We start from the raw sequence: 72089 nt of genomic DNA on the forward strand, positions 1-72089 counted from the left end.
CAAACCTGAAAATAGCTGTGCAGTAACGCTCCCCATCCAACCTGACAGAGCTTAAGAGGATCTGCAGAGAAGAATCAGATAAACTCCCCAAATACAGGTGTGCCAAGATTGTAACGTCATACCCAAGAAGACTTGAGGCTGTAATCGCTGCCAAAGGTGCTTCAACAAAGTACTGAGTAAAGGGTCTGAATACTTTTTTGAATTTTTTTAAATATTTTTTCTTAGCAAAAATGACGAAAATGTTTTTGCTTTGTCATTATTGTAGTGGGTGCGTGCTGGATACAGGGAAGTCAGTCGCAGGAGAACGAACTTGGTGTAAACGGAGTCATTTAATAAGTGCTCACAAAACTCCGAAAACCAAAATATACAACATTTTAAAAATACAAATAATAAAAGTGGGTACAAAACACCAGAACATAACTTGCACATAACATACAATCAAACAATCACCGACAAGGACATGAGGGGAAACAGAGGGTTAAATACACAACATGTAATTGATGGGATTGGAACCAGGTGTGAAGGAAGAGAGAACAAAATCAATGGAAAATGAAAAGTGGATCAGCGATGGCTAGAAGGTCGGTGACGTCGACCGCCAAATGCTGCCCGAACAAGGAGAGGGACCGACTTCGGCGGAAGTCGTGACAATTATGGGGTATTGTGTGTGTAGATTGATGAGGAAAAAACACAATTTAAAACATTTTACAATAAGGCTGTAACATAACAAAATGTGGAAAAACTTAAGGGGTCTGAATACTTTCCGAATGTACTGTAAGCTATTTGTAGTGTATTTGTGGTTTAAAAATGGCTTTTGATGTTTGCAATATCCACTTTGAAATTTCAGGTTTGATTTTCCCATACAAAAAATGATCAACACCTACAAAAATTCCCATTAATTATAATCCACATAATAAATCACATGTCCTGTTGCTGCAGGATTATTTTCCTGCTGTAGCAAACTGGCTCAAATGAAGATTCTATATCCGTATAACATTCCCATTCTGTAACTCGTACCGCTGAGTTGTTCCCCATGGATCAGCTTGGCAGTGTCCCTGATGGCACTGGTTAGCTGAAGCTTATCTTTATCATTCTGCAAATCTTATTGTAAAAAAAAACGTTCAGCTGGTAATGTCTCATTGCCTGCACAGACTGGTCCATCCTTCTTAATATAGAGCACTGTTATTATTACTAAAGCAACAAGGGTGAAGTGGTTAGTTTAGCAGTATTTAGCCTGTTTGTTTTGTATGAAGTGTTTATTTTAGCAGTATTTAACCTGTTGGTTTTGTTTGAAGTGGTTAGTTTAGCAGTATTTGGCCTGTTGGTTTTGTTTGAAGTGGTTAGTTTAGCAGTATTTGGCCTGTTGGTTTTGTTTGAAGTGGTTAGTTTAGCAGTATTTGGCCTATTGGTTTTGTTTGAAGTGGTTATTTTAGCAGTATTTAGCCTGCTGGTTTTGTATGAGAGTGACATAACTTGAACTTCCTTCTGAAAGACTGCTTCTTAAAGCTTATGTAGGTCAGCTGTGGGAGATGCAGTCAGGTTCCTGGGATCAGACTACTGTCCACCTTGATGTGACATTAGCTGTTATGCCCAGACTCTAACTTTCTCTTGGAAAGCTAATACAGACATTGAGAGCCTTTCTTCCCCTTGCCCCTGCGATTTCGAAGAATGTCCCCGTGTTGAATTTGGCATTCGTTGGGCTCTCTCTGGAAAAGTGTGGTAATCCATGGATGTCTGTTGATTTTTCTAATTGGCGATGTGGTTCTACTCTGACATGGGGAAAGTACACCAGGATGTATGAACTGTAAGGGGATCGGCTCAGTGGTGGTCAACATCTCATGTCAACATAGACAGACCATAAAAAACACTACATTTTCTTTTCTACCTAATAGAAATTCTATGGATGAAACAGAGCAGCCCAGTTAAGGAAGGCAGTTTATTTTTCAAGCTCCACCTGTACGCTCCTTCAATTGGAAAACACTATCCCTCTAGCTACCCAAAGTGAAAAATGGCAAGGACATATTTTTTTTTATAAAAAAGGAACAGAACTTCTGTTTTTATTATTGAAAATAGATACAGGAATGAAAGTATGTTTTAAAAAAACAAGAGTACAGTTCCATATGACAAACATTTTCCATGAAAAATAAGTATAAAAACACTGATCTGCAAGCGCATTGAGCCAAAAGTGTATTTTTGTACAAAACTAAGAAATCATTCAACAGGACTCCTCTCTGTACCATTTATCAAGGCTACTAAGAAGATAAGATATCCCTCTTATTTTCCAACAAGATATATACAACGTGTTGTATCAGAGGTTGTAAAATGTTGCCAGTGGAACACTGAAGTATGAACGTTCGCTTTAAGTGACGTGTCTTTTGAAAAAGTTAGTTGAAAAAATACTTTCTCTCCATATACATATAAATACATTTATGCTGTGCAAATTGCAAGTGTAAAGACCTCCCATGCATAGCCACCTCATATATCAGGGTTAATGAAGGAGAAATATTGGTTTGCTACAAGACGTCCTTTGTGTGTTTTGCGTGTGTGCTTATTTTCCAATGCTTGTTTTTGGTTTTAGGTGACTGCGAGGGGAAGATGCAGGTGCACCATGTGCCATTGCTCGGTCAACATTCATACAATGAACTTTACTGGTGCAGGAGGTTGGTGGCACCTTAATTGGGGAGGACGGGCTCGTGGTAATGACTGGAGCGGAATTAGTGGAATGTTATCAAATACAACAAATACATGGTTTCCAGATGTTTAATGCCATTCCATTTACTCCGTTCCAGCCATTATTATGAGCCGTCCTCCCCTCAGCAGCCTCCACTGGTTAGTGGATATGTGTGAGAGTGGACTTCATGTTAATATATACAGCATTATCTTCTCTGAAGGTGTATATTGAACTAGGGCTGGATTCAATTTGTATCGCTGAAGCGTTCGAGATTGCGTGATGGAAATGTAAAGGTATTTTCCCATTGAGCTGACATATGCAGCGTTTACCATGAATGCAGTCTCCGCTAACTCGGGAATATTGCCTTTAAATAATTTCAATCGCGTCGCAACGCTGAGCTTCAGCGATACGGATTGAATAGAGCCCTAAGACTGACCAATTTATGGAACAATTCTTGCACCATGAATAGGTCACTGAATGAAACCATGAAATTCCGGCAGGTTGTCTGAAACTCTACAACTCGGACTGTACAGCAAAAGCGTTGCATTATAACCCATTTCCTGGAACTATGAACATGGCATCAAACACTTTGATAAATAATATTATACACGTTATCAAAATACGTTTCAGGGAGCCAGCTTCCCATTATAAAAAAAAAAAAGATATCTACTGTATGTTTGTTACCTCACTCTGTTAGTTAGAAGTTTCTCCATCTATCTCATACTATGTTCTTTTTATCCGTTTTCCTTTTTGCCATGTTTGATAAATAAGATAAGGCTATTACATATGGACATTATATTAACCTGACACGGAGATCCTGTACACGTTTTTACATGGCTGGTGTTCGGAGGCGGATGGATGGGGGATATGTAGCATCCAGAGACTGATTGGATGCGTAGAAGGACCCCTCTTGCCACCTTCCCAGCCGGTTTGATATGTACTGTATATCCTTCGGGCTTCTCCACAGACAGCTTTGGGGGGGGTCCTACCATTTGCCAGGAATGGCTGTTCCACACTCATACCATGACACGTAGGTGACGTGAGAGTTCCCTCCTATCTGACCAAAGTTGACAGGCTCTTGTCTCATAGCCCTGTAATACCCTGTATGTGACAGACAAAATGAAGTGAGAGGCTGAACTTTGAGTCGTTTTAGACATTGTGAAAATGTAGTTGTGTTCAGGCATGGATATTAAGCATATTCTTAACAGGTTCGCATTTCAACAGTTCAAAGATAAATCTGTCAGTGCTGTAGCTTGTACCTTCTCTTGCTGGCAGCTGGTCAGCCCTGACTTGGTTTCCTGTCCTTCCATCAAGGAACGAGTCTACAAACTGACAGTGGTCCTCACCATGGCCAGTCTGGTCCCCAATGTTGTAAAATTTACCTGTAAAGTTATTAGGGGAAAAAGTTGTCAAAAGGGATGTCAATTTAAACTGAGCTACAGTACTGTTCTGTACTGTACTATAGACACTGAGCGCCGGAAGCAGAACTGACCGTTGAGAGAATCACTCAGATATATCTTGTATCGGAGGGAGTTGCAGAGCTGGATGCCCACAAACTTGCGGTACCAGGTCCTCTTCACGTACTGCTTGCCATTGCACTCCGAGTATGAGTCTGTCTTGAAAGGGAACTGGGTCCAGATGGCATCTTTTCCTACAGGAAAGAGTTAACAAAATATTAGAACTTGGAATATCAAAGGCATGAAGCATGAAACAAAGATAATAATTAAGAAAATAGAGGTGTAGAAGCCCAAATGTATATTTGCATTCCCAATCAGAGTTGTCTTTTTAGTGTATCACAGCCTTTTACTACTGATGAAATGAAAGGGAAAATAAAAATGTCTCCATTCATTTAGCTGTGTAAATGTTTGGTCTGGCTGTGAGTTGGGTGTGGAAGAAGTGAGCTCATAGATATTGGATGGAGAGCAGTGTACTGCTGCACTGGGGCACTGTGGCCTGAGTCTCCACAGACTCTCACTGTGCCAGGCCAGACCTTCATTAGATCATCCATTCATTCAGCCTGGTGGAATGTGTCACCTGGGACTGGTGCTCAGGACAGACCACAGACTGAGAAGCTTACCTGAGACATTCTCACTCACACGTGGGTCCGCTGTAGCACGGAGAGATGGAGAGATGGAGAGAAAGAGGCAGAGAGAGAAATGTGAGTTAGTAGGTGCTTTCAAATGTCTTCTTCTCAGAATAGACTGTACAAATGGTTCCGAAACGATTTTGAAATAAGTTGGTGATTCTCCTAAATAAAAGACCACAAAACCACACGTCTTGTAGCAAAGCCATACAACATCTACGGCAAGTCATTAAGTCCACTTTGGCACTGAAAAGCCAGTCTGATATGGTAGTGTGGAACTCCAGGAGACTCCAGGACAAATCATCTGCTTTCAAACTCCTCATCATCTCTCACATAGAGGGTAAGCCTCTGTGGGCCAATGAGGCCCAGCGGTGAGGTCCTCCCAGAAATATAAAAATGACCTGATTCCCTACTTGCCATTCATTTATGATACGCTGTTGTATTAGTGAGTTTGATTGAGTGTGTTGTGAGCTGCAATGCAGGATGAGGGAGAACTGGCAGCCGGACAGCCCTCCTGGGGTTGGAGGCAGTTTACATGGAGAGGCAGCAGCCAATGTTATGGAAATGGAGGGGCCATGCTGAAATCATTAGGTTAATAACAGCTAGTTAATTACAGACCCCTACACCGGTAAGTGGTGGACCGCCAGACATGACTGGAGCTGGCTGACGAGGCTGTGCGTTAGTACGTTTGTACGTGCGTGTTTTAGTGGATGCTTGTTTGTTTGTTTAACGCCAAATGCCTGACCTAGTCAACAGATGGCCTACGCCAAAGGCCAGATGTGTCTCCTGAACTTTTAACTGATCCTGAATAGGTAATGGTGTAAGTCAGCGATTCAACGAAACAACCAATCACCAAGTTCTTGTGTCGTTTAATGAGGCGTATTAGTGCTGGCTTGGAAAACAATGTGGCCCATACTGTACCTGATTCAGTGTTGAAGGACACAGGCTCACTGGGTGGCCCCTCTCCAAGCTCGTTCTTGGGTTTCACTTTGAACTCGTAGCTGTGAGGTAAGAGCAGGAAGTGTCACTATCAGAAGGTCTCACAGCGATTATCCAACCGACTCGCTCCAGATTCCAATTTCCGCTCCATTTCCAATTGCAAGCAATCATTTCCACAGAATCAGATTTTCCTCTAATCCTCACAGCGTTTAAAGTGGACACGGTATTTTGATGGAAACGTAGTGTATTCTTGTTCGGCCTTGTTGTTACAGCAAGGAAAAATGAGGCTCTAGTATTGCCTCCCTATTTATCTCTTCTCCAGACAGTGCAGTCCAGAGAGCCAGGAGAGCCAGAGAGTCCCTCCCGCTAATGTCTCCTCCATATGAGATGTTCAGACACAGCGATTGGTGCACCACGTGCCAGTAGCCTCAGCAGGCTCAGCTCACAGGAAGCCCTGGTTTATATTCTATCACTTCTTTAATGTCAAATAGTCCGATATTCAGACTTCATTAAAAACCTAGGGAGCGTGGAGGCCCTCCTCTGCTCTCCACACGTGAAGAACCTTTCTTCTCCAACTACGCCAGAGAGAAGTGCAGGTCTTGATCTTAACCAGACATAGCTAGCTAGCTAATCCTTCTGACAAAAGTAGTAATAATACAATGACTAATTAAAATGCTGTATTATTTCCATGAACGAAAGCCTTTCAGAAAGTTTGAGTTTCACGAACATTTACTTTTTAGTTATTTAGCAGACTTACGGTAGCGAGTGCATGCATTTTCATACTTTTTCAAAGCTACCGTCTGAGGACTGAGAGAGAGCATTCCGAGAGAATACAATGCGTTGTATCAATCTGAAACGCAGGCACAAAGATGTTATGTTATATACCTGCTCTCGGGTTTGAGGTTCTCCACTGCAGTGTGAGTCTGGTTGGTGGTCAGGATGGAGACCTGAGTACCATCTGGTCCCTTCGTCGTGGAGATGACCTCATATTCTACACAACAACCAGGAAATCACTGTTGAATTCAAGAATTCACCAAGTATCCCAATATTCAGAGTCACACTTTCCAATGTACACTACTGTTAAAAAGTTTGGGGTCACTTAGAAATGTCCTTGTTTTTCAAAGAAAAGCAAATTTTTTGGTCCATTAAAATAACATCAAATTGATCAGAAATACAGTGTAGATATAGTTAATGTTGTAAATGACTATTGTAGCTGGAAATGGCAGATTTTTTTATGGAATATCTACATAGGCGTACAGAGGCCCATTATCAGCAACCATCACTCCTGTGTTCCAATGGCACGTTGTGTTAGCCTTGTAAAATGATAAACTTAGATTAGCTAATTGAGCATAAAAAACTTTTGCAATTATGCTAGCACAGCTGAAAACTGTTGTCCTGATTAAAGAAGCAATAACACTGGCCTTCTTTAGACTAGTTGAGTATCTGGAGCATCAGCATTTGTGGGTTCGATTACAGGCTCAAAATGGCCAGAAACAAATAACTTTCTTCTGAAACTCGTTAGTCTATTCTTGTTCTGAGAAATGAAGGCTATTCCATGCGAGAAATTGCCAAGAAACAGAAGATCTCATACAACGCTGTGTACTACTCCCTTCACAGAACAGCGCAAACTGGATCTAACCAGAATAGAAAGAGGAGTGGGAGGCCCCGGTGCACAAATGAGCAAGAGGACAAGTACATTAGTGTCTAGTTTGAGAAACAGACGCCTCACAAGTCCTCAATTGGCAGCTTCATTAAATGGTACCTGCAAAACACCAGTCTCAACGTCAACAGTAAAGAGGCAACTCCGGGATGCTGGCCTTCTCAAACTAGACACTCTAATGTACTTGTCCTCTTGCTCTTGCTTTATTTATCAGGACAACAGTTTTCAGCTGTGCTAACATAATTGCAAAAGGGTTTTCTAATGATCAATTAGCCTTTTAAAATGATAAACTTGGATTAGCTAACACAACGAGCCATTGGAACACAGGACTGATGGTTGCTGATAATGGGCCTCTGTACGCCTATGTAGATATTCCATAAAAAAATCGGCCATTTCCAGCTACAATAGTCATTTACAACATGAACTATGTCTGCACTGTATTTCTGATCAATTTGATGTTATTTTAATGGACCAAAAAACAGTGTCCCACTCTCCCCACCTGTGGTGTCGTTGTCGGTCTTTTCCCAGTCTAGAATGATGAAGGAGGGGCATCCCTCCACTGTTACCACGGTGAGGTTGGAGGGCGGAGACTTGGGCGGGGCTGTCACGTTTGTCTCCCCGCCCTCCTCCTCTGGGAAGTAGCTGAGAGAGGTGGTGATGGAACAAGGCTCGTCTGGTTTCTTGTCCGTCTTGTAAACTACATGGGGTGCTTAGAGAAGAGAGATCACATTTAAAGGATCCCTGCGCTACTGGTTCAAAACGACCATTTAGTAACTTAGTATTTTCTGCCAGGGACAATAGAAGTACATGATAGTTACAAGAAGGGTTTTTTACTTACCAACAAAACGTTTCTTTCCCAATGCGTCCACGTCAGAGGCTGGTAGGGAGCTGAATAATGAGGAGTTCTCCCAGGATTCAAACCAGATGTCTGTGAGAGGATGAGAAAGGACAAGGATATGCTTTAGAGCTCCACAAAACACATTTAAGGATTGTCCTTACATGGGACACCAGTAATGTAGGTCTTCTCAGGACATAATTTAGGTCTGAATTGTGATCAGTTATACCGTTGACTGATGGTGCAGTCGTTGTTGTGTGTCTGCGGTCTTGCTTGGCAGGTTTAGCCGTCACTGATGGAAACTTCTTCAAAATGGAGGCCTTGTCCGTTTGCTTCAAGACATTCAGCTTGTCTGTAGAGAACAGAGTTTGGCAAAGCACATTGTTTACAAAAAAAAAAGTTTGTCGTTTTTCTTGGCTTTCAATATTTCTATATTTGCTTAGAGGAAAAGTGCCTTTCGAGGTTGTAAACATAAGCTCAGCCAAATGACAAACTTCATGATGACAAAATACTCTTTCACCCCATTTCAGGCAGTGGAAGATGTATAGAAAACTGCTCAATGTTCAATTATGTGTTGTTATTATTACAACCAACTAAACCTTACTCATATCACCAGGTTTGCCAACCAGGTTGGTCTTTTTGTTGACAGGAATGGACGGACGAGATCCTGAAAAATAGAAATCAAAGGAAACAGTCAATCACATAATCACTAAACATTACAATTTCTGCGAGAACCATTCCTTTGTCTCTCTGATGGTGTTATTTGCCTTGAAGAAGTCATCTTAAATGAAAAACAGTGGAACACTCTTTCACCACTACTTGTAGAATAACCCAAATACCTTGACCATTGTTGACACAATCGGCAATATCTAGAGAAAATCCTACAGCAGGATTTCATCACGTATCTGACATCTGTCATACACTGTTAGAGAAAAGCGTTCCAAAAAGGGTTCTTCTGCTGTCCCCATAGGAGAACCCTTTTTGCTTCCAGGTAGAACTCTTTTGAGTTCCATGTAGAACCCTTTTGAGTTTCATGTAGAACCCTTTGTGTAAAGGGTTCTACATGGAACCCAATAGGGTTACACCTGGAACCAAAAAGGGTTCTCCTATGAGGACAGCAGAAGAACCCTTTTAGGTTCTAGATAGCACATCATACTTATGACCATGAGCTGTGGAAAATTATTTTGGCATCTTTATGCCTGGGAGGAACTCTATATGGACTGTATAAATAAACAGATGGTAAAACTCCATACCCTACGCCCAATGAACCTTAAAACATGAACAATCCTTTGTAATTCCTTGAGGTTTTACACATGTTCTGAAAGTTACCCAGAACGAAATGCTTAACCTGTTGCCAATTAGCGCTCTGTTGCATTGAGGCCAAATTCTTCACAATCAAGGAATTGTTCCTAATCCATAAGAAAATATGCTAAATGCAAAGCCCCAGTACATAAAAGCTGGTGTAGCTCTGAAACATTTTAGCTGGTAATATAAAACAATATGGGTCCATTACTTTCCATCAATTACATGTAAATATCCATGTTTGAAATACTGCCAGTTTGCAGTTAGCACTGCTTTATCCAACTCTACAGTTTCTAGAAAACATGGTTCTACTTAAAAATAAAAGCTTTCCCGAACTTTTTTCATGCTGTCATTCAGGATAGCATATGTTGTACATTTATAAAACTGGGAGTCTACTGAAATCGGAGTAAGAATACATATTTCTCTGCAATGACAGTGTGCTACGTAATCTTAAAACATTGCATTTTTCTAGCCACATGGAACCAGCATAGATCAAGATTACAATTGTTTCACAGGGTACAGAACATGCAGTGAAGCTTGATCATAGGTGACTGCATGATCAAGTGACAAGCCACCAAACACAATCAATATTGACTGCTGACTTTCTGCCTTTGCACTGTGACCTGTCTACTCATGCAAAAATATTAGTCCACTAAGTCTAGTTCATACAAACACAAATCTGTAACCAAAAGAAAATATTGAATTCCTGTAGCTGATGAAAAGCTGATGCCATGCTCTCCTGATTGCATGATGGGTACTCTAAACACTGGCACCTCCACAGTGATGCACTAGCCTGTGAAGATTATTGTTCTTCTTAAGTCAATACTTGCAATCAAGCCAGAAGCATGTGGAACCTACCCAGGAAAATAGATTAAAATAACATTTGAGCCGCCATCCAAACAAAACGTCAAGTTCATTACATGGCGGCAGGGCTATTATAGAACACTTTATTTCTTAACATGTGGTAAGAGAAAGTGCAAAGCTTGGTGAGAAACACGCCAACAATAAGGTTCTTAAAAATAAGCTAATGACCCTCAGACGTCATACTTTCCAAAAAAGGGAAGTATTTTCCAAAGACTCGGCTGAACTGAAGCCTTTGGTCGAATTCTTAGTGATGGTCGACCAGTGTTTTGATCAAAACAAGACGTATTTTACATCCAACATGGCCGACTCATGCAGTCTGGGCGGAAATGATGGCGATGGAAGCTAGCGTGTGTCAGCGTGGGCAGGGCTAGCTTTGCGCTGGGTGCAGATAAGACTGGATTCATGCCATTTTACCATAGAACTGGTCCTCAATGGAAGAGAAGCCTGAACGGCCCAAAACATCAGGGTTTATGTCCTCCAACAGCGAGTTGTTTGTGTTTGCTGCAGGAAAAGTACTAAGATTAAAACCTATTCCCAAACCTATTGTGTCTTTGAGGGAAATGTGGTGTGTCCAGACACTTGAAGACATCGATGATAGCTGAACATATCAATTAAGATCTTTCAAAGAATCCTCCTTGAGTATTCCACTGTTTTGCATTATCAGTAAAGACGCAACCAATTGACCATAACATGAAACAGAGCACAAACATACAGTGAATGATGATGATAGACAACCCAACCACATCTCATGCTCAATGAGGACAGTACAGGAGTGACATGCATACAATCATGCACAGGGTGAACCCCAACCATAAGCAGTGGAAAAAACCTTGGAACTCCTAAAGAGAGACATTTCTGCAGCTCAACATTGATTTGACTTCCAGTTTGCCAGTTTGTGACAGAGAAACAGCATTGGTTATGTAGCTCGGCATACAAAGAGCCTGATCTTTGAAGGCCTCTGAAACTGCATCAGTTTCTGCTTGGAAAACATGAACTGAGTTTCCCCACCACCACAAATGGGTACTAACACAGGCTTACCTCCCTAAAAAGAGCAGTGATTACTTAATACCCCTTTGATTACTCGTTGTCATAAGCTTTTGAAGCCTGCGACAGCTTTGAATCTGCAGAAGCTTGCATTAAAACCAAGAACACAAAGACCCTTGGACAGATGGCAACGCATGGATAGACAGACTGACGGGCTGATGAACAGACGGATGGATGGAGAGACAGACACATTATTGACAAACAAAATGAATGGGTGAAGGACACCGACATTGGTTGATGACGCCGCCACAACGCCAACAAACTGTATGGGTTAATGGATGAGAGACACAGAGGAGAAATATCAGCTCTTTTTACCCATTCTCAGTCTGTTCCAAATGACTGGTTTGGGAAGGCCGGTTCCTTTGTGATGCTTACCATTGGCTGTGGAGAAGAAGAGTGACTGTTATGGAAAAAGCAGCTAGTATTGTTAGCTCAGACTTAATTCTTCAGGAAAAAAACAGATTAAAGATGAATCTCCCAACAGGCCTTGTAAGGAGGTGATGGACCAGCGGAGAGTCCTGTCAGTGCATCAGTCTTAAGTGAACAACATGTTTCCCCAAAGACAGTGGAAAGCTCTGTCTTAACATGGCTGACCTGTGCTGCAACTAGAATCTACGACATGCTGACCGTATCTGACAGATCTTTCTAAAAGTAGCTGTGATTTCTTCAGATGGTGCGAGAGTCAAGAGATGGATAGATTGGACAGCCATGACAAATCTTGACCGCGATCACGCTCTCCCATGTTGTGCAGAGTGAAATTAGGCACTTGATGCCAAACCAACTCTGCAATCTTTGCCTGATCTCAATCTCTGCCCAGATATGACAACATTTGTGGTTGGTTTGGAGGAAGTCCTGCACACTGGTTACACAGGGTTTGTGGGGGTAGAGGGGATTTCCAGAAAACCACAAGGATATGACATAGTAGGAGGAAGAGAAAGAGAAAAGGGGGAGAGAGAGATTCCATTACCCCCTTGTGTCCTGGAGGTCTGCGATGAGTTATTAGCCCTACGAAGAAGGGATGAGGAAGAGGAGGAGGATGGGGTATCTTGTCTTGAGCCATCAGTGAAGGGAAAGAGAGGGTTTCTGGCAGCAGGAGACTTCATGGTCCTGCCTATCAGTGTGATGGCCGGGCCATGGGGTTTCAAATTTCTCTGGCTGCCTTGACCTAGAAAACCACAAAAACAAGTGTAGAACCTGTTACAATGTGTAGTCTCAATGTTAAAGACAATGCTGTTGTGCCATTCAGGTGTGCTGGGAGACACGGCCCTAAGGAGTGGAATAGTGGGGTTAGTGAGGATGATTCAATCAATGACCTCTCAAATGATCTGCAGCATTCAATAGTATAGTTTGATTGAAGGCATCTGCTGTAGTTCCCTAACATGAGCTCTTAACTCATGTTAGCCCTGTTGTTATAAGTGTTGCATGTTTTTTTGTGTGTACTTTTAATTCATTTCGTGACGTAAACAATATTTACTATAGGATTCTTCAAGCATTTTTCATCCTAAAGCTTCCACAATCTTGAGGAATAGAGTCATAGATGTTGCTGGGGCTCAGCAGTGCAGCGTAACCATGACTGTCAGATTGTGTATTCCATGCAGATATGGATAATGCAGGTAATGTGGTTGATAATGTGGTGGATGGTGCAATAACGGGCATTTAGTCCGACTCCTGATCATGACCTGTGGACCAATGAGTGTGCATTAAAGCTGGACAACAACACTGAAGCTGTAGACCAATGAGTGTGCATTATAACTGGACAACAACACTGAAGCTGTGGACCAATGAGTGTGCATTAAAGCTGGACAACAAAACTGAAGCTGTGGACCAATGAGTGTGCATTAAAGCTGGACAACATTGAAGCTGTGGACCAATGAGTCTGCATTAAAGCTGCACAACAACACTGGATCGGCTAGTATTGTTAGCTCAGACTTAATTCTTCAGGAAAAAAACTGATTTGAGATGAATCTCCCAACTGGCCTTGTGAGGAGGAAAATAAATATCGACTTCCCCTGAAGTCGGTCCCTCTCCTTGTTCGGGTGACGTTCGGCATTCGACCTCACCGACCTTCTCGACATCGCCGATCCACTTTTCATTTTCCATTGGTTTTGTCTTGTCTTCCATCACACCTGGTTCCAATTCCATCAATTACATGTTGTGTATTTAACCCTCTGTTCCCCCCATGTCCTTGTCCGTAATTGTTTGTTGTCAGTGCTTGTGCACGTTATGTTCTGTACACATTTATTTCATTGTTCTGTATCCGGTGGGTTTTGATGATTAAACTGAGCCGTTGGAAACACAGTTTTGCTCTCCTGCGTCTGACTTCTCTGCCGCCAGTACGCACCCCTGACAGAATTACAGACCACTACGATGGAGTCAGCAGGAGCAGGTACCCCAGTATTAGGGGTGGAGGAGCGCGACCGGGAGCACGCAGCAATGCTCCAACATCTTGGCACCGCCATGGACCGCGTTGTCCAGACAATGGACCGCTGGGAGAGACAGGGAGTTCTTCCAGCGCCTCCACCAGCACAACCGGGGTCTCCACTGAGCGCCCCTCTTCATTCTGATTCCAGTGGGATTCGTCTCTCCCTACCCCAAAAATATGATGGGAAGGCTGCCAGGGGTTCCTTCTCCAACTGGACCTATATCTGGCCACCATCCACTCGGCTCCATCGGGTCGTGAGAGGGTGTTCGCCCATCGTCTCATGCCTCACCGGGAAAGCCCTGGAGTTGGCCAATGCCGTATGGAGAGAGGGAGATGCGGCGTTGGAGCGCCTCTTCCATCTGAGGCAGGAGACGAGGAGCACCCAGGAGTTCACCCTGGAGTTTAGAACCCTGGCTGCCGGCGCGGGATGGAACTACAGGGCCCTGATTGACCATTACCGCTGCAGTCTGCGCGAGGACATCCGTCGGGAGTTGGCCTGCAGAGACACCACCTTTACATTTGACCAGCTGGTGGACCTGTCCATCCGGCTGGACAACCTGCTGGCTACCCGCGGACATTCAGATCGGGGTCTGGTGGTTCCATCCCCCCGCACCCCCTCTCCGATACCTATGGAGCTGGGAGGGGCGGTGCGCAGAGAGACCGGAGGGGGTTCCAGCTCGTGCACCATCTGTGGCCGCAGAGGTCACAGTGCCGGTCGGTGCCGGGTTGGTTCCTCTGGGGATCGAGGTAACAGGCAGGGCGCTCTGGCGTCACCCCAGGTAAGCCGGCACCATTCTCACCCAGAGTCCTCTGTTGCTCATATATTTGTCTATGTTACCTTTTCTGAGTTTTCCCCGCATTCCCAGCATAAGGCGCTCGTCGATTCAGGCGCAGCTGGGAACTTTATAGATAGAGCGTTCGCCAATAGTTTAGGGATCCCCATTGTTCCTGTGGCTGAGCCCTTCCCCGTTCACGCCTTAGATAGTCGACCATCAGGGTCAGGTTTGATCAGGGAGGCCACCACTCCTCTGGGCATGGTGACGCAGGGGGGGGGGGCACAAGGAGAGAATTAGTCTCTACCTTATTGACTCTCCTGTGTTTCCCGTGGTGCTAGGCCTACCCTGGTTAGTTTGTCATGGCCCCACTGTTTCTTGGCCACAGAGGGCTCTCGTGGTCGCGGGAGTGCTCGGGGTGGTGTTTAGGGGTGTCTGTTGGTGCTACTATGGTGGAGAGTCCAGACCAGGTCTCCACCGTGCGCATTCCCCCTGAATATGCCGATTTGGCTCTCACCTTCTTTGAAAAGGCGACTCAATTACCACCCCATCGACGCGGCAATTGTGCAATAAATCTCCTGGTAGACACTGCAGTTCCCAAGAGTCACGTGTATCCCTTCTCACAGGTGGAGACGGAGGCGATGGAAACATATGTCTCCGAATCCCTGTGTCAGGGGTACATTCGGCCCTCCACTTCACCCGCCTCCTCGAGTTTCTTTTTTGTGAAGAAGAAGGAGGGAGGTCCACGCCCGTGTATTGACTATCGGGGTCTGAATCAGATCACTGTGAGGTATAGCTACCCGCAACCACTCATAGCCACAGCGATTGAGTCAATTCACGGGGCGCGCTTCTTCACCAAACTAGATCTCAGGAGCGTTTACAACCTGGTGCGTATACGAGAGGGAGACGAGTGGAAGACAGCTTTCAGTACCACCCCAGGGCACTATGAGTATCTCGTCATGCCGTACGGGTTCCCATCGGGGTCTGGGACCTGCATGGGCAGGGTGTAGTGGTGTATATTGATGACATCTAATATACTCCGCTACACGCGCCGAGCATGTGTCCCTGGTGCGCAGGGTGCTTGGTCGCCTGTTGGAGCATGACCTGTACGTCAAGGCTGAGAAATGCTTGTTTTTCCAGCAATCCGTGTCCTTCCTAGGATATCGCATTTCCACCGCAGGGGTGTAGATGGATAGTGACCGCATTTCTGCTGTGCGTAATTGGCCGACTCCCACCACGGTAAAGGAGGTGCAGCGGTTCTTAGGGTTTGCCAACTACTACCGGAGGTTTATCCAAGGTTTTGGTCAGGTAGCGGCTCCCATTGCCTCACTGCTGAAGGGGGGCCCGGTGCGTTTGCAGTGGTCGGTTGAGGCGGACAGGGCTTTTAGTCACCTGAGGGCTCTGTTTACCTCGGCTCCCGTGCTGGCCCATTCGGATCCCTCTTTGGCGCTCATAGTGGAGGTGGACGCGTCCGAGGCTGGGATAGGAGCGGTGCTCTCTCAGCGCTCGGGTACGCCACCGAAACTCCGCCCCTGTGCCTTCTTCTCGAAGAAGCTCAGCCCGGCGGAGCGAAACTATGACGTGGGGGACCGGGAGCTGTTGGCTGTCGTCAAGGCCTTGAAGACGTGGAGACACTGGCTTGAGGGGGCTAGACACCCTTTTCTCATCTGGACTGACCACCGCAATCTGGAGTACATCCGGGCAGCGAGGGGAATGAACCCTCACCAAGCAAGGTGGGCCATGTTTTCACCCATTTTGTGTTTACCCTGTCCTACAGACCAGGCTCCAAGAACGTGAAGGCAGATGCATTGTCCCGGCTGTATCACACAGAGGAGCGGCCCATGGATCCCACTCCCATACTCCCCGCCTCTTGCCTGGTGGCGCCGGTAGTGTGGGAGCTGGGCACGGACATTGAGCAGGCGTTACGTTCAGAGCCCGCTCCCATCCAGTGTCCCGCTGGCCGTCTGTACGTCCCGTCTGCTGTTTGTGACAGGTTGATCTATTGGGCCCACGTGTCACCCTCCTCTGGTCATCCTGGGATTGGTCGGACAGTGCGCTGTTTGAGCGGGAGGTACTGGTGGCCTACCTTGACTAAGGACGTGAGGGTTTATGTTTCCTCCTGCTCGGTGTGCGCCCAGTGTAAGGCTCCTAGGCACCTGCCCAGAGGTAAGTTACACCCCTTACCCGTTCCACAGCGGCCTTGGTCGCACCTGTCGGTGGATTTTCTAACTGATCTTCCACTCTCACAGGGTAACACCGCGATTCTGGTCGTTGTGGATCGTTTCGCTAAGTCCTGTTGTCTCCTTCCTCTGCCCGGTCTCCCTACGGCCCTACAGACTGCGGAAGCCCTGTTTACACATGTCTTCCGGCATTACGGGGTGCCTGAGGATATAGTGTCTGATCTGGGTCCCCAGTTTACGTCTAGGGTCTGGAAGGCATTCATGGAGCGCCTGGGGGTCTCGATCAGCCTTACTTCAGGTTTTCACCCCGAGAGTAATGGGCAGGTGGAGAGAGTGAACCCGGATGTGGGTAGGTTTCTGCGGTCCTATTGCCAGAACCGGCCGGGGCGAGTGGGCGGCGTACGTGCCCTGGGCCGAGATGGCACAGAACTCACTCCGCCATTCCGCCACTCCTCCACTAACCTCTCTCCCTTCCAGTGCGTACTGGGGTACCAGCCGGTTCTGGCACCTTGGCATCAGGGTCAGACCGAGGTTCCTGCGGTGGACGACTGGTTCAGGCGCACGGAGAAGACATGGGAAGCCATCCGTGTCTCCCTTCAGCAGGCCGTGACGCGCCAAAAGAAGAACGCATATCGCCACCGCAGTGAGACTGGCTCTCAACCCGAAACCTGCCCCTCCGCCTGCCCTGCCGGAAGCTGGGCCCACGGTTTGTGGGGCCATTTAAAGTCCTGAGGAGAGTGAATGAGGCTTGTTATAGGTTACAACTTCCACCCGATTACAGTATTAACCCCTCATTCCATGTGTCTCTCCTCAGGCCGGTGGTGACTGGCCCGCTCCAGGAGTCTGAGGTGCGGGAGTTTCCTCCACCCCCTCTGGACATCGGGGGGGCTCCAGCGTACTCCGTTCGCTCCATACTGGATTCGAGGCGTCGGGCGAGGGGCTTTCAGTATCTCATGGAGTGGGAGGGATACGGTCTGGAGGAGAGGTGCTGGGTTCCGGTCGAGGATGTGTTGGACCCTTCTATGCTGCAGGAGTTCCACCGTCTTCGTCCGGATCGCCCTGCGCCTCACCCTCCGGGTCACCCCCAAGGCCGGTGTCGGGTACTATCACGACTTCCGCTGAAGTCGGTCCCTCTCCTTGTTCGGGCGGCGTTCGGCATCACCGACCTTCTAGCCATCGCCGATCCACTTTTCATTGGTTTTGTCTTGTCTTCCATCACACCTGGTTCCAATTACATCAATTACATGTTGTGTATTTAACCCTCTGTTCCCCCCCATGTCCTTGTCCGTAATTGTTTGTTGTCAGTGCTTGTGCACGTTATGTTCTGGTGTGCGTCGGGTTATGTACCCATTTATTTCATTGTTCTGTATCCGGTGGGTTTGATGATTAAACTGAGCCGTTGGAAACAGTTTTGTTCTCCTGCGTCTGACTTCTCTGCCGCCAGTACGCACCCCTGACAAGAAGAAAAAACAGATGTGATTTTGTATGGAAAGGTAGCGGGTTATACAGTATGTGATGGACCAGCAGAGAGTCCTGTTAGCACTTCAGCCTCAAGTGAACAACGTGTTTCCCCAAAGACAGTGGAATGCACTGTCTTAACAACGCTGACCCGTGCTGCAACCAGAATCTACGACATGCTGACCGTATCTGACAGATCTTTCTAAAAGTAGCAGTGATTTCTTCAGATGGTGCGAGAGTCGAGAGATGGATAGATTGGACAGCCATGACAAATCTTGACCGCGAAGATGACAAGCTACGTCGAAGCATGACCGATCACGCTCTCCACATGATGTGCAGGCTGAAATTAGGCACTTGATGCCAAACCAACTCTGCAATCTTTGCCTAATCTCAATCTCTACCCAGATATGACAATATTTGTGGTTGGTTTGGAGGAAGTCCTGCACGCACACTGGTTACACAGGGTTTGTGGGGGTAGAGGAGATTTCAAGAAAACCAAAAGGAGATTACATAGTAGGAGGAAGAGTAGGAGGAGCAGGAAGAGTAGGAGGAGGAAGAAGAGGAGGAGGAGGAGAGGAAGGAATGAAGGAAAAGGGAGGGAGAGAGATTCCATTACCCCCTGGTGTCCCGGAGGTCTGTGATGAGTTATTAGCCCTGTGAGGAAGGGATGAGGAGGAGGATGAGGATGGGGATGAGGAAGAAGAGGGGGTATCTTGTCTTGAGCCATCAGTGAAGGGAAAGAGAGGGTTTGTGGCAGCAGGAGACTTCATGGTCCTGGCTATCAGTGTGATGGCCGGGCCAAGGGGTTTCAAATTTCTCTGGCTGCCTTGACCTAGAAAACCACAAAAACAATTGTAGGACCTGTTACAATGTGTAGTCTCAATGTTAAAGACAATGCTGTTGTGCCATTCAGGTGTGCTGGGAGACACGGCCCTAAGGAGTGGAATAGTGGGGTTAGTGAGGATGATTCAATCAATGATCTGCAGCATTCAATAGTATAGTTTGATTGAAGGCATCTACTGTAGTTCCCTAACATGAGCTCTTAACTCATGTTAGCCCTGTTGTTGTAAGTGTTGCATGTTTTTTGTGTGTACTTTTAATTCATTTCGTGACGTAAACAATATTTACTATAGGATTCTTCAAGCATTTTTCATCCTAAAGCTTCCACAATCTTGAGGAATAGAGTCATAGATGGTGCTGGGGCCGTGCAGTGCAGCGTAACCATGACTGTCAGATTGTGTATTCCATGCAGATATGGATAATGCAGGTAATGTGGTTGATAATGTGGTGGATGGTGCAATAACGGGCATTTAGTCCAACTCCTGATCATGACCTGTGGACCAATGAGTGTGCATTAAAGCTGGACAACAACACTGAAGCTGTAGACCAATGAGTGTGCATTAAAGCTGGACAACAACACAGAAGCTGTGGTCTGAGATGATGGTGACACAGTGGACAGCAGACAGACAGCGGAGTGTACATAGACCAGCTGAGGCAAAACACAGTGAGGGCATTCATACAATGAGGCCATCGTTACCCAAGTTGTTATTATTGGCTTTCTCACTGCCCAGGGCGGGTGTTAGCAGTGATGCTCCTTTCTGTGATTCGCTGAGAGCTGTGTGGGGAAAAAATGGTTTTATCTGTTTCTGGAGGGTTGGGTTACAGTGGTTTGTAGAGAAATTCAAGATAGGCAAGGAAGCTCTATCTGTTACTCGGGCAGCACTCTCAAAGACTACCCATTGAGGTAAAGGAAAGCAAAGGATTCCTGCCTCACTTCATAAAAAGTGAAAATGTCCCTAACAGCTTTAGATACCAATACGTCTTTTGGTTTCAGTAAACATCTAGGCGTTTGCTTCAAAGAGAGTTAGGCTTTAGATAACTTATATTTGAGGGATACCAGAGTATACTCTGATGCCCTTAACATGACATTACAGACTGCAAAAGAAGGGGAAGGTAAAAGAGAGTTGAAAGGTGGAAATTACCATAGGAAGGGTTATGTGGCTTCTCTGTGGCGCTAGTAGGTCCCCTGGGTTGGGTCTTTCCCTGTTGCTTTTCACCGTGTGGAGAGGGGTTGTTAAGGACAGGGGTGGCAGAGGAGGTACTGGGGGTTTTGGTGGGCAGGAGTTGGGGGGGGACAGGAGGGAGGTCCACGAGATGAGAGGAAGCATTTCTAATATTGTTTCCTCTGTCTGGGTGAGAGATAAGAGGGAGGTATACTTTGATTATGGGCACTGGAAACTATGGAGTCACATAAGGATGTACCTTATGGAACATTTTGATGCCCAATTGTTGAGGTCAATGTCAACAGTTCATAGACAGGCATTCAAATCCATCTCTTTGGCTCTGAGATGAATGTCTCTGAATGCCTTTCATTGACTGTATACGATTGTAGTTATTTATCTTTTTAAAATAGTGGATTCAGGTTGATTTAACTTTGTCACATAATGTAGTTGTACCTCATTGACATACACACAGAAAGTCTTGAAAATATAATTGGAAGGAGTATTTAGAGGGACAGAAGGGTTACAGAGCAACTTTGTGCTGCCTTTCCCTAATGGAAAATTCAAGCACGTTTTTTGCATGCAGTGTTGTCATGCAGACTGTTTAAACCCAGTATTGCCACTGGCTTTAAGTGCAACAGCTCTGTAAACCAATGAGATGACAGGGATGAAACATGGAGAGAGATGATTGAGATGACTGATGTCAAGAAAGACGTCATGGTTTGTGGACACAAACATATGAAATAATGGATTTTGATGGACACTGCTGTAGAGAGAGAGAGTCACAGAGGTTGTGGGGATAGACATGGGAAGAACAAACAGCAGAAAAATAGAAAATGGATTGATGAATAGATCAATGGATGAGCTATGGGTGAAAGAAAAAAAGAGTGGAAGAGAGAGAGAGGTAAAGGTAAAGTGCAGAGTTGGACTGATACAGTATGGAGGGAAACTGAGAAAAACAAGCAGCCAATCCTCTCACAGCGCCTGAGGTCTAAGCAAAACAAAATCACCGTCATGCGTGCCATTCGCATTTGCTCTGGCAGAAACTTACGCGCATACTTCTAACTCTGTGGCGGCACCATCCTGTGTCACTACCATCTCCATGATTCAGGGACTTTCTACCTCTCAGTGGACTCAAGGCATGCCAGCATGCAGCCAATCACAACAAACAGCTGCGGTTCTCACCCCCCACCCCAGCCCACCCCTCCCCTCGCAGCAGCGTAGTGGACATAGCTAAGCGATGACTGACTGCGAATAAAGCTTGATATGATTCAAAATGTCAGTCTCTGTTTACCCAGTGGGAACTGTGGCCATTGAGGCTCATTGGAGCGGGGGTCAGGTCTAGCTTCCAGGTGGCTCTCTGGTGGTGCTGTAGAAAATAATATCACGTTTCATAAAGTGTGAATAAGAACGAAGTGCAAATGTAGCAAAGGTGTTGGGCAGGAAATGTGTTTGACAACAGAAGGTCTTTAAAGACAGTGAAAATTGTAGTGTTTTTGGCAACAATAAAAAAAAAAACTATGTGAAAAGTTAAGTGCTTTAGAATGAGAGAGAGAGTAATCACCAAAAGAGGTCTTGGGAGCTCCTGGGAAACCTTCGTTTTTGTTCAGAGAGAGTCTAGGCTGAGTCTTATTGTGAATAGCTGGGGGAAAAAGGGAATCAAGAGGAGATAGGCAGGATTTCAAGTAGCTGCAACATACTCCCTATGTCTAAAGTAGTGATGCTGTAAACCAACACTTTACATAGGCGTTATACCATATTAAAACAGTGTAATATGCAGCTATATCCTCAGAAAACAGGTGTAACAAGGGTAAGTAGCATTTAGCTGTCTGGACTTACACACCTGGAACAATATCATGACATACTCTACATTCCTGTACATTGGAATAAAGCTTATGTAACGGTGTTGCCTGGACATGCATATGGCCATGTAGCATTCCTCGTTGTTTCATTTGGATGCAATATAAAAGTTCTGGTTCCAAGTGATTACACTGAAATGGCTTACCTGGACGAGCTGGGAAAGGTGCATGGGACATGGGTGGTTTCTGAGAAACAAAAACAATCTACAGTTGGTGGACGTTTTTATTGCCACCAGATCCACAGCCACAGTTCATATGTCAACGCTAATACGCTGCCCGTGCTAAAGCCATGTTTTCGTTTTATGGTGAGGATACCGTTGTGCTTTGGGCTGTCTCCCCTTGAGTGCTACATCCCTGAGAGTCTCCCTTGAGACTTCTAGCGTACCTAACGTGCCCTTCAACCTCCCTTAATGGCAAATACATCAATCCTGACTTCTGCCTGGAAAAGCCATTTCACCAGAAAACATTTATGGTCTGCTGTCTACACTTCACTTACTGGTACCTGACTTAGCCTAACACACACACACACGGTCAAGGGCCATATGACAGTCACACGTGCATATAAGCTACAAAATCAAAATAGCTGCCATGAAAGAGATTGGAAAGAGGATTAGGCTGGGTTTCTGTATAGCACTTTGTGACACCTGCAGAGGTAAAAAGGGCTTTAGAAATAAATACATTTGATTGATTGATTGATTGATTGTGAGTAGGCAGAAAGACTATGTCAGCGTGAGTATGTCATGTGTTGATTTGCGATGTTCTGCCTGTCACAGCTGGGCTGTGAGGGTGACCCTCTTAAACCCACGTTAAAGAGTCTCTCAGGCCGGGTGCTGCGGTCAGACAGGGGAAGCAGTCAGCAGTTTATCTACTCTGGTCTTATACAGCTCAGCTATGCTCTGCTTCTCACCCTCTCTCACCATTTGTATATTCTCCCTTCACAGTGACAGCAGGAAATAGAAAAGGATTTTCTTGAAGAAAAAATTAGAGGTAGGGTAAAGTTGTAGTGTGAGAATACGTATGCCTGTGGAAGCAATTTAATGCAGAGACTGAGAGTCCTGTAGGTCATAGGTTCTTATGCTGTATGGCCAACAAACACAACACATACCATTGGCTTCACAATAGGGGTCCGGTGCTTGTAGGGTTTCTGGACGCTTTTGTCTGCAAAACATGGAGAAGAAGGTGTAAACAACTGCTATTCTAAGAAGAGTGTCGGTAGGTCATCTTTTGAAAGTCTAGCAAGTAGGAACAATAAAGCACATGGCTCACATGATATGGATGTTTTATTCTTTATGCTTGAGCCACAAAGATTTCTTACAGACTTCTTCAAAAACAAATGAGGAGGTACTAGCTGAACTCTCTGAATTTCATTTTCCTAAGTATGATGTACATACCGCCCATGCAGGGTTGGGAAGTAACTGATTACATGTAATCTGATTACCAAAAAAACTGTCAATGTAATCAGTTACATTACCAGCTTAAATATTGTAATCAGATTACAGATACGTTTTAAAAACTAGATGACCACTTCTTGGATTACTTTTAAATTCGGAAAGGATGTTTGCTCAAAAAATAAATACATTATGACACCTTTCTGTTTTCTCAATGACATTCAATTCAGCATTGAAAAGAAGCTGGTAAGTTTACATTTGTTCCACTTGAGCAAGTCTGACCACAAGTCAGAGACCACTTTGATGACACAACAAATGTGATTGAGGGATCCTTTTAGTCTTCTTCTAATGCTTCTTAAGGGGAAAGTAATCCAAAAGTAACTGAAAGTAATCAGATTACGTTACTGAGTTTAGGTAATTCAAAAGTTACATTACTGATTACAATTTTGGACAGGTAACTAATAACTATTACATAAAGAAAGTAACCTACCCAAATCTGTGCCTATGTTGGTTTTGTGAATGACAGGCTTGCTCCAGATTCCGCTACGTTCGTCTTTGTTGGCGCGGACCCCAAACTCATATGGGGTGTTGGACTTCAGGTTGTCAATCACAGTGTCGCTGGTGGGGCAGGTCTGGTAGATCCACTTCCTGTTCCTCTCCCTGTAGCGGACGGTGTAGTGTCTGCATGGCAGGGACAAACAAGGCACAGTAAACAACATGCTGATTCTTGTACAGTAGCTGTGCATCTTTATGGCAAACTCTAACCTTTGGAAAATTCTGCCTTCTTTTCTCATCGACCAACAAAGCACAGCAGGTGTGCTCCACATCATACAGTATGGGTGGCTATTCCAGCTCTACGGCTGTGGTCTGATGAACCATAGTGACTAATACGTTAAACAAGCTTCCTCCATTAGCTATTGTTAATTCTGGCTCCGGTATCTCCGGTCATCTCGTCAGTGTCAACCGATCCCTTTTCATGCCCTCAGGGACTTCTGGGTAGCGCTGCCGGCAGTAGCCAAGCAGTAAACAGAAGGAACTGATATTAGCTTTTAATAAGCCACCAGATAGAAGGGGGAACTCTCAGCTGTAACTTAGGTCGAGATTTCCAACGACTTCTCCAATTTACGGAGTGGGGGAAATTCTAGAATGTATTTAAGGTGGAGCATAAATCGAGTGATGGAAAAGTGTGTTTGTGTCCCAGCAGTACAGTCCATGTATTCTCAGTCAACTCCTGCACACACCTGCGTTGGAAAAGACCTCGGTCCATTCCCATGCTTCATTTTCCATAGAAAATAAATGGCACACTTCCTCAACGTTACTCTACAGAACTGTTATGCATCATAAATCCTCCAAGGTTCGACGGCACAGTACATTGAATGCACGGTATGAGTTTAAATCTAGTCAAGCCTTCATACAGTATGTCATCTTTATACATAGCTAACAATAACAGCCTGGTATTCAGATCTCAGTGTGTGCACCTGATTTCAAATAGATCCTTATCTTTTGTGAAAGCCAGATAGTCTGAATGCCTTAACAGTGTGTAACTGTATTCACCTGTTATCCATTTTGAGCTGAGTGAGGCTGTTTCTGTGGAAGCTTTGGCCTGAAAAATGCAACATGGAACTGGAACCAGATGCCTGGCTGGCGGTGCGGTAGGGTATAACTCACCCGTCTTCCAAACAGTCGTTCATGATGTTGCCTGCTTCGTAGGGCGTCTTCAGGAAGGTTCCCCAGGACAGCAGCACAGAGGTTGGGGTGACGGAGCCAATCACCAGGTGGAGTGGCTTCTCCAGGTTAACCTTTCCTGTGAGGACAAAGGTCAAGGGTCATACACAATATTTGCAAACGGTTTCATGACCTGATTTAACCTTTTAGATGCGTAGACAGACTGCCGCAGGTACCTGTGCATTGTTTCTTTACGTCGTTGCTCGGGATTGGCTGGACAGCAACAAGATACTTGGGTTCAGCGTCTGAAAGGTTAAAAAACAAAAAGTTGTCACATTGATTTCTCTGTCATGGAAAAAGGAATATACCAGAAGGGGGGAAATATTTTCCTGGGCAGTGAAAGAAGGGTTTGGGAAGAAAGAGTCCTGCTGACGCCTGGTGAGTCACTACCTAGTCAGGTCTCTGGTGTTAGGGAGATGGGCTGAAACTATTCAAATCAGGCGTAAACAGAAACAGAACAGATACACAGATGAAAGAGCTTGACTTTAAGCACAAAAGATGTCAACAGATGTCGTTCGGATGGTAAATTGAAATGCAATTGAGTTGCTTGAACTCCTCGGAACAATGGAACGTTGTCCAACCTGCAGAGACTTTAATACATACAGTAAACTCTCTAAGGGGTTTATATTATCCAGCCACAATCTAACAGTTGTCTATTGTTATAATACTTGTCCAAATGCAAACAATGTCTGAGGCCAGCTAGGAGGGGTGAAATATGGGTATGGATCTGGAACACTGTTCAGACACATCTGGTCGCTTGGACTCAATGTGCTATAAAAACAGTGATCCAAAAATATTGTGTTTCTATTGCATGAGAATGGCGAGCTCATTAATGAATAACTGTACAGAACAAAATAGACAGGATGTGAAGGGTGAAGCACTAAGGGCCTGACTAGGTCCTGGTGTTCAATGGATTAACATAGAAGCCAGAGTACTTGAGCTGGCATGCCAGGAGCAGGTTGGCATGGATCGTAGCTGGCACAATGTTATGGGTGGGGCATTGGACAAATGATAGTCACTTGGTTGAAAAAAAAGATAACTGTTGGGTGTGGGGAAACACTTTAAATAAGTTAAGAGTCAGCACAGAAGAAGATCCCAGAGAGTCACAGTAACACAACCATATCCTATTGGACTACTACGTGTGTCATTATTGCTGAGAAGGTTCTGTCTACCCTCTGCTCTCTCGTTGGATCCCTCTGGGCTCTCTCGTGATGAGGTACTTCCATCAGGTGTTCTGGAGGGGCACCTGAGACCAATTTAACTCGGCTCTTTGTCGTCGTTGTTTTTCTACGTGGAAGGTCACAGCTTGTACCAGTGAGAAATGATGTTTGATCACTTCTGTTGTCTCTCACACAGGTGAAAGGGCTCAAGGAAAAGTGGTTAAAAAGCTGTTCCGCATTGAACAAACAGCGCTCCTTTCACTGATTGGGGAGCCAGCCAAGGGACTTGTTCCATTCTCTTTAGTCTCTGGTTCCTTTCTACTCTACACTTCATAGCCAATGGCCATTGAGACCTTTTCATACGACAAGAGGAAACCTGTTCCTGACCTGCTCTCATTTCGTGCCTGTCATAAATCCAAACAGATCAACACAAAACAGCAATAAAGGAACCGTATTTGTTTGATTTAATTATGAAAACACTCCAATGTTTACTTTAACTCAAGTGATTTTAGTGAGTGGGAGTATCAAGAAAAATAAGTAACAGCATATCATTCGAATTCTAACATAAGCATGTGGTTTCACGCTCAATAGATGTTCTACACAAGCTGTCTTCCACTGACCCTGTGCTGCCCTGCTAAGGTGCCGTAGTGGGCTGGGATGCTGGGATGTTGAAAGTATCTCATGAGAGGCTGTGGTTGATGATGAATGGAACCCATTGAGCTGCAGGAAAGGGTTTTAAAGAGGAAAGTAAACACTGTGGCGTGCTTAGTGTAACTCCTGTCCTTTTCACCCTGTTTGGAAAATCTCTGTGCTCTACAAAGACAGGTTGCTAGGTTTCTCAGAGGAATGGTTTCTCCCCTGGGTTTTCTACTGACGTATGTTGGAGTCACAATATACACTGTTATGACTATCTGATGAATACCTGAAAGTCAAAAGGTTAGTGTGTGCGCGTGAGTGTGGTCTTACCATAGACTGGTCTTACCTATCTCAGTCTCGTAAGGCTCTCCGTTCTCAGGCAGCTGGATGAACTGTTTAGAGAACATGCTGCTGCCATAGCCCAGGATGTAGCCCTCCAGCTTGGTGTCAGGGTTGGGCCGGACAAACTTCATCACGATGGTGTCGCCTGTAGCGTTGATGCGAACCTTCATGTTCTGTCTTCTCACTGTTAAAGGCCAACAAGTAGAATAATACAGTTGAATTGCATTGTGGTTATGATTAGTTGAACTGTGGTGCATTGCACCTAAAGATGCAAGTGCATTCCATTACAGCTAACCTTCAGCACCTCACATGATGTCACGATCGTTTTGAAGGACGGACCAAGGCGCAGCGTGTGTTGGGTTCCACATATTTATTACCGTGAAACTTGAACAAAAAACAATAAACATATAACGAAAGTGAAGCACAGAGCGCACATCAGCACTCAACAAAACAATATCCCACAAAGCAGGTGGGAGAAAGGGCTTCCTAAATATGATCCCCAATTAGAGACAACGATTACCAGCTGCCTCTAATTGGGAACCATACAACTCACCAACATAGAAATAAAATGATTAGAACATCCCTAGTCACGCCCTGACCTTCGACACCATAGAGAACCAAGAGCTCTCTATGGTCAGGGCGTGACAGTACCCCCTCCCCAAAGGTGCGGACTCCGGCCGCAAGACCTGAAACCAAATGGGGAGGGTGGGGGGAGTGACTAGTGTCGGTGGCGGCTCCCGTGCGGGTCGCCGCCCCCGCCCAGACCCCAGATCCGGCCATGGCCTTGGAGCGGTACTGGATGCCATGCCTGGACTGAGCACTGGCGCAGAGGAGGACTCCGGCCATGGAGCTGGGTTGGACGCCGTGCCTGGACTGGGCACCGGCGCAGAGGAAGGCTCCGGCCATGGAGCTGGGTTGGCCGCCGTGCCTGGACTGGGCACCGGCGCAGAGGAAGGCTCCGGCCTTGGAGAGGGACTGGACGCCGTGCCTGGACGCCGTGCCTGGACTGGGCACCAGCGCAGAGGAAGGCTCCTTCCATGGAGCGTGACTGGACGCCGTGCCTGGACTGGGCACCGGCGCAGAGGAAAGCTCCTTCCATGGAGCGGGACTGGACGCCGTGCCTGGACTGGGCACCGGCGTAGAGGAAGGCTCCTGCCATGGAGCGGGACTGGACGCCGTGCCTGGACTGGGCACCGGCGCAGAGGAAGGCTCCTGCCATGGAGTGGGACTGGACGCCTTGCCTGGACTGGGCACCGGCGCAGAGGAAGACTCCGGCCTTGGAGCGGGACTGGACGCCATGCCTGGACTGGACACCGGCGCAGAGGAAGGCTCCTGCCATGGAGCGGGACTGGACGCTGTGCCTGGACTGGGCACTGGCACAGAGGAAGGCTCCTGCCATGGAGCGGGACTGGACACCGTGCCTGGACTGGACACCGGCGCAGAGGAAGGCTCCTGCCATGGAGCGGGACTGGACGCTGTGCCTGGACTGGGCACTGGCACAGAGGAAGGCTCCTGCCATGGAGCGGGACTGGACACCGTGCCTGGACACCGGCACAGGAGACCTGGTGCGTGGAGCCGGGCACAGGTGGCACCGGACTGGTGACACGCACTTCAGGGCGAGTGTGGGGAGCTGGCACAGGACGTACCGGACTGGGGAGGCGCACTGGAGGCCTGGTGCGTGGAGCCGGTACAGGTTTCACAGGACTGATGACACACACTTCAGGGCGAGTGCAGGGAGCTGGCACAGGATGTACCGGACTGGGGAGGCGCACTGGAGGTGTGGTGAGTGGAGCCAGCACAAATTGCACCGGACTGGTGACACGCACTTTAGGGCGAGTGCGGGGAGCTGGCACAGGACATACCGGACTGGGGAGGCGCACTGGAGGCCTGGTGCATGGAGCCGGCACAGGTGGCACCGGACTGGTGACACGCACTTCAGGGCAAGTGCGGGGAGCTGGCACAGGACGTACCGGACTGGGGAGCCGGCACAGGACGTACCGGACTGGGGAGCCAGCACAGGACGTACCGGGCTGGGGAGGCGCACTGGAGGACTGGTGTGTGGAGCCGGCACAGGTGGCACCGAATTGGTGACACGCACTTCAGGGCGAGTGCGGGGAGCTGGCACAGGACGTACGAGACTGGGGAGGTGCTCTGGAGGCCTGGTGCATGGAGCCGGCACAGGTGGCACCGGACTGGTGACACGCACTTCAGGGCAAGTGCGGGGAGCTGGCACGGGATGTACCAGACTGGGGAGGCACACTGGAGGCCTGGTGCGTGGAGCCGGCACAGGACGTACCGGGCTGGGGAGGCGCACTGGAGGCCTGGTGCGTGGAGCCAGCACAGGTGGCACCGGACTGGTGACACGCACTTCAGGGCAAGTGCGGGGAGCCGGCACAGGACGTATCGGACTGGGGAGCCGGCACAGGATGTACCGGGCTGGGGAGGCGCACTGGAGGCCTGGTGCGTGGAGCCGGCACAGGTGGCACCAGACTGGTGACACGCACTTCAGGGCGAGTGCGGGAAGCTGGCACAGGATGTACCGGACTGGGGAGGCGCACTGGAGGCCTGGTGCGTGGAGCCGGCACAGATCGCACCGGACTGGTGACACGCACTTCAGGGCAAGTGCGGGGAGCTGGCACAGGACGTACCGGACTGGGGAGGCGCACTGGAGGCCATATGCGTGAAACCGGCACAGACTTGACCAAACTGCTGATAGGCTCTTCAGGTCGAATGTTGAGCAGAACCCACTTGACCAAGATCTCTCTCCTCTCTCTCTCTCTCTCGCAACTTCTCCATCGCCTCCCTGACGGTCTCTGGCTCTTCAGGGCGAGTGCGGGGAGCTGGCACAGGACGTACCGACTGGGGAGGCGCACTGGAGGCCAGATGAGTGGAGCCGGCGCAGATGGCACCGGACTGGTGTCACGCTCTTCCAAACGGCTGCGCTGCAGCATACTCCTAGCCAAAACCTCTCTCCGGTATCCCTCATTGAACTCCTCCAGAAACTCCCAGTCGGGCTCTAGCACTCTCCACTGCTCAGCCGTCCGCCCCATGTCCCCCCCCCAAAAAAAAATCTTGGGGTTTCTGTGGCCGCGGTCCCTGGCGTCGTCGCTGTCCCCCTATGCTCCTTGGTGACTCCCGCCAAGGAAGGGTCTCATGTCCTCCCAGGATCTCCCAGGTCCAACTTACTTTTTCCTACAATGCACGTTGCTTGGTCCATTTGTGGTGGGATATTCTGTCACGATCGTTTTGAAGAACGGACCAAGGCGCAGCGTGTGTTGGGTTCCACATATTTATTACCATGAAACTTGAACAAAAAACAATAAACATATAACGAAAGTGAAGCACAGAGCGCACATCAGCACACAACAAAACATTATCTCACAAAGCAGATGGGAGAACGGGCTTGCTATATATGATCCCCAATTAGATGGAAAAAATGACCAGCTGCCTCTAATTGAGAACCATACAACTCACCAACATAGAAATAACATGACTAGAACACCCCCTAGTCACGCCCTGACCTACAACACCATAGAGAACCAAGGGCTCTCTATGGTCAGGGCGTGACACATGAACATGAGCAGATTGCAAATACTGTGCAGAGCATTTGTGAATTGCATCTAAGAAGCTGCATTTAAGAAACTTCTGGACACAGATTAATTTAGGAGTAATTGCAAGATAAACAGCTGCCTCTCCCCAGGTACCCAAAGGATTAATCAAATAGGATTGCGTTTGTGGTTTTCAGGAAACAGACTGCAGTACTCTTCAACTGCAGCCAATATTACCTTGAATGCATACAGGAGATGGGATACTTGATTCCCCCATCAGTCATAACATTGGACTATTAGGATAAAACCAAAGTACTTTAAACCCACTGATAAAGTAGAAGGTGAAATGCAATGGAGGCAGAGGCAGAAATCCCGGGGGGGACGGGGGGGACACGACCCCCCCCCATCCTTGGAAAAATATGATTTGTCCCCCCCAATATATCACTGAAACATAACTATGTAATTTAAATAATATTGATAATACGCAATGAAAGCAATTGTGCTGATTATAGACACTTAATAGCGCGTTTTTAAGTTTCAAAAGATTGCGACCTCCCCACCCTTTGTCTCACAATGTTTTGATCCACTGCCAGTTCCTTAGTTGGCAAGGTAACAGAGGGGTCGTATCTACTGTCTGAAAGGCACTCAATGAACGTAACTGAAGTGAGGTTAATCCAGTCAATCGCGCACACACACTAGCTGAATATGCAGAGCTAGCGTGCAAATATTAACTATTAAGCTAGCTAGTACCTATTCCATTTATGTGGCCTCGTCAAAGATGGAATCTTTGCTATCGTCAATGTATTCCAAGATCAGCATGCAGATGATGTAAGTTAGTGCTTCAAAGTCCCTGCGATAAGGTTAGCGATAAACTGAAGTCCAAACTGAACAGAACTACACTCTCTTCTACCATTGTCTTAAATATATTTAATGGTCTCGTTGCAAAAGCTAAATTGTCGCAAGGGAACTTTTATTTATTTATTTTATTTCACCTTTATTTAAGCCGGGTATCAAAGATTATAGCAAACACCACTGAAACGGAATTGGTGCTCGCTAGCTTTGCAAATTCAGCTATTGTTGGAAGCCAGCCAATATGAAACAAACTATTAAAATTACAAAAGGTTGCAGCATATGTTGTGTAAATGGTGAACTCATACAGCTGTCAACTCTTGTCATTTTAATCATTTTCACATTTGCTAGCTACCTTTTAGATCGAAGCCCAAATAGAATGATAAAAGATAAGATGATAGAAGCCCACCTCCTACTGTAAATAACCTACACACTGTGTGTGTGTGTAGCCAGCCAGCCAGCCAGGTAGAAAAATGGCAGAAAAATAAAAGACGGACATCAGAGTATTTTTCAGTACACCAAAACGCAAAGTAAGAACCCTAGTAGCCTAATATCTCAAAGACTAGTTGATAAAAATGTTCATAAGAAAGAAATGAAATTCTAATGGAAATGTTTCACAATGATGTCATTAGGCAGAGCAGGCAACAGATGGCACACAGACAGCAGAGTTGGGGACAGATATGCAGGGACAGACTGGCAGAGACAGGGAGTCTCAGGTAAGTTTGTTGAGTCTTTGTTTGGCAACATTATGAAAGGTTCTCAATTTTTTTTACTTGTAAAATAGGAACATAATTGGAAAATGCCATGGATACCCCCACTCTCAACTTAAACTGGTGACTGAACTAAGATTTGTTAAAGGCAATGGTATTGCTGTTGTGATTAGTTGTGTAGTTTTGGGTACCGGTAGTTAGGAGTACAGCAAACACCTTATTTCTTTGGTTCCTTAATATACATTTACCATATTACAATGTAGGCTATGTGTTACAGCACTACGTTTGGTGTCCCCTTCAGGAATTGCTCTTGAGAAAATGTAATATAATTGTCCCCTCCAAAGTTGATATCAGATTTTCGCCCCTGAATGGAGGATGTAACTCTTGAAGGTTGAGCTCCAAAGAGTTCAGAAAAGTAATTATTAAAGAACAGAGGCTAAATAGCTGTCTGGGAAATGTCCTAAACATTAGTAATGCATCTCATTTAAACCTGGTAATAAGGCTCTTTAGCTTTGGAAAAGGCTTTCCCTTGTCCACCAGGTTCCCATTTCCCACCATGCAGGAACTTGACTGATTCAGCTGCTGGGTTAAAGAGGCTGTTTAAATGCTAATGAAAAGCAGGCTTAAAATGCCACATAAAGGGGCTCTAGATGGTGTTTGGAAAAGGATGTTGTGGCAGTTTTTTGTCGTCACACACATCAGTCAACAGCCCGCTGTTTTAATGCCCATGCAGGCAAGAGGCAAGGCGAGCGTTCTGGCACTCCAGCTAACCCTAATCATCACTCAGAGCATTAATTAGGTTTTAACGATAACCTAATCACTCCCATTCACAGAGCAAACTTGGGATGAACTTTGGATATAATATTGGGGCCTTCATTATCGATGACCCACGAACCTCTTCAATCAAATCAAACATTATTTGTCACATGCGCCAAATAGAACAAGTGTAGACTTTACCATGAAATGCTTACTTACAAGCCCTTAACCAACAGTGCAGTTCAAGAAGAAGAAAATATTTACAGGGGTAGACTAAAATAAAAAGTAATAATAAAAAGTAACACAATAAGAATAACAATATCGAGGCTATATACAGGTGGCACTGGTACCAAATCAGTGTGCAGGGGTACAGGCTAGTTGAGGTAATCTGCACATGTAGATGGGGGCGAAGTGACTATGCATAGGTAATAAACAAACAGCGAGTAGCAGCAGTGTACAAAACGGGGGGGGTGGATGGGGTCAATGTAAATTGTACCGTGGCGATTTTATGAATTGTTCAGCAGTCTTATGGCTTGGGGGTAGAAGCTGTTGAGGAGCCTTTTGGTCCTAGACTTGGCGCTCCGGTACCGCTTGCCATGCAGTAGCAGAGAAAACAGTCCTGGATGGCAGGAAGTCCTGGATGGCCTGGATGGCAGGAAGCTTGGCCCCAGTGATGTACTGGGCTTTTCGCACTACCCTCTGTAGCGCCTTGCGGTCAGATGCCGAGCAGTTGCCATACCAGGCGGTGATGCAACCGGTCAGGATGCTGTTGATGGTGAAGCTGTAGAACCTCATGAGGAAGTGTGAAACAAACAAACAACCATATTTGTGTGGTGGTTTTGCGGAAGTTGCCAAGAACTATTGGTTTGGAAGAATTTAAAAGACCACTGGGTTTGCTGAATCAGAACAACATTATGCAACTTTTTACACAGTGTGAGTGAATTAACTGTTTACATGGATACTTGTGTCCATTTCTCTTCTCCGCTTAACCCCAAAGAGTAATCTTGAATTGTTTGGAATATAATTGGAGGGGGAAAGGATGTTTTGCTTTGCTTTCGAAGATCATATTTCTAGTGGCGCCTTTGATTCTAACTGTCATTAATAAACGTATCTCCCCCGGCAACGTGACATAACCTCTGCTTACCTCAAGACTCCTGTCATGTTATTGCTGACTCCCTTTAATTTAACAAGAAGGATGTTTTCAGTCTTTGGCTTTATAGCTGCAAATCCATAAGGTTTTATTAAAGAGACCCTAGACTTACAAGGACTGTAATGTGTTTTCCTGTGTTTATAGAGGACTAGATGACCACTTCACCGTTTGTGGAGACATACAGATGAAGAGTGATTCTAGCTACAGGGGGAGAATGTGGAAGACATTATTATGTTACATAATACCAATAAATGTATACTAAAGCTTATGGAAAGGCTTAGTCATCTAAAATGCAGGTTGACATTTATTGTCATCAATCTTTCCCTGGAGGCAGAACTGAGAGATTTCCGCCACACCCTTAGAAAAAAGGTTTCCAAAAGGGTTATTTGGCTGTCCCCATAGGAGAGCCCTTTTTGGTTCTATGTAGCTCTTTTGGGTTCCATGTAGAACCCTCTGTGGAAATGGTTCTACATGGAACTCCGACAGGTTCTACCTGGAAGCAAAAGGGTTCTACATGGAACAAAAAATAGTTCTTCCAAGGGTTCTCCTATGGTGACAGTCGAAGAACCCTTTTGGGTTTTAGCCTGTTAGGGCTAGGGGGCAGTATTTACACGGCCGGATAAAAAACGTACCCGATTTAATCTGGTTATTACTACTGCCAAGAAACTAGAATATGCATATAATTATTGGCTTTGGATAGAAAACACCCTAAAGTTTCTAAAACTGTTTGAATGGTGTCTCTGAGTATAACAGAACTCATATGGCAGGCAAAAACCTGAGAAGATTCTGTACAGGAAGTGCCCTCTATGACCATTCCTTGGGCTTCTTGACTCTTTTTATTGAAAACTTAGGATCTTTGCTGTAACGTGACACTTCCTACGGCTCCCATAGGCTCTCAGAACCCGGGAAAAAGCTGAATGATGTCGAGGCAGCCCCTGGCTGAAAAACATTAGCGCCTTTGGTAAGTGGTCTATCAGAGGACAATCTGACTGAGGCGCATGCACGAGGCGACCCCATGTTTTTATTTTCTCTCTCTTTGTACTAAAACACAGATTCCCGGTCGGAATATTATCGCTTTTTTACGAGAAAAATTGCATAAAAATTGATTTTAAACAGCGGTTGACATGCTTCGAAGTACGGTAATGGAATATTTAAAATTTCTTTGTCACGAAACGCGTCGGGCGCGTCACCCTTCTTTACCCTTTCGGATAGTGTCTTGAATGCACGAACAAAACGCCGCTATTTGGATATAACTATGGATTATTTTGAACCAAACCAATATTTGTTATTGAAGTAGAAGTCCTGGGAGTGCATTCTGACGAAGAACAGCAAAGGTAATAACATTTTTCTTATAGTAAATCTGACTTTGGCGAGGGCTAAACTTGGTGGGTGTCTAAATAGCTAGCCCTGTGATGCCGGGCTATCTACTTAGAATATTGCAAAATGTGCTTTCACCGAAAAGCTATTTTAAAATCGGACATAGCGAGTGCATAGAGGAGTTCTGTATCTATAATTCTTAAAATAATTGTTATGTTTTTTGTGAACGTTTATCGTGAGTAATTTAGTAAATTCACCGGAAGTTTGCGGGGGGCATGCTAGTTCTGAACGTCACATGCTAATGTAAAAAGCTGTTTTTTGATATAAATATGAACTTGATTGAACAAAACATGCATGTATTGTATAACATAATGTCCTAAGATTGTCATCTGATGAAGATCATCAAAGGTTAGTGCTGCATTTAGCTGTGGTTTGGGTTTATGTGACATTATATGCTAGCTTGAAAAATGGGTGTCTGATTATTTCTGTCTGGGTACTCTGCTGACATAATCTAATGTTTTGCTTTCGTTGTAAAGCCTTTTTGAAATCGGACAGTGTGGTTAGATTAATGAGAGTCTTGTCTTTAAAATGGTGTAAAATAGTCATATGTTTGAGAAATTGAAGTAATAGCATTTCTAAGGTATTTGAATAACGCGCCACGGGATTCCACTGGCTGTTACGTAGGTGGGACGAAATCGTCCCACTGGCCCTAGAGAAGCTAGATAGCACCTTTTTTTCCCTAAGAGTGCAGCTGCAAAGTCATAATTTGGCTATATTGTAAAAATTAATGGGGAAAATATTGATTATTTTTGGGGGTCTTAGTTTAAGGTTAGGGTTAGGCGTAAGGGTACCTGTCACGTCCTGGCCAGTAGAAGGTTAATTGTTTTTGTAGTTTGGTCAGGACGTGGCAGAGGGTATTTGTTTTATGTGGTTCGGGGTGTTGTGTTTGTGTAAAGGGTGTTTGATTTAGTATTTCCGGGTTTCGGTTTATGTTTAGTTAATTCTATGGTTAGTCTAGTGTGTGTGTTTCTATGTTTGGTTGATTGAGAGTCCCATATATTAGGGTGTGTTTGTATGTGTTATTTGTGGGTGATTATTCTGTGTATAGCCTTGTGCCTTACCAGACTGTTTATTTGTCGAGTGTTCGTTTTTCGTGTTTTGTTATTTTGTATGTTCATTTTTTGAGAGTAATTAAAAATCAAGATGAGCATTCACGTACCTGCTGCGTTTTGGTCCTCATTCACCGACAACAACCGTGACAGAATCTCCCACCACTCAAGGACCAAGCAGCAGAAGAAGGAGCAGAGGGAATTCGAGTTGGACTGGCGGGAGAAATGGACCTGGGAGGAAGTTCTGGACGGGGCCGGACCTTGGCACCAGGCTGGGGATTATCGACGCCCGTAGTGGGAAATTGAGGCAGCCAAGGCAGAGAGGCGGTGGTATGAGGCCAAGTACGCGCTGAAGGAGAAGCACGAGAGGCACCCCCAAGAAAATTTTTTGGGGGGGCACACGGGTAGTTTGGCTAGGCGTAAGAAGAGCCGGAAGCCAGCTACCCGTGGTTATATGGAGGAGCGTATGGGGTGGAGAGCGCTATGTTTCGCTGAGGAGCGCACTATCTCACCCATACGCACGCACAGTCCGGTGCGCGTTATTCCAGCCCCTCGCAGGTGCCGTGCTAGAGCGGGCATCCAGCCTGGTAGGAGGATGCCTGCGCAGCGCATCTGGTCGCCGGTACGCCTCCGAGGACCAGGCTACCCAACTCCCGCTCTACGCACGGCTACCATCAGGCCCCTGCACAGCCCAGTCTGCCCTGTACGGGCACCCCGCTCGTACAGGGCTACTAGCTCCATCCAGCCAAGATGGGTTGTGCAGGAGGTAAGATCGAGACCGACTGTGCGCCTCCATAGCCCTGGGTTTCCAGCTCCTGTCTCTCGTGCGGACCCGGAAGTGCGTCAACCCAGTCCGACTCGTCCTGTTCCCGCTCCCCGCACTAGCCTGGAGGTGCGTGTACATAATCTGGTAAGCCCAGTACCAGCACCACGCACCAGGCTACAAGTGCGTCAACCCAGCCTCGCCAGTCAACAGTCTTCATCAGAGCTGCCCGCCAGTCAACAGTCATCATCAGAGCTGCCCGCCAGTCAACAGTCATCATCAGAGCTGCCCGCCAGTCAACAGTCATCATCAGATCTGCCCGCCAGTCAACAGTCATCGTCAGAGCTGCCCGCCAGTCAACAGTCATCGTCAGAGCTGCCCGCCAGTCAACAGTCATCGTCAGAGCTGCCCGCCAGTCAACAGTCATCGTCAGAGCTGCCCGCCAGTCAACAGTCATCGTCAGAGCTGCCCGCCAGTCAACAGTCATCGTCAGAGCTGCCCGCCAGTCAACAGTCATCGTCAGAGCTGCACGCCAGTCAACAGTCATCGTCAGAGCTGCCCGCCAGTCAACAGTCATCGTCAGAGCTGCCCGCCAGTCAACAGTCGTCAGAGCTGCCCGCCAGTCAACAGTCGTCAGAGCTGCCCGCCAGTCAACAGTCGCCAGAGAGGTCAGACTGCGCTGAACTGCCGGAGTGGTCAGACTGCGCTGAACTGCCGGAGTGGCCAGACTGCGCTGAACTGCCGGAGTGGTCAGACTGCGCTGAACTGCCGGAGTGGTCAGACTGCGCTGAACTGCCGGAGTGGCCAGACTGCGCTGAACTGCCGGAGTGGCCAGACTGCGCTGAACTGCCGGAGTGGTCAGACTGCGCTGAACTGCCGGAGTGGTCAGACTGCGCTGAACTGCCGGAGTGGCCAGACTGCGCTGAACTGCCGGAGTGGCCAGACTGCGCTGAACTGCCGGAGTGGCCAGACTGCCCTGAACTGCCAGAGTGGCCAGACTGCCCTGAACTGCCGGAGTGGCCAGACTGCCCTGAACTGCCGGAGTGGCCAGACTGCCCTGAACTGCCGGAGTGGCCAGACTGCCCTGAACTGCCGGAGTGGCCAGACTGCCCTGAACTGCCGGAGTGGCCAGACTGCCCTGAACTGCCGGAGTGGCCAGACTGCCCTGAACTGCCGGAGTGGCCCGAGTGGCCAGACTGCCCAGACTGTCCCGAATTGCCAGACTGCCCAGACTGTCCCGAATTGCCAGACTGCCCAGACTGTCCCGAATTGCCAGACTGCCCAGACTGTCCCGAATTGCCAGACTGCCCAGACTCTCCCGAATTGCCAGACTGCCCAGACTGTCCCGAATTGCCAGACTGCCCCCCGGCGATGCCAGACTGGCCCGACTGCCCCTCGGCGATGCCAGAGTGGCCCGACAGCCTGGAACGGCCGGAACCAGAGCCACCTCCAGAAATAGGTGGGTTGGGGAGGGGGGTGTAGCACAGTGCCGTCGTTGACGGCAGCCACCCTCCCTTCCCTCCCTTTAGAAAAGGGGAATTTTTTTTTTGGTGTTGCTTGGGGTTATTTTTTAAGGTGCTTCTGGGGTAGCACCTTTAAGGGGGGGGTACTGTCACGTCCTGGCCAGTATAAGGTTAATTGTTTTTGTAGTTTGGTCAGGACGTGGCAGAGGGTATTTGTTTTATGTGGTTCGGGGTGTTGTGTTTGTGTAAAGGGTGTTTGATTTAGTATTTCCGGGTTTTGGTTTATGTTTAGTTAATTCTATGGTTAGTCTAGTGTGTGTGTTTCTATGTTTGGTTGATTGAGAGTCCCATATATTAGGGTGTGTTTGTATGTGTTATTTGTGGGTGATTATTCTGTGTATAGCCTTGTGCCTTACCAGACTGTTTATTTGTCGAGTGTTCGTTTTTCGTGTTTTGTTATTTTGTATGTTCATTTTTTGAGAGTAATTAAAAATCAAGATGAGCATTCACGTACCTGCTGCGTTTTGGTCCTCATTCACCGACAACAACCGTGACAGTACCATACTAAACCACAAATTACCTCTATGTCCCGCAGCCTAATCTTAAAACTTGTACTTGAGCAACCACTGTAGCAGTGTGGTTACGGTTAGGGTTAATGTTAGGGTAAGGTTTCAAATCAGATTTTATGACTTTATGAGTATGCCAGCTACACCCTTAGCACCTTTTTTCTATCTAGAACCATTAAGGGTTCTTCGGCTGTACCCACAGGAGAACCCTTTGAATAACCCTTTTTGCTTCTATCATTTAACAAGAAGCAACCTAATATCACACAGTCAACCTCTCATTTAATTTAGTAAGTTCACCTTTCTACAGAGGGTTCTACATACAGAGGGTTCTACATACCCAAAAGGGATATATCTGGAACCAAAAAGGGTTCTCCTTTTTTCTAAGAGTGTGAGTGTAGTGACCACTCTGCAGAGCTGCCTCCATTACATGAGTCATACTAATAAATGCCAACCTGCATAAAAAATTGCCCCCTCATGCTGGAAAGCTTGTTAGCTATGTTGTGTTCTGTTGTCAATAAAGTTATCCTGCTCTTAAGTAAGTTTTACGTTTTTAATGTCACATGCACAAGAACAGTGAAATGTCTTGCTTGCAAACAAAAATGCAATAATCAATAACAATGTAATACTAGAAAAAGCACACAATAAATATGAAGAACACAATAAGTAAGTAAGCATACTTATATACAGGGTCAGTTCCAGTACCGTTCTGTATTTACAATGTGCAGGGATACTGGTGTGATGGAGGTAGATATGTACAGGGGTAAGGTGACTAAGCATTAGGATATATAATAAACAGAGTAGCAACAGCTTGTGCGTGTGTATAGAGTCAGTATAAATGTATGTGCATATGATGCGTGAGTGAGCAGATTATGGAGTGAATGGGTGTGTGAGTATGCATAGAGATAAAAGGTCAGTAAAGATACAAGGTTAACTCAGATAGTCCATGTAGCTATTTGGTTAGCTATTTATCAGTCTTATTGCTTGGTGATAGAAGCTGTTCAAGATCCTGTTGGTGTCAGACTTAATGCACCGGTACCGCTTGCCGTGCGGAAGCAGAGAGGATAGTCTATGGCTTGGGTGGTTGGAGTCTTTAATGATTTTCCGGGACTTCCTTTCACACCGCCTGATATAGATGTCCTGTATGGCAGAGAGCTTGGTCCCAGTGAGGTACTGGTCTGCCCGCACCACCCTCTGTAGCACTATGCGATCGAGGGCGGTGCTACTGCCATACCAGGCAGTGATGCAGCCAGTCAAGATGCTCTCAATGGTACAGATGTAGAACCTTTTGAGGATTTGAGGGCCCATGCCAAACTTTTTCAACCTCCTGAGGGGGTGAGGTGCTATCGCGCATTCTTCACGACTGTGCGCGTGTCTTTGGACCACTTTAAGTCTTTAGTGATTGGGACACAGAGGAACTTGAAGCTCTCGACGTGCTCCACTGCAGCCCCAACGAAGTGGATGGGGGTGTGCTCGCCCCCTCCATTTCCTGTAGTCCACGATCAGCTCCTTGGTCTTGAGGGAGAGGTTGTTGCTCTGGCACCACACTGCCAGGTCACTGACCTCCTCCCTGTAGGCTGACTCATTGTCGCCGGCGATGGTGGAGTTGATGTGTGTCATAACCAGCCTCTCAAAGCACTTCAAGATTACAGAAGGGAGTTCTACAGGGTGGTAATCGTTGTGGCATGAAGCCTTAGAGTTCTTAAAACATGTGGGGATTACAGACTGGGACAAGGAGAGGTTGAAAATTACAGTGAATATGCCAGCCAGCTGTTCTGCGCATGCTCTGAGAACGCGCCCTGGAATACCGTCGGGCCCCGCGGCCTTTCGGGTATTGATCTGATTAAAGACCTTTCTTACATCGGCCTCAGAGAGCGAGATCACCCAATCCTCTGAGACGGTGACGGCCCTCACGCCCGGCACGATGTTGTTGTTGTCAAAGTGTGCATAAAATGCATTGAGTTCATATGATAGAGAGGCATCGTTGATATTAAGAATTCCCAGTAACTAAGTCGTCTAGGAAAAAAAAAAGATTTTTAAGTATTAGCAGCAAGCATGTTTGATTTGGCCAACTGTGAGTCTTCAGGAGACAGATTGTGTACAATCATCAGTGTCCGTCTTCAGTCTCTTAATCTATCTTTGGGTTGTTTGTTCTACAGATTGGCATTGGCATCCTGTTGCCTTCTCAAATGGTGGGAAAGCATGGAAGGTTCACACTTAAGACGTGTAATCATGCATGCTGGTTTCTTGGCACGGATGTGCTGTTTCACAGTTGAAGGCATTCCAACTGCAGCTGATTGACCCAAGAGCAGAACTCAGTGTCAGGCTGATCACAAGTGAAAACATTTGGTTTGGTTACATGACCCTTAAAGTGAATAACAGCCAGCCTTCAGGGTATTGCGCTGAGGGAAAAAGTCTAGCTAGCATCTAATCCTTTGGCAGACTTTGAAATATGTTAGTCATAAACAACTTCTCTTCCAGCAATATCCCATATTGTTGTGTTTGTTTGTTTTGTATATTGAATAAGGAACTAACAAACTTCACTCAAACCAAACCGTGAAACCCTTACAGTACATTCTTTTGTGGAACATGGTCCTTCCATTTCTCCCAAATTGAGCATACCTGTACCTTCTTAATTAAAATGACACAGACATCTGTAACAAAAGTCCCCTAAATCTCCAGACACTACTTTTCTAAATCGATTCTCCAGGAGCATTTTACCTCATGGCTATATGGAACATAAATCGTCCCTCATAGCTTCTCTGGGTTCATATAGCATATATTGTCCAGTCACATTTAGATGGACTTGATCTCAACGATCTACAGCTGTTGATTCACTCTGCAGGGGCTTTCACTGGCAGCACATACTGTATAAGCACATGCATGGACGCAGGTTGAAAAACCCACACGTGCACTCCTACTGTATTCTCTTTGACTGTGTGTCCATCTGGCATGAGTCCAACTTCACCCTTTCATTCGTAGAGCTTCCCATCCCTCCTCATCCAGCTACTGTAGTGGGGCACAGCAGCCCCCTCCTCTTCGCCCCCATCCTCACCAGAGAGACAGTAGTTAAACAGCATGAAGGTAGGGTATATTTGCACCGAGCACTGTAGCACAACTGATGAGTGGCTTGGTGTGAGACTCTGAGCCGTCTCTCTTTCATCTCCTCTAATGAAGTATGGTCATGCGTGAAGAGCTGGGGACACAACCACGTCTCCAGCTGCATGCACAACCACAGCTTCAACATACTCCGAGCTCAGATACTCAGGTACACACATGTTACCCGTTTACAATGTACCCCCGCCGCACGGAAAGCAAAGCAGGCACGTTTATGTACTCAGGAATATACACGTAACACCTCAACAATGTGCAGAAAGCAGACATTGCCGCGCGGAAAGCAAAGCGGACACTTGAATGTTCTACAACATGTATTGTTTAACAAGAAGCTTCTCTGCCTGAGATTGTGGAGTGTGCAGAGGGGAGATGTTGGCCCAATCCCAATCCCAAGCCTAACCAAACCCCTCCCAGCTGTGTTAGAGTATCATTGCTAGATACCGCCCCGGACACCGCAATCACAAGGCTACATCCTCTGGGAAGTCCACTGGACAGCAGCAAAGTTATCATTAGGATAAGATTTCTAGTCAACAAACAGATTGGCGCTCACATAGATTAACTTTTTAATCATGGAAACCTGTCCAAGAAACACCCCAAGACAACCAACAGGCAGAGATATACACACTCACACACACACACACACACACACACACACACACACACACACACACACACACACACACACACACACACACACACACACACACACACACACACACACACACACACACACACACACACACACAGCTATGTCCTACTATACTTGTGAGGACTTTTTTGGCATCAACAATTCATTCCCATTAAAATTCCTATTTTACCTAACCCTAAACCAAACCCTTACCCAACCCTTAAACCTAACCCTAATTCTAACCATAATTCTAACCATAAAACGAACCCCTAAGCCTAAAATAGCCTTTTTACAAGTGAGAACAGGCAAAACGTCCTCACTTCTATGAACTTTTGTTGTTTTATTATTCACATACACACTGCCGCTATAATTTGTTTTTGATATTGCCGGTTTTTGCATGTGAGCTAATACAGTGTATCGATCATCCATTGTTTTTAGCCTGACATTTCCCTTTTCATTTCTAGGAGAGTAAATCCATCATATTGCATAACTACTGTATGCTTAATGGGACAATCAGTACACTGCTGAACGTCCTGTAGCTCAAACAGTTCCTCATCATCTGAACATGATCTCTAACAAGAGGCAAGCCAAGCTCCAATCAGACATTACAATTCTACAGTGAGACCAAAAAGCATCAGAACAAAATTCAAGGAAACATAATCTACGTACCGGTAACAACCAAACTTCTGCTTTCATTCCGTTTTTGTGTCAAACAAATTCTTATCTTGCACAGTCACCGCTACAGGTTGCAAGACAGATATACAATGGTTTTGCACCTGAATCTAAATGCATTGCATTTATGGTCAGTAAATCGCTTGGATGAAAGCGTCTGCTGAATGGCATATTTGATATTGTTATTTAAATTAGGATTCCATTCACACTGTGGTTTCGCTGCAGTCAAGTTTGCACAACTCTACACATTATAAATTGTCCTAAACATTTTGGTCAATACTTTTGTGATAATTTCATGGGACTTTACAAACTTGACCAACTGGACCATGAAACCCCTACTCATGTACACACTGAAAGTTGGTTTTGGCAAGCTATTTCTTTCTATACAACGTGAATGGCATTAGCAGAACACATGCAAAGTCAGCAAAACATTGCATTGTGCACAATGATAAGCATCAACAACATCAAAACACTTTCCATCACACATGCATTGGCAAAAACATAATATGCATGCTCAAAACTATACATAAAACACGTAACACAAAACCATACTATCCAGAAACACAATATACCTGACTTTACAGAATGGACAATCTGTGCACTTGCCTCTAATCCTCTGTGCAGGGATGCAGTTGAGGAGAATGGATCCGAAGAGGAGCAGGAGAGAGACTCTGAGGAGCATGGTGCCTGCCGTAGAGCTCTCTGGACAGGGATACTGGACAACTTCACTAAGGTAGCAGCTCAATTTAGGACTTGTGCAGCTCTCCGTGGAAACACTGTGGAGTGGAGAGGACCACCGGACCACGAAGCATCTATACTAGCAGGATAGGAGAGGGGTGGGGTGGGAGGGGACTGGTGATGTCACAACCCAACCCCAAACACACTATTCCTAGGTGGGTGGCTAAATGTGTGGAATCTCGCTGAAATGTTTCTCTCTATTTGTTTCCCTCCCTTCTTTTTTATATCACCCACCCGGTTTCCCTCTCCCCTTCCTCCACCTCCACCCCTCCTCCTCCGATGTGTTTTTTTATCTATATTTATGATTTTTTTATTTATCCTTTGTTCAACCCAAGTGCTTTTGCAATGTAGATTCCAGGAGGCGCCAATGTGGTGGGCAAAACAGGGTGGTGGCACAGGAGGAGCACCGGAGTGGCACCCTCGCTCCATCCTAACCTATGGACATGGGGGTAAAGTTAAACTCATGCAGTGTAGTTTGTATGGCACACTCCCATCCCCACCTCTGCCCAACATGTGCGCACTGTGCAGACTAACCAGTACCATGTTTTTAAGCACTTTGCTTTTGGAACGCACTACACATCACAGTACATTCTCTCTGAGCACAAATGACACGGGGGGAGCAGCGCCAACGGGTATCCAAATCCAACCTCCACTGGAGCTCTTTGGGAGGCAGTGACCATGCTCTCCCGCCAAGAAGTCCAGCCCCTGACATAGAGGAGGTATGAGGGGCGGTAGTACAGAGGAGAGAAGGAGGAGGGGATGGACGGAGGGAATAAGAGGGGTATCCACACACTTCCTTCAAGCTGATTATGTTAGGAGCCCCATCCAACCAACACGTGCCATCACATGCGACAGGATACGGACTGGTGGAGACAGTTGTTCCAGACAGAGCGCCTGCCTGCTCCATCCCACAGGAACTGGATAAAGGCGTATTCATGATTCATGCTGCACTCCACTAAATCACCAAATCCAGATTTTACACGATGGACAAATAACAGGTGACTGACTGACCACCAGAAGTATGACTAACAGAAACCAAAGCACACGTATTCTGGCTGTTAAGGGAAAAAATGTATGTTGAAACTTAGGAAAGATGTTAACCCCTCGTACTCATTGAACCATTCCTGCCAGAGACACAGTGACCAACAAGCATTGACACGCAGGTAACCAAAGTCAACACCCAAGCTGAGGAGCGGACAGGGACCGAAAATCAGCCCCGGCATTTCTAATACACCGGCTCACTTTTTTCGTTGTGGCCCTCACACCAGACCATTTCTTCCTTGAGGTCACCATTATTTGCCAGATAGTGATCATTTTGTGCAAAAAAGGTTTGGCAGGCCCACTAGGCTAAATGGACAGACCCATCTGCCATTTGCCCGAGATGCCAGATGTCCAGTCTGCCCCTGCCCAAGTCCTGTACAGTTGTGAAACTTCAGGCTCCTTTTTCATCCTCTTGACTGCGAACAAAAATGTTGTTATTGCCTGACCGGAGTTTGTCCCCAATAAAAAGTTTTACCTCAGAGCACGTCTCTCACATTGTTCTGCCAGTTAGGATAATGTCTCAGTGGTTGAGTGACCCATTAATGTTTAACTCTGACAGTAAGGTACAGATCGTTCTTGTGTTTGTGCACTTCCTATAGGGGTAGATCACAGTCACTATAAACATGTCACTGCTAACGATGCTAACGATGGTCATTAATTGATGTGACTTATTGTTTTGTACATTGAGTTCTGAATATCAAGCATCACTTGAAATGTGTGAGAAAAACATAGGTGTTTGTTTATTGGCTTCAGATAATAAACCCCTGATTGTTTGTTGTTGTTGTTTTGCTTAATTGAGCTCATTTAGACCATTGAACAAAGTGTTTAAACCCACAGCTTGATTCTTTGTAAATCATCATTAAAACAGTACGTCTGTGTACGTACATGCCCGTACAGTATCTAACTGAATCCGACCACAAAAACAACCCCAAAACATTATCCTTCTGGGAATCTGAGGACGAGTTCCCACAGGCTCAAATTGATAGGAGCCGTTGTTGTTGTGAATGGGAGTCTCTTAAACCAATTGAAGTGTTTCTTCAGCCAAAGCATCCCAGTCTTCAGTGGTGCAGAGTAGGAGCAGCACCTGCACCATAACACCATGATGACGAAACCACTGGAGAGGCTGGATCGCTCTCCAATCCACTGACAAGGTTGCTCAACTTAAATAAAAAAACTATTTTCTATTCTCTACTCTATTTACAAGGTAAATCATTTTCTCCTCAATGGCCCCTTTGTTTCCCTCTCCCATGTCTGGGCAGAGTAGCTGACAAGAGAGACAGACAGACATACAGACAGACATACATACATAGAGAGATACATACATAGAGAGATACATACACATACTGTTGGGATGATGGCGTACAAATGTTCTCCCGTGACTTAACTGTAAGGAAGTATTCCCTTTCACCCAGAGATGTCCAAGCTGGATTACTACACAGTGCCTTTCCTCTTTTCCTTTTCAACAACTAACCTATGGGTCTCAGGTGGGTGACCACTAATGGGGTAGTTATGGGATGAATTGGCTGGTATTCTTTTCCATATGCCCTGAATGGGTTCCCAGGTACACGTGTCATCTGGCTGCACAACTCTGCAGGCTAAACATGTACATTCTCGCATCTTTGTCACTGGATGAAAGTTAGGGAAGACAGAAATAAAGAATACAACAAGTTCTGTTACTCCTGTCTGTATTCAAGAGGAAGAATTCCTTTACAGAAAAATGTACAGTTTTCACAATTATAAACAATACTAATGGACACAGAAGGAGATAAACCTAAAAAATTCTAAATCTTTTCAGATTTGCTCAGTTGACTCAGTAATCTTACACAACCCCCATGAGGAAAGTACTTTGTTGCTCTTGATGGCTTCCTGCTGTTTCCAAAGTTTGTCACTGGCGCGGTTGATGTTTTCTTCCTGTGCTTCCTTCCCTACTCCTTTCCCATCTCAATCCTCTGCAACGAAATGAATGGCCGCCTGGGCTTCGTCAAGGCACGACCCCCAGTTAAAACACTCCAGTGTTGAATGCATCCCACTAAAAATCCCTCAGCACCACACGCCAGCCTGTGGAGTATAGAGTGTATGCATCTGCTACTGGTGATTAACCTCCATTCAAGGTTCAATTCATCATCATTACGCCTATCTGTACTTTGGCCTGAGAAGTTCAATCATCCACGATTTGTGGTTTTGACTAGATGGGATACATTTTATGTCAGAATTGACCAGAACTAACTTTGTGTAGCAGGTCAGGGGAATTTATGCAGTAGGTTAGGATAATTAGCGTAGCAGATTAGGAGAATTACATTAAGGTTAGAAAAAGGGTTAGGGGCCTCCCGAGTGGCGCAGTGGTCTAAGGCACTGCATTGCAGTGCTTGAGGCATCACCACAGACCCGGGTTCGATACTGCAGTTATACTGCAATCTTTTTTTGTAAGGGGGTCCGCAAGCTTCCCAGCCAAATCAGTTTGGAAGAGTTATTATGATAACAGATATTATTACAACATGTTGGGACATTTTTGTTTGTTTTGGACTTGGGCTGTTCGGGCACACATTTATTTTTTTCTAGATACGCCCCTTCAACAGTGATTGGTCAAAGGTAGGGATTCTTCAATAAAGTCTTTGCTGTCATTCAATGAGGGACGACTCCTTTCTATGCACATTTTTTTATTGAGAAATACTGCACCAAACATCTTAGTTAGATGTAAAATTGCACGACTAAAATCTCCTTGGCAAAAAAACGTACAAATATATGACAGATTTCTTGAGTTATCATAGATTAATTCAGACTTTTTTGAGGAAGTGTATAGTGTCTACGGCATCTCAAAATGGACAAACAGTACTAATACTTTTTTCTTGTTTTTCAAGGGAACATCTTTTAAGGGAGTATGAGAGCTTTCAGCCTAACTGAAGCCTTTAGCCTAATGTATGTGTCCTGTCCACAGCTCAGGGAAGCGTGTACTCTACCGGTGGAAACAACGAAGGTCAGCTAGGTCTGGCGGACTGTGAGGAGAGGACAGCCTTCCAATTGGTGGACTTCTTCAGTTCACATGGACCAATCTAAATGCTTGCTGCCGGCTCCAACACCTCTGCTGCCCTCACAGGTAAGACTAGCTAGCCGCAAGCCGAACTGAAGCATGCTGAGGCCTTTAGGGTTAGCTAAAATGCTAAACATTGACATAAACTGTATCCCATCTAGCCATGACCATGCTCTGTGTTGAATGAGTCATCTCTGGAGTTCACTCATTGTTACTGTATACTGCAACTGGGCCTCCAATCCACTGCTGTTTAGTGTTCACCCATGGCCTCAATAACTTCCCAAACACTACAGGAGAGGTTCTATATCTGAACTTGATGAATATGGGGAGTAAATGGATTGCCATGCATTGGCTGCTCTCTCCATGTCTCTGCTCTGTGTCTTCCATCTCTAGTCTCTTGTTAACTTCTTGGTGACAGGGGGCAGTATTCGGAAATTCAGATGAATAACGTGCCCAAATTAAACTGCCTGCTACTCAGGCCCAGAAAGTAGGATATGCATATTATTAGTAGATTTGGATAGAAACCACTCTGAGTTTCTAAAACTGTTTGAATGATGTCTGTGAGTATAACAGAACTCATATGGCAGCAAAACCTGAGAAAAAATCCAACCAGGAAGTGGTTTGTAGTTTTTCAAGTGCTTGCCTATCCAAACTACAGTGTCTGTGGGGTCATTTTGCACTTCCTAAGGCTTCCACTAGATGTCAACAGTCTTTAGAACCTTGTTTCATGCTTCTACTGTTACTGGGGAGAGAATAAGAGCTCACTCAACAAGTGGACTGCCTGATGCCAATAAGTTGTTTACTGCGCAGTCACATTCCTTCTTTTTCCTCTGTAATGAATACGCTATTGTCTGGTTGGAATATTATCGAATATTTATGATAAAAAGATGCTAAGGATTGATTGTAAACATCGTTTGGCATGTTTCTACGAACAGTAATGGACATTTTTGACTTTTCGTCTTGGGTTTTGCACTCGCGCACTATGCCTTTGTAATAGTGATCTGAACGTGCGAACAAAACGGAGGTATTTGGACATAAATATGGAGTTTATCGAACAAAACTAACATTTCTTGTGGAAGTGGGAGTCCTGGGAGTGCATTCCGACGAAGATCAGCAAACGTAAGTGAAGATTTATAATACTATTTCTGAGTTTTGTTGACTCCAGAACTTGGCGGGTAACTGTATAGCTTGCTTTGATGGCTGAGCTCTGTACTCAGAATATTGAACAATGTGCTTTCGCCGTAAAGCTATTTTGAAATCTGACACAGCGGTTGTATTAAGGAGAAGTGTATCTATAATTCTTTCAATAACTGTTGTACATTTATTAACGTTTATGATGAGTATTTTTGTAAATTGATGTGCTCATTCACCGGAGGTTTTGAGAGGCAAAACATTTTCTGAACATCACGCGCCAATGTAAAATGGGGTTTTTGGATATAAATATCAACTCTATCGAACAAAACATACATGTATTGTATAACATTGAGTCCTGGGAGTGTCATCTGATGAAGATCATCAAAGGTTAGTGATTAATTTTAGCTGTATTTCTGGTTTTTGTGACGCCTCTCCTTGCTTGGAAAATGGCTGTGTGGTTTTTCTTGTCTCGGCGCTGTCCTAACATAATCTAATGTTATGCTTTCGCCATAAAGTCTTTTTGAAATAGGACATTGTGGTTGGATTAACGAGAAGTGTATCTTTAAAATGGGATATAATAGTTGTATGTTTGAAAAATTTGAATTATGAGATTTTTGTTGTTTTGAATTTGTCGCTATTTCAGCAGCGTCCCACACTAGCGTCCCACATGTCCCAGAGAGGTTAAACTCACAGTGGTTAATGGGCCACAGGGAGACCAACTACAACCAGATCCTGCAGGACCCATAGATCAGTCCGCCTTCATCCATCAGCATGGGATGGCGAGCCTCTGTTTTTACTACTCTTGTGGGGAAAGTAGAGCATTGGGCTATATGGGTCAGAAGTGGGTCAGAAGTTCTTCCTTGTTCTGCTTCAGTAATCAAGATAAGTTGTTCCTCTTCCAATGTGTTATCACATCTTAATGCCCTGGACATCCCACTCAGCAATGAAAGTCATATGGCCAAGGAGAAGGCCCACATGTTCAATGTCCTCCGCATTCTCTGCATTATCTTGCAAGAGAATTTTCTTGGATTATAGTCACAGCCGTGTATATCCCCCCAAGCATTGTATCATTACTACTCAAACGTCCGTGATGCATACAAAGCTCTCCCGTGCCCTGCCTTCAACAAATCTGACCATGAATCCATTTTGTTGCTCCCAGCCTAAAACAGGAAACGCCCGTGCTCAGGTCAATACAACGCTGGTCTGACCAATCGAATTCCACGCTTCAAGATTGCTTAAATCACGTGGACTGGGATATATTCCGGATAGCCTCAGACAACAACATTGATGTATACGATTACTCTGTGAGCGAGTTAATTAGCAAGTGCATCGGAGATGTCATATCCGCTGTAACTATTAAAACCTTCCCTAACCAGAAACCGTGGATAAATGGCAGCATTTGCACAAAACTGAAAGCGCGAACAACCGCTTTTAATCATGGCAAGGCGACCGGAAACATGACCGAATACAAACAGTGAAGCTATTCCCTCCGCAAGGCAATCAAACAAGCAAAGCGTGAGTATAGAGACAAAGTACACGAGACGTATGTGGCAGGGTCTACAGTCAATCACGGATTACAAAAAGAAAACCAGCCCCATCGCGGACATCGACGTCTTGCTCCCAGACAAATTAAACAACTTCTTTGCTCGCTTTGAGGACAATATTGTGCCACTGACACAGCCCGCTACCAAAGCCTGTGGGCTCTCCTTCTCCATGGCCAACGTGAGTACAACTTTTAAAAATGTTAACCCTCGAAAGGCTGCCGGCCCAGACGGCATCCCTAGCCGCGTCCTCAGACCAGCTGGCTGCTGTGTTTATGGACATATTCAACCAATCCCTATCCTAGTCTGTTGTCCCCACATGCTTCAAGATGGCCACCATTGTTCCTGTTCCCAAGAAAGCTAAGGTAGCTGAACGAAGTGCTTTGAGAGACTAGTCAATGATCATATCACCTCCACCCTACCTGATACACTAGACCCACTCCAATTTGCTTACCGCCCCAATAGGTCCACTGACGATGCAATCGCCATCACACTGCACACTGCACACTGCCCTATCCCATCTGGACAAGAGGAATATCTATGTAAGAATGTTGTTCATTGACTACAGCTCAGCATTTAACACCATCGTTCTCTCCAATCTCGTCATTAAGCTTGAGACAGTGGGTCTCGACCCCGTCCTGCGCAACTGGGTTATGGACTTTCTGACGGGCCGTCCCCAGGTGGTGAAGGCCCGCTGATCCTCAACACTGGGGCTCCACAAGGGTGCGTTCTCAGCCCTCTCCTGTACTCCCTGTTCACCCATGATTGCGTGGCCATCCATGCTTCCAACTCAATCATCAAGTTTGCAGACGATACTACAGTGGTAGGCCTGATTACCAACAACGACGAGACGGCCTCCCGGGAGGAGTTGAGTATCCTCGGAGAGTGGTGTCGGGAAAGTAACCTCTCACTCAACGTCAGCGAAACAAAGGAGATGATCGTGGACTTCAGGAAACAGCAGAGGGAGCCCATCCACATTGACGGGACAGTAGTGGAGAAGGTGGAAAGTTTTAAGTTCCTTGGCGTACACATCACAGACAAACTGAAATGGTCCACCAACACAGACGGCGTGGTGAAGAAGGCGCAACAGCGCCTCTTCAACCTCAGGAGGCTGAAGAATTTTGGCTTGTCATCTAAAACACTTACAACCTTTTACAGATGCACAATCGAGAGCATCCTGTCGGGCTGTATCACCGCCTGGTACGGCAATTGCACAGCCCTCAACCGTAAGGCTCTCCAGAGGGTAGTGCGGTCTGCACAACGCATCACTGGGGGCAAACTACCTGCCATCTAGGACACCTACAGCAGCACCCGATGTCACAGGACGGCCAAAAAGATCATCAAGGACAACAACCACCCAAGCCACTGTCTGTTCACCCTGCTATCATCTAGAAGGCGAGGTCAGTACAGGTGCATCAAAGCTGGGACCGAGAGACTGAAAAACTGTTTCTATCTCAAGGCCATCAGACTGTTAAACAGCCATCACTAACATAGAGAGGCTGCTGCCAACATATAGCCTCAAATCTCTGGCCACTTAAATAAATGGACTTAATAAAGGTATCACTAGTCACTTTAAATAACGCCACTTTAATAATGTTTACATATCCTACATTACTCATCTCATATGTATATACTGTATTCTATACTGTATTCTACTGCATCTTGCCTATGCCGCACGCCATCCCTCATCCATATATTATATGTACATATTCTATTCATCCCTTTACATTTGTGTGTATTTGTGTGTATAAGGTAGTTGTTGTGAATTTGTTAGATTACTTGTTAGATATTACTGCATAGTCGGAACTAGAAGCACAAGCATTTCGCTACACTCGCATTAACATCTGCTAACCATGTGTATGTGACCAATAACATTTGATTTGATTTTTGCTGGGGAGCTGAAGAGAAAACCGTTGAGGAGTTGTATTTCCTGTAAAGCCCCTAAAGGCTTAGGTTCTCCTCCTTTCACCAGGGTTAATGGAGAAGCTCCCCCGCTTTACACTATCGCACCACACCTCAGCATATCTAACACCATCATAGCCCAATGGAAGCAGATGTGCACTGCACTCGTCTTCCGTCAGCGTCCTACTTTCTCTGGCCATATGGAGGTCTGGGTTCTACCCTGGCCTCCTGCCCCTGACATTGGCAGACCAAGGTGACGGCCATCAACACAGAGATTTATGAATTTTTACATAGTGATTCTCAAGATGTATTACCTTGATTCCGATGGAAATATGGCTCGTGAACCAGCAAAATGGACCTAAAAAAATATAAATTTTTTAAGTTTTAGTCTTTTTTTCGGTCAGCAGGTTTAGTGATTTGGAAAATGGTTGCAGATGTGGCCCACATGGGCCAGCCCTTATAACGGCACACCATGTCAATTCCCCCAGTTGGATCGTCTCGTGATTGGCGAGTTGGAGAAGAAAAACATTTTATATTTTCCATCCCTCAGTACAATCCTCTCAGTTCATTCGTGGACGCCTGCAGGAGGACTAAGGGCTGGGTTCAATCCGTATCACGGAAGATTTGCGTTCAAATGTAAAGGTAATTTCCGATTGAGAGGACATGTGCAGCATTTACCGTTAATGCAGTCTCCACGAACGCTGGAACATTGCCTTTACATTTGAATCAAGCTATAACGCAGATCTTACGCAATACCTCAGCTATACGGATTGAATCCAACCCTGAGTTACTGTGTTATCTTCTAAATGTTAGGTAGTAAAAGTTTGTGGCAAGAAAAGCATCACTCGCGTCAACACTCAGAGAATCAAATGGTGTCGTTTTTCAACAGGTTGCAGAGATTCAGTCATTGAAGTATCCACCCGTGAACTTTAGCCTCACTGGCAACATTATTAGACAACACTTGAAGGAAATATCAGAGCAGCTGTCCATTCTGCTTATGGTACTGGACACCGTCACATCGTAAACTTGTAAACCTTGTCATCCTTTCATCACTCATCTAACAAGCTGTTGCCTGTGGATGAGGCAAGAATCCAGACCTCTTTTTATTTTATCGACCCGTGTTGGCAATGAGTTTTAAAACAAACAGCACGAGAAAGCCACATTAGGAGGTAGCTTCATGACAGCACCATTGAAACAGTGATGCATGGAATGTTGCCTGAGATATTGACACTCCTCCCCTCAGTACAGTCAGTAAAGAGGAAGCCCCATGCAGGAGGGAATGTTGCACCGTTAAGAGACGTAGAGGCAGAGCGGGCTCACCTGTGATCTGTAGCCAACACAAGGTGAGGCTACTCTCAGAGCAGCACGTCTTACCCATAAATCAACCTTGACTCAACCTACCAGTAAACAAAGACTCCTAGCCTCCCTGACCTCAGCGGAGGATACGTCCTCCAGTTCATGTCATGGTAGTGACGTTTATTAGAAACGTGAGAGGACTTGATGTTTCACTCCTGTTAAGGTTTTAAACCTTCACGCTCATCCATCGCCATGCACGGTCGCCTGAGGATAAGACACCTGGCCTGCCTACCATTGTGTGGGATGGGGAATCGAGAGATGGGGGTTGTGATTGGAATGTTTTCTCATATGTCTAAGAACACAGTAGGAAAGTTACTGAGAACATCATAGCCTAAAGTTGTAAAACAGACACTGGGCAGCTGTTCATTGTGCTGAACCGTTTAACAAGTTTCTGACGAACAATATCCCGCTTTCTGACGTCCGTCATTACGTAATCTCTTGGAGGAATGGTTATGAAAACTCCAAAGTTACCAGTAACCCAAAATGATGACTGCTGATAAAAAGCTAAATGAGGCAAACCCAATAGGGTTGTGCCAGTAAGGTATTGTGTTAATTCACAACGGTTACATTGAACGGTATAACAGCAGTGTGTAACAAAGACTCTGTTTGAACATTTGTGCTGAGTTGTGTATTTAGACAGAGCATGCGGCTCAAGTCTGTTTATGACGTGAGGATTTGTCAAAGTCAGACTTTCCTGTAAATCTTTCCAAGCCTACATGACAGGTTTTATGTAATGATTTTATTCATACTCAAGATTTCTTTCTAAGAACTGATATTCCAACATTTGAATAATAACACATTCTGAGAATCTCCGGCTAAGCAAAATCTAAAAGACATGGACAGTAAATGCTAGATTAACTGGAAGATATTTGTACTTTAGTGGCCACACCTATCTAATACTGTTAATACAAACTCATACAAACTCATAAAATACAAACTCAATGTGTCACTCTGCTTCAAACATGTTAGCATCAGACAAAAAGTTATTATTTTATACTTTTGGCACAAAATAAAAGTCTGTTGAGCTGTGAGCATATTAATTCAGATAAGCCTCATAACAAAGACCCTGTGGCAAATGTCCTCGTGTGTAATGTTTCGGAATACTTCAGATGATTAACAGGCTATGGTCCCGTGTGGTTTAGATGGTAGAGCATGGCACTTGCAACGCCAGGGTTGTGGGTTTGATTCCCATGGGGGACCAGTATGAAAAATGTATGAAAATGATTGCACTCACTACTGTATGTCGCTCTGGTTAAGAGTGACTGCTAAATGACTAAAATGTACATATCAGGATTGGTTCTTGGATGGTAAACCATCAATGGAACACAGCATTGAAGTTGGCTGTTGTAATACGTCTGTGTGTCGTTTGTTTCAATAGGAACAATGGATTATTGGCTGTCGAATCTTGTCAGTACATAAAAATTCCTTCCGATTATACTTGTCATGTAGGCATGCCAGTGATACCAGAGAGAGACACATTTGTCAAAGGCATACCCAATTTAGACAAATAGGTGCCATGTTTCCAGAGCTAGGACAAAGACTGCTAGTGGGCATAACTCAGTGAGGTAAGCCACAACCTGGTCTAACGTGATGGGTTTTTCAGTATTAAATAAACATGGAAACACCCAATTGAAAATAAATGAGCTTTTGTAAGTCTGGTTTATCCCTGATGTTCCTGGCGTAATGGGTGGACACAGCTGTCGAAACTGGCACGGACCACCTTTTTAACCAGATAGATACTCTTACCAGAGGCATTCTGATGACACGAAGAACGATATCAGAAGAGCCCAATAAGGAAATCAACAACAAAAATATACGTTAAGATACTGTGAAAAAAATATGCCTCTTAGAATAATCCAAACAACTGATATGAAATGACTTCTACATCTGTTAGGCTCAATGTACAACCTCAGCTGAGACACACAAAAAAAGGAACTACAAGACAGATGGTCATCTCCAAGTGGTTTCTGGAGGACTTCCAGATTGATCCGTTTGTTTTCCCAGAAGTCTGATTTATCTGAGGTTGTTCTCTGGTGTTAGGACCGTCCTCCCGGCTTCAGTCATAGGTGATTTAACGCAAATAAACCTGAACAGGAAAAATAATCAGACAACGCTTTGAGCTGCGGCGGGCAGAGCAGGGGGCAATCAGAACTATCAAAGCTCACGGCAAATAAATCAATCAGGAGAATTAAAGCGTTTATATGAAACGAGGGAAAGAAAATATGATTACCAATAACATTCCATTTTTCACAGGATTGTGTTTGTTTTTAAAACCAAAGAAGATGTAGTCCGTCTCAAACCAAGTCTAACTGCATCTGGATGTAAAGAGGTCGGTTTCCACTTCATAATTAACGTTTGTTAAAGTCAATATCTGGGTATATATAATGCAGGGCTTACAGTGAAGGATTACAGTGGCAAACCATGTGGACTTGGAACAAAATGCCAAGTATCCATACTACAACTCAGTAATATTGTTGTGAATGTGCATATTTCGCATTCAGAATGCATTACCCATCACCGTGTAGATACCAAAGATCACAACAGATATTTGCCTGTCAGTCATCAATAATTGTTTCCAGTAGATAATCTGTATCATCAGCCAAAGAGAACTGGAAATAATTATGGGAGATTAGCAACCAAGTTTATGTTGTTTCACAAGTCCTTCTGTGCATTTTTGTGTAATCCAAATGGGAGCTTGACTTGTTAGCTCATTTCCCAGAAGGCTTTGCACTACAGAATGCAAGGCCATATTTCATGTGTTCTTCCTGGAGCAGTTTTTAATTAATTGGATCTGACAGTAAGATTACCCTTTATATTACAACTTGTAAAATCTATTTTTAACAATCTGAAAGTATGAATATGGGAAATAAGCACGCTATATGAACAGCACAATATGCTCTCTTCTTTTATTATGTTTCCGCCTGTTGAAATTATACCTTTTTAAAACACTATTTTGAAGTAGGCCCGTTTGCTTTCTATGCAGACTATATTCTCGACATATCCATAATTACTGATACATTAAAGTAATACCTTTTTATAGATGGAGTCAGGACATTGTTTAGCCTCGTGCAGGAATGATTCCTTGGGTCTTTCATTTCCACCTGCGAGCCAGGACTGAGGGGATATGGTTACGCAACCAAAGCCATGGCTCTCTTAACCACTGTTGACAGGATCCTGACAAAGTACGGTCGTTTAATTGAGGCTGGAGGAGGGGAGCAACAATCTAAGGGGCACTTGTTCTTACTTAGGACGGCTGTGTTCCACATTAAAGGATTTTTGCCAAGTCAAGATATTTTCCAGTCACTGTAAGAGGACTTTAAGGGTAACACGTCACACCTGTTTCGATAAAAGAGATTTCTGATTTCTCACACAAGCTCAATAGAGGTCTATTTGTTTGCCCTATATGTGGAGAGTGGCCATTGTACCAAGTTTTATTAAGCATCCAGGCCTAATCACACAGGAAAACAAAAACATAAATGTAGCTTTCTTGGACCTTTGATTGGGGTTTAAGGTTCATCTGTATCAACTCACACAGAAACATGTTGTTGGGCATAGACTAGTATTTAATTGTCAACATCAATAATTTGTTCCTTTCCTCAATGTGTCTTTGTGTGGGCTGAGGGATTGTTATCCATGTGTTGTAAGTGCCATGGCTGGATGTGTTAAATACAGGAGCAACTCATACCAGATTCATGATGACATCATGCATCTCATCAAATCCCCAAAATTGGTTTACACATGCAGATATCCTTGTGACACAGGATTGGCTATTGCTACTATCCTAACCACAGGAGGCTGCTGAGGGGAGGACGGCTCATAATAATGGCCGGAATGACGCAAATGAAATGGCATCAAACACATGGAAACTCTGTTTGATATATTTGTTACCATTCCACTAATTCCTCTCCAGTCATTACCACGAGCTCGTCCTCCCCAGTTAAGGTGCCACCAACCTACTGTGATTCTAACCAACCAATTTCCTACTAAAACCTTCAGATTGACATCTGGAACATCAACATAAAGTAGGTCTTCTACTGTATGTTCAATTTTGTTTATTCCGGGACTAATTCACAAACTGGGAGAAGTACATTCATGGCCGGTATCCCAGCACAGATTCAACTTTGTCCAGAACTAAAAAACATTCTCAATGGAGATTCTCCATTAAAATCATTCTTAGTCCAGGACTAAGCTTAGACTAAGCTTAGTCTTCCCTGTGGCTCAGTTGGTAGAGCATGGTGTTTGCAACGCCTGCATGGTGTGTGCAACGCCAGGGTTGTGGGTTCGATTCCCACAGGGGGCCAGTACAAAAATAAAAAAAAATGTATGTATTCACTACTGTAAGTCGCTCTGGATAAGAGTGTCTGCTAAATGACTAAAATGTAAATGTAAACCGTCCCTCAGAATTCAAATGGAGGTTCTCTCCTTCTCATCGTTTAATATGAATCATATAATATTATAATACTTATCTGAGCATGCAAACCACCTGTAAAACATCTCACAAACCTCCTATGAGGACACTGAAGCACTCTTCACCTCATCATCAGGCTCACATTACTTTGCACAGCATAACTTTATACTCTCAAACTCTTAGCCTTGGACAAACGTATGAAGTGAAAGAACTCCAAGACACAGTTTGATGATAGCACAGTCCCATACTCTATATTCCAACATAAACTAATTGGGAGTTGCTTAGGCAAATATGTAGTGCTTTACTTTACTGAAGTAGTATTGATTGAGTGACAAGGAAAAGTGGTGGTTGAGGGAGAAGAAAAGTGCCACCAGCAGCCAAATAGAACAGTAGGTGCTGGTGTCTCAGAGGGAGATTTACTAACACACATTTCATTCTGACTGACCTTCAGCTGGAATGAATAGACATCTAAAAGTCCCACAAAAAGGTTCTCTATCAAACCATCACGAAAAAGAATACAAGCTGTTTCGGAGATTACACAAGCCGTCTATGAGAATCGCTGAATTGCTTGGATGGTGATGGTGCAAATTCTCTCAAGTCCTGAGAATGAGTCTCTACAGAAAATGAAGACCACCTTGCTTCCATGACCAGTGACACCTCTTTGATTATGGAACATAGTCAGTCAATCTGCTTTCCTGCCCATCAGATTGGTTGATTTTCCATTTAGACGAGTCACCAATGAATGACTGAATGCGCTGACAATACATGTAGATGTCTGGAACCATTCAAGGGGCCATTCAAGGGCCTACGATATAGACATCCAGCACTACCTCATAGAAAGTCCACAGAGGCCTCTGACACCACTGTTTCATATTGAGTGACTTTTAAAGTAAACTGGGAAAGCATTACTATTCCCCTCAATAATACAGTTAGCCACAGAAGACTATATTACTGGAGCAAAGGCCAACGAAAACAGGTCGCAATAAAAAGCTAACCAGGGAGAGATGTGGAACAGAAAAGTGGCATTACACAGAGTTAGATTTCATAGACCCGTCCTCTCTTCTCATAAGTCATATTTCAACCGCTGCTGAATCCGCTGTTGTCATATCATTTTGGTTTTCCTGTGGTATTACCCACTGTTGACTTTACATGTTATTTGATTTTCTCTCGTTGGATAGTTCAAGTGTTCATAACGGTCTGGTTACGAGGCGAATGAGTGCTACTCTGAAGAGGTGCATCAGGAGGAAACCAAATGGCTGCAGGTGGCCATTTATAGCTAACAGCTTATCAAGAGCACAACTGTGTTCTGAACACAACTTCAGTGCATTCCCCCATATTCTCGGCAGTGGTTTCATCCATATGCTGCTGTGTTTCGTCACGGTTCATCAACGAGGACCCATGTTCAGACAAACCTTATTCAGAGAACCCATGTGGTTGTACAGACATTTGCTCGTCTCATGTTTGTAAGAGATCTGACAACTCCGGCCCAGGCTGTATGTCTCAGGAGGGTGTTCAGTCAAACTCACAAACAGACATGTGTTTGATACTGGCACACAAACAGATAGCTGTCTGAGCAGAACTAGTGCCTCCTATCCTCCTCAGCATCCTCATTCATTTGCCTTTTTCTTCCTCTCTTTCTTTCCTCCTCTTCTTCGTTTCTTGACAGGGCCGATGTGCCGCCAGCGCAGGCAGGTTTTATGGCCGTCAGAAACTCCAGGGGCCGCTCCTCCTTCCAGTGGAGAGTGAGTCAGGCCTGTAGGAGCCATTACAGTCAGCAGGTCTGCCTTGGCTTCCCCGGGCCCAGCGCTAGAGCTCTGGGGTATAAAGGCTGTTATGCAATGGTGTACCTCAAGCCTCAACCCAATACCTCACAAAATACAGGGGGTTTTATGGTGTGGAGTAAATTTGTATAAAATATTTTGGAGCTGATCTGTCCTCAGATCAGTGCCATGGGGCTTTGAGAGGCACTGAGGTGCTCAGGTTGGGCTCTTTAAAGAGCCCTAGATGGGAAAGCTGCCTGGGGCAGATTTGGGATCAGATTTTGTAGGGCTCTGTACGCAGTGTGCACACTTTCTAGTTCTAGTTCATAAAACCTTGATTCTAGAATATCTGTCTCAAATACATGATTGTTCTTGTGATGCAATAATGTATCTTTGCTTTTATGTATCTATGCTTGACAAAACAACGTTCCATTCTGTGCATGAAGAACCATATTTTCCGAGTTTCCCTGCAAAGCCGGAAACTCCTCAGTCCTATTTGATTGAATATGGCCCGTAGCGTAGTGGTGTCAGATGAAAAGCATGTGGGCCCACTGCTGTTAACATTAACCATCCAGAGAGATTAGGTTGCACACCAATTCACCTCTTCCTTTCCCCAGAGAGAATTGTGTGGAGCCCAAGCAGCAAGAATGTCAGTTGGGCTCAGAGAGAAAGTCCTGGAAAAGTACTGATTCTATAGCATCCCATACGGTTTATACTGAATTAAAGTCTTGTCGTAATCCAACATTATGTAACCGACAGTTTCTCTTCATAGGGCTGTGGATAACGTGTCCTTCGTTTCCATGGTGAAGCTTCCCAAAATAAGAGCTGAGTATTCCGAGTTATGGACACCAAGGAAACACCTGACAATCTTGTCTCCGATCATGCAGCATAAAAATTATGAAGACAATGTTTTCATTCTGCGGTTCCAAAAACAAAGTCTTGGAGAACATTAAGATGAAATATCATCGGCACAATTATTTTGGGTTACATAATCAAGACTAGATAAGGATATTTGTGGCAGACTACGCACCGCGCTGGCAAGTGAGATGAAACCACATGTATCAGGTTTGTCATTTGTGGTATTGTTAGTATTTATCACACGCTGATAAGTGGGAGGCTGTAGAAAATGACAATACGTGATGATGGATTGGAGTCGTGAAGTTGGACTACCAAATCCTGAAGTTGAGAACGGGTCTTATCCAATCATGTGTTTCCCAAATGCTTCTCTTTCTCTCTCTGCCTCAGTATCAGATGGAGTCGCTGCCAAGAAAAACAGACATAACAGGCAAGATTTGTGTTATATTTACAGAAAATGTTTCAGGTCCACAAATAAATTCCATAAACTATGTCGCACAGTAAATAGATTATTTATGAGATGTTAGCTGCTAGAGAGTTTCTAGAGTTGTCATACTGTATCTCAAGGTCACCAAAGTCGCAGAAAACACCACGACCACATTTCACAAAGTCAAAGGAGTTCTTAGGACAATGCCATCAATAACTGACGACATTAGTCAGAAACTGGCACCCAAAGCCCGCCTAAGTGAAAGCTTTACTAACTTCCTCTGTAAGATGTCATAGAAGCAGGTGCATAGAAATCCCACAGGTCAGGTTCAACCAACATCAATCAATCCTAATAGCTATCCATAAGGAGAGGGACTAAGCACACAGAGAGAACGCACAGAAGCTTCTGACTGATTCAATGTCAAACCCAGGAGTTAGAGTTCGGGGGCTCTCTCTCTCTCTCTCTGTCTCTCTCTCTGTCTCTCTGTCTCTCTGTCTCTGTCTCTGTGTCCTGTCATTCTGCATAGCCAAGACATAGTGGAGTGTTACTCCTCTTCTTGAGCTGTTTGTTCTGCAGCAGCTTCCCGCAACCCTGTCCCAGTGTGTATCTGTTTTCCATGGAGCATTGTGAGCAGCACTCCGGGGGCTATGGCTGTCACAACAGGCCGTAAACCATCCACTCTGTCCTCACATGGAGAGCAATGGGACCACTCACCATCAAGGACAGACAGACACACAGACAGACAGACCCAGGGTTGAGTTCACTAAGGGAAAAGAAAAAGAGGCTTCGGACATGTACTTTTTTCCTAACGGACTCATCAGAGAGGGTTGACTGACACCTGAGAGACACAAGGACCAACACAACAACATAACAAAAACAGAGATCGAGAAGCAGTCTCTCTGAGAACACACAACATAATGATATCGTTGCTGAAAACCGGAGCCCCGTAGACTTACAGTAATCTAAACCAAGCAGAAAGTGTTGGCTTTCTGCCCCAGTAAATATCTAAGTCACAGTTGGCAACAACAACAAAAAACTTCTACGTAAGACATTTCCCTCCATGATTTTGGTCTTTAAGCTGAAGATCCTTAAAGCTCTGCGGTTATGAGACATGTGAGTGGATGGTGTAGATTTCCTTCTGCCTAAACAATCCATTGAATGAATGACCCTAAAGCTGATATTATAACCATTTAGCAGACATTTTCCAAGCCTGGACATGAAATTAAACTCTTCCAGGTCTCCTAGGTCATATATCAGAGAAGGATTGTGTCATACTAATAGGTCATAATAAAGTAGTTAATGGTGCATGAAATATCCTAAAGGCTAAATGTTGAATTGCATAACGTGACCTATCCATTCTCTTCTAGACCTCCCCAATGACAGGATGAACATCATCAGGAATTCAATAGAATACGGTTCCACAGTTTCTGTTACCATAGAGATACAGTAGGTGTTTTTAATTCTGTGCATATTACAACGTAGGAGTCACAACGGCATGGGTAATGTTGACACTAGCATAATGATGAGATCTTTGAGCTTTTGTCTTTTCTCGAGGGACTCCTCAGTGGCTAAAACCATTTGGAATTGCATTAGGGGACACATTCATACAGGCCCAATGCATTATGGTCCTCCAGCGTTGCTGGTAAGCAACCTACTTTTCTAATGTTTTCGTGAGAATGTGTGTCACCAACATCAAACTTGGCCAGACAAAATGTCTTTGTATACACCAATTAATTTGTTTGTTTAATCAGGCTCTGAACAATAGTCCTGCAGGTGCATCATTACACTTCCAAGTGCTTTAGAGAATGAATTCATCTTCATTGACCTTAGACGAGTGCAGCAATTGACAGAAAGGCTGAGAGGACATGGCCAAACAAGGAAGTGGTGAGTGTGTCAAGGAATCGAAAGGGGATCCTCTACGTCCACTACACTGTGTCAATAAACCATTACCTCTGTCAAACAACACTTTTCTCTGTGTCCATAAAGTTGGTCAGGAAAAAAACTACAAACTTGATCAAAATCATGCAGTTTCAGACTCAGACTTTTTCCCCAAAACAATCAGAGACTGGTGCTGGAAAACCAAAATAGCCCGCTCTGCATTCTTTGGGCTGCCGGGATCAATTTTTTCACACATTTGACACAACCCAGCGAGGGTTCGTTAAAAAGGTTGAAACAAACTTTCCGTCCGTGTATGGAAATGTAATCATTATGGAAATAAACATTTACACTGAGAGGCAGTAATGGTGGCTGTTTTGTTACCTTATCTGGCTAGTGTGGTATTACAAGTGTGACTCTGCCAATGGGCAGAGCGTCACCTATCACTCTTTGAGAGGGAGGGAGGGAGGGAGGGAGGGAGGGAGGGAGGGAGGGAGGGAGGGAGGGAGGGAGGGAGGGAGGGGAGGGAGGGAGGGAGGGAGGGAGGGAGGGAGGGAGGGACAGCGCCCAGTGTCATGTGTTTTCCTCCTGAACTCAATGTGGTTTCTATTAGAAGTCTTATCTCAGCCCGGCCTGTTCTGAATCTGATCTGAAGACTGAGGCTTTTCTTTGATCCAATTCAGGAGAGGGAGAAGGAGAAAAAACCTGTTGCCTTAGGAAGGGGTTTGAAATGTCAAACTCTTACACACTGTCGCTAGAGTGAGGCCAGTGGAATATTCACTAGCAAAGGAAGAAAAAACACACCAAGCTAACTCAAACCAAAACGTTACCAAATTCTAACTCACATCATGTGACCAGATAAAGACGGGAGCAGCAGCCTCCCTATTGGCAGAAGAGTTGAGAGGTTTCTTAAAAGAAAAGGTGGTAAATCCTGCCATAGCCCCGATTGGTCCACCACCCTTGTCTCCAATAACAACAGGGCCTTGGAAAAGGTAGAAGGGAAAAACATGTCATCATGAGTGATTTATTGTTGCAAATGTTCACTGTTTTAAGAATCGCTGTCCTCACCTCAATCAATCAATCACATGTATTTATAAAGCCTTTTTTACATCAGCAGATGTCACAAAGTGCTATACAGAAACCCAGCCTACAAACCCAAACAGCAAGCAATGCAGATGTAGAAGCACAGTGGCTAGGAAAAACTCCCTAGAGGGAGGGACCTAGGAAGAAACCTAGAGAGGAACCAGGTTCTGAGGGCTGGCCAGTCCTCTTCTGGCTGTGGGGGGGGATTATAATAGTACATGGCCATTTAAGGCCACCTCACATGCAGCTTGATAAGATGTTATATTGATAGTGTGCTTTGCTCCATTGAAAGGTCTGTGTTTTGTTTCGATAAGCTTCTTCAGCATACATCTACGGTTCCCTAAAAAGCAACAGCTTTTTCCTTGGCAGTCTCTATCTCCCTCTCTTACTGTAGTTGCTGATCTCAGAATCATCACTTATTCTCTTCAGTTTGACAATAATTCAGCGTCTGTCTCTCTCTCTCTCTCGTTCTCTCTCACTCGCTCTCTCCTTTCTGTATTGTTTTGCAGTGCTCCCATGCTCCCCTGCTGCCTTTCAGATGTGCCCTTCGGAGGGAAATTCCAGTCATCACCCTCGATTTGTATCAAAAATAAGCTTCACCTTCTCTCTCTCTCTTTCTCTCTCTCTCTCTCTCTCTCTCTAAAATTGGGAGATAGACAGAATCTCTATCACTACCTTTACAGCCACTCTCTGCATATCCAATCAATAAAACGGCACATCTTAATATTTTGAGTTGACATTCCACTAATTCAAAAGTCTGTCAAAACATTGGCAGGACTGAATGAACAGTTTGACCGTGTAAACTCAGGCTTTCAAAGTAGGTGCAAGGTGGCAGGGCTTAAACATGGCAAAGCTTTGTATCATCAACACACTTGTCTCCAGTGCCACCCCCTTCCTAGCAGCTAATGAGCAGCAGTGTTAGAAGTCTCTCTCTCTCTCTCTCTGCTGGAGCTCCCTGCCTGGATGTCCGCCACCAACAATACCACTCTTTCTGAAACCCAGATCACTCCACAGTCTCCATGTGGTTTCCCAATGAAACTAACTTCAAAAGGTTGCACCATATCTGCAGTCACTTTACTGTAGCCAGTGGGGTGCCCATACGTCTTAACAAGAGACATTCGTTTCACATTATCTCAGAGTTTGTAAAAAAATATAGGAGATACTGAAGTAACATTTTCCATCCTAAACAAAGTCTGTTTTTTTTATGTTGTGTTCATACCCTCATTAAACAATACAATGATAATGTAATGATGACATTGGATCCTAATGTTGACATGAGTTTGTATGTCATTGAGTTTTATGATTCCCTGGTGGACCTCATTCCGTTTGCTCTCTTCGGTTTGATAAAAACAGGCTTTGAAAGTCCCTGTAGTCCCTTGAATTATCTCTGTTCTAGAGCCAAACTGGCAGACAATAGGGAAGCTCCACGTCACTACTAAGACCACACCACATCAGAAACATCTTAAGGCTTCTGATCAGGATCCAACAGTTACAAAATGATCTGTACAGTACAGTTCCCCTAATGTTATGCAAAGACAATCAGTTCTTGTCTTTACCGACCAACCAAATGACACCCCCCAGTACTCTTCATTAAGCATTGAAAATTATTTCCCCCTCTTTTTTTGTATTCTCTCAAGATGGGACAGGGTGAAATTGTTCATAACATGGTTTTGTTTGACGTTCATTGGAGTGTGTGGTGGTGGCAACAGTTGCTCTCTCAGCACTTGGATTATGGCACAGGGGAAGAAGCTGTTGTTTCAGCCGTTCTGTCCTCGTTGCCGGCAAAGCCAACGTGTTGAGAGATACCCCAAGATGAGTGACAGGCCAGGCTCCGTGCCAACGGAAACCATGCTCTCTGTGTGTACATACACACACAATGTACAGTATACACACACATAAAACACACACACGTGCATATGCATGCAATAGAACACACATGTACTTAATTCATTCATACACACACAGACACACAAGTAACTGCCGAAATAAAGGAAACACCAACATAAAGTGTCTTAATAGGGCTTTGGGTCACAACAAGCCAGAACAGCTTCAATATACCTTGGCATAGATTCTACAAGTGTCTGGAACTCTATTGGAGGGATGTGATATCATTCTTCCATGAGAAATTCCATCATTTGGTGTTTTGTTGATGGTGGTGGAAAACTGTCTCAGGCGCTGCTCCAGAATCTTCCATAAGTGTTCAATTGGGTTAAAGATCTGGTGGCTGAGACGGCCATGGCATATGGTTTACATCAAACCATTCAGTGACCACTCGTGCCCTGTGGATGGTAGCATTGTCATCCTATGGGGGCATAGCCATGGTAGCCAAAACAATGGCCTGTGTAGTATTTTTATATATGACTCTAAGCATTATGGGATTGCTTAATTAACTCAGGAACCACACATGGGTGGAAGCACCAGCTTTCAATATACATTGTATCCCTCATTTACTCAAGTGTTTCCATTATTTTGGCAGTTACCTGTACATTCACAATGTCATTCGCTGCCTAATACACAGTCAGTTTAGCCAATAATCGTGCTCATACCCTGATTCTTCACGGTACACGTGCAGAGAGGAGAGCAGTAGCCCAGACACATGCAGCCTGATTCTCAGAGCATACTTCTTTTCACTGCTAAATATCAGACAAGGAAAAAGCCAATGAAGGAATGCATGTTATGAAAGACGGGGGTGCTGGGACCTGCCTGTCTGCAGAGAGGGACTGCCAACCCCCTAAGCACTTTAAGATGCACTTCATTCATTCCTTACACTGGAAACACCATGCAGGAGACAATGAGCACTGAACAGTTCAGACCCAGACCATGTAGGCAGGAAGTGATCGGTATAAAACAAGGGGATTGTTGAATTTATTGGCTTCTGATTGGTGGATTAAGAGGGCTCTGAAAGCTGTGGGCCTGTGGGCCAATCATCACCTGTCATAGAGTTGATTCTGTGCTGTATCCAATCCCCATGCAGACTGGAACCTGAACCTGATTTAGATGTCTCTGTGTTTGTGCTCTCTGATCTTGACACACTACTACAGGTACTCCTGTGGAGGAGACTTAATGTAATGTAATGTCCAACCATACCTGGCCTACTGTACATTGTGCTTCAGTTCTTCAGTATAAGTGGTAAAGAGCCCTCTAGTGGTAGAGAGTAAGAGAGGAGATCAACACTACCAGAGTTAGTACAGGTACACTATATATATATATATATATATATATATATATATATATAAAAGTATGTGGACACCCCTTCAAATTAGTGAACTCGGTTATTTCAACCACACCCGGTGCTGACAGGTGTATAAAATCAAGCACACAGCTATGCAATCTCCATAGACGAACATTGTCAGCAATGGTGGAAAAAAGTACGCAATTGTCATACTTGAGAAAATGTATAGATACCTTAATAGAAAGTTACTCAAGTAAAAGTGAAAGTTACCCAGTAAAATACTACTTGAGTAAAAGTCTAAAAGTATTTGGTTCTAAATATACATAAGTATCAAAAGTAAATGTAATTGATCAAATATTCTTAAGTATCAAGAGTAAATGTATAAATGATTTCATATTCCTTATATTAAGCAAAGCAGATGGCACCATTATCTTGGTTTCAAGATTTATGGAAAGCCAGGGGCACACTCCAACACTCAGATATAATTTACAAACGATGCATTTGTGTTCAGTGAGTCTGCCAGATCTGAGGCAGTAGGGATGACCACGTATTCTCTTATAAGTGTGTGAATTGGACCATTTTCCTGTCCTGCTAAGCATTTAATATGTAAAGAGTACTTTTGGGTGTCAAGGAAAACTTAGGGAGTAAAAAGTATATTATTTTATTTGGGATTGTAGTGAAGTAAAAGTAAAAGTTGTCAAAAATATAAATAGTAAAGTACAAATATCCCCAAAAAACTACTTAAGTAGTAATTCAAAGTAATACTCCTTAAGTACTTTACGCCACTGATTGTCAGTAGAATGGCCTTACTGAAGAGCTCAGTGACTTTCAACTTGGCACCGTCATAGGATGCCACCTTTCTAACAAGTCAGTTCGTCAAATTTCTACTGTGCTAGAGCTGCCCCGTTCAATTGTAAGTGCTGTTATTGTGAAGTGGAAACGTCTAGGAGCAACAACGGCTCAGCCGCAAAGTGGTAGGCCACACAAGCTCACAGAACGGGACTGCCGAGTGCTGAAAATTGTCTGTCCTCGATTGCAACACTCACTACCAAGTTCCAAACTGCCTCTGGAAGCAACGTAAGCGCAAGAACTGTTCATCGGGAGTTTCATGAAATGGGTTTCCAAGGCTGAGCAACCGCACACAAGCCTAAGGTCACCATGCGCAATGCCAAGTGTCGGCTGGAGTGGTGTAAAGATGATTCTGTGCTTCCAACTTTGTCGCAACAGTTTGGGGAAGGCCCTTTCCTGTTTCAGCATGACAATGCCCCCGTGCACAAAGCGAGGTCCATACAGAAATGGTTTGTCGATATCGGTGTATGGAAGAACTTGACTGGCCTGCACAAAGCCCTGACCTCAAATCCATCGAACACCTTTGGGATGAATTGGAACGCCAACTGCGAGCCAGGCCTAATTGCCAAATATCAGTGCCTGACCTCACTAATGCTCTTGGGGCTGAAGTCCCTGCAGCAATGTTCCAACTTCAAGTGGAAAGCCTTCCCAGAAGAGTGGAGGCTGTTATAGCAGCAAAGGGGGGACCAACTCCATATTAATGCCTATGATTTTGGAATGAGATGTTTGACAAGCAGCTGTCAACATATGTTTGGTCATGTAGTGTATGACCCTACATCCAGGGTCAGATTTGTTTTCAAATCTTTGTGATTAAGAAGAAGCATGAGTGTGATAGAAAAATTGCGTATTTACCTGGTTTGTTTGATATTAATAGTTAACAATTAATACTTAACAAATAGGAAGACATTTCTGTTCTGTTTAATTCTGTGTTTATGTAAAGAGATGGTGTCCACTCTAGCTTCCTCCAGTTAGTCTGGGCGTATGGTCAAGAAAAAATGGGTTTTGCTAGATATAGCTTGAGCTGGCAATGACTTGGTGATAAAAACCTACAGTTGGCATTCCATAGACAAGATGTGGTGTGTGTGTGACCCGAGATAGAGATAGCCTGGAAGAGTTTAGAACAATGCCTCATTGTCTCATCATCCTGGCATCTGGGAAACTAAGCCGGGTTGGAAGTAAAACAACATCCCGTACAGATAAACAGGAGATGGACCAAGGTGGCTTATAGGAAGGTTGGAACCAGACTGACTATTTTTAGGTCCTATATAAGATCTGTTTTTTTATGTTCAGTTAGGCTCTCGGCCCAACAGTCAAGACTGTTAGGTTGACGGATTCATTATTGCAATAATTAATCGATATTGAATAAAGATGATTGTTTGAAGAAATGACAGTCTCTCTCACTTGATTAGAATATTCCACCACATGGGTCAGTTGTCAAAGGTCAGTAACATCCATTGTGAGATATGTAGTTTATTTGACCCTTTTAGGGGAGAATCTGCCCACGGGAGATTCGGAAGGAGGAGGAGGAGGAGGAAGAGAAGGATGTCCTTCAGAGGACACTGTGCAGCAGTGCTATAAGAGTGAACCATCTCCTTCAGCACCTCTGCACTCGTGGCCAAATCCTTGAAAGGGGAATGCTCACAGAGAACACATTTGTATCTTTACTTCAAACATGATCCTGAATACATGAATAATAAACGTTCCTCTCTGAGTGTGCTTTACGTTATCCTGAAAACATTAATAATAAACGTTCCTCTCTGTGTGCTTTACCTTATCCTGAATACATGAATAATAAACGTTCCTCTCTGTGTGCTTTACCTTATCCTGAAAACATGAATAATAAACGTTCCTCTCTGACTGTGCTTTACGTTATCCTGAATACATGAATAATAAACATTCCTCTCTGACTGTGCTTCCTCCTTTTAAGGATAATACATAAACAATGTTTGTGATTATAGCATCACAATTTGGAAATTCACTGCAAGGACTTTTCTTTACATTGTGTGTCTGTGCGTGTGTACAACTTCTATGGACATGGTGTACTTTGATGATGGTGTTGGGCAGTCCTAGAGCCAGGATGTGATTAGCCATGGGTAGAGGCTCTGAGCGGTGCTTCTAACACCGATCCACTCTTAAACCTCAGCACCGTCAAAGCAAGCAGGGATGTTACACCACTCAAAATCACTTTGGGTAGGACAAGCAAAAAGAGAATTGGGTCAAAATGAATGGTGACAAGGGAACACCTTTTACATGGCCAAGGTCATCAGGATATTGCTTTAAATTAAAGGTATGGCGATATTTCAAGGGGGGTGAGACACTTAAAGCTGCAATATGTAAGTTTGTGGGCAACACAACCAAATTCACACATAAATGAGTTATAGATCCGTCATTCTCATTGAAAGAAAGTCAAACAAGTTGTAGATCTGTTCTGTGTGTGCTATTTCTATGCTTCCTATTCTTAAGTTTAGGTTTTGCATCTTTTACTTTCGGTTTTGCACACCAGCTTCAAACAGCTGAAAATACAATATTTTTGGTTATGGAAAATATATTTCAACAGCGGTTTAGATGGTACAATGATTCTCTACACTATACTTGCTTGTTTTGTCTCATAAACTGAAATTAGGCAAACTATTAGAACTTTAGCAACCAGGAAATGGTGGAGCGATTTCTGCATAGTGCAACTTTAAACTAACACTTCTTTATTATAAAGAACTCTAGTCACTCCACTATGTCTTCCTGTGTTTCAAAACACAAGGAGAAGAAAACAGGAAATGATCTGGCCCATCTGGTCCATCAAAGGGATGATTCACTTATCTATTGGCGTCATGGCATTCACATCATTGGAGAAGCACTACATGATCAGATTTGAGCTACACCCGATGACCTTTCCATTAGTCCTGAATCCCAAGCAAATGCACAGCTGGTTGATAAATCTCCTCT

General features: G+C 44.9%; 1 protein-coding gene across 21 annotated transcripts; it reads right to left on the reverse strand.

Annotated features, from left to right (window-relative positions):
* Positions 1 to 2132: 2132 nt before the first annotated feature.
* Positions 2133 to 44801, reverse strand: LOC106575651 (target of Nesh-SH3). 21 transcript variants are annotated; one of them, XM_045699181.1, is made up of 25 exons: positions 44587 to 44801; positions 27343 to 27522; positions 25377 to 25445; positions 25144 to 25279; positions 23966 to 24156; positions 23193 to 23245; positions 22234 to 22273; positions 21793 to 21870; positions 21523 to 21597; positions 20211 to 20417; positions 19766 to 19843; positions 18845 to 19060; positions 12363 to 12560; positions 11711 to 11776; positions 10766 to 10852; positions 8790 to 8852; positions 8415 to 8537; positions 8189 to 8278; positions 7850 to 8059; positions 6576 to 6681; positions 5673 to 5752; positions 4746 to 4775; positions 4161 to 4319; positions 3928 to 4050; positions 2133 to 3769 (listed from the first exon to the last, which is right to left on the reverse strand). In XM_045699181.1, exons 1-25 carry the CDS (start codon positions 44660 to 44662, stop codon positions 3654 to 3656), a joined length of 2850 nt encoding a protein of 949 aa, XP_045555137.1. In that variant the 5' UTR covers positions 44663 to 44801; the 3' UTR covers positions 2133 to 3653. The 21 variants fall into 21 exon arrangements, with proteins under 21 accessions (XP_045555137.1, XP_045555139.1, XP_045555138.1 ...); XM_045699183.1 differs by lacking the exon at positions 19766 to 19843; XM_045699182.1 differs by lacking the exon at positions 11711 to 11776.
* Positions 44802 to 72089: the final 27288 nt, after the last annotated feature.

The sequence above is a fragment of the Salmo salar genome, chromosome ssa17, assembly GCF_905237065.1.
Source record: "Salmo salar chromosome ssa17, Ssal_v3.1, whole genome shotgun sequence".
NCBI classification, from domain to species: Eukaryota; Metazoa; Chordata; class Actinopteri; order Salmoniformes; family Salmonidae; genus Salmo; species Salmo salar.

Bases quoted from the DNA above. Each gene is read 5' to 3' on its own strand.
- LOC106575651 (XM_045699181.1), bottom strand. From the start codon at position 44,662: ATGCTCCTCAGAGTCTCTCTCCTGCTCCTCTTCGGATCCATTCTCCTC. The intron at 11,777-12,362 runs GTAATGGAATCT...TCTTCTCCACAG, and splicing joins GACCTCCAGGACACAAGGGG to CCAATGGTAAGCATCACAAA. The intron at 10,853-11,710 runs GTAAAAAGAGCT...CTTTTCCTGCAG, and splicing joins TTGGAACAGACTGAGAATGG to CAAACACAAACAACTCGCTG.